The 70,969-nt window shown below is 39.0% G+C and overlaps 7 protein-coding genes and 1 long non-coding RNA gene across 8 annotated transcripts; 3 read left to right on the top strand and 5 right to left on the bottom strand.

The window, feature by feature from the left end:
* The first annotated feature begins 13,121 nt into the window (after positions 1 to 13,121).
* Positions 13,122 to 16,729, top strand: LOC131323770 (protein FAR-RED IMPAIRED RESPONSE 1-like). The gene is made up of 5 exons (XM_058355613.1): positions 13,122 to 13,176; positions 13,680 to 13,696; positions 13,761 to 16,091; positions 16,220 to 16,273; positions 16,349 to 16,729. The coding sequence occupies exons 1-5, from the start codon at positions 13,122 to 13,124 to the stop codon at positions 16,727 to 16,729; spliced, it is 2,838 nt and encodes a 945-aa protein (XP_058211596.1).
* A 985-nt stretch (positions 16,730 to 17,714) lies between these two features.
* On the bottom strand, positions 17,715 to 19,392 carry LOC131322449 (uncharacterized). The gene is made up of 2 exons (XM_058353769.1): positions 19,068 to 19,392; positions 17,715 to 18,214 (listed from the first exon to the last, which is right to left on the bottom strand). Exons 1-2 carry the CDS (start codon positions 19,390 to 19,392, stop codon positions 17,883 to 17,885), a joined length of 657 nt encoding a protein of 218 aa, XP_058209752.1. The 3' UTR covers positions 17,715 to 17,882.
* A 13,000-nt stretch (positions 19,393 to 32,392) lies between these two features.
* LOC131322447 (non-specific lipid-transfer protein 1-like) lies at positions 32,393 to 34,289 on the top strand. Its single transcript, XM_058353768.1, has 2 exons — positions 32,393 to 33,183; positions 34,062 to 34,289. The coding sequence occupies exons 1-2, from the start codon at positions 32,843 to 32,845 to the stop codon at positions 34,069 to 34,071; spliced, it is 351 nt and encodes a 116-aa protein (XP_058209751.1). The 5' UTR covers positions 32,393 to 32,842; the 3' UTR covers positions 34,072 to 34,289.
* On the bottom strand, positions 32,821 to 34,976 carry LOC131322448 (uncharacterized). Its single transcript, XR_009198844.1, has 2 exons — positions 34,383 to 34,976; positions 32,821 to 34,325 (listed from the first exon to the last, which is right to left on the bottom strand). It is a non-coding gene; the product is annotated as an uncharacterized LOC131322448 (long non-coding RNA).
* Positions 34,977 to 42,030: 7,054 nt separating this feature from the next.
* LOC131322869 (replication protein A 70 kDa DNA-binding subunit B-like) lies at positions 42,031 to 45,655 on the bottom strand. Its single transcript, XM_058354418.1, has 7 exons — positions 45,541 to 45,655; positions 45,333 to 45,457; positions 44,734 to 44,812; positions 44,495 to 44,627; positions 42,918 to 43,075; positions 42,731 to 42,839; positions 42,031 to 42,648 (listed from the first exon to the last, which is right to left on the bottom strand). The coding sequence occupies exons 1-7, from the start codon at positions 45,639 to 45,641 to the stop codon at positions 42,343 to 42,345; spliced, it is 1,011 nt and encodes a 336-aa protein (XP_058210401.1). The 5' UTR covers positions 45,642 to 45,655; the 3' UTR covers positions 42,031 to 42,342.
* Positions 45,656 to 46,442: 787 nt separating this feature from the next.
* On the bottom strand, positions 46,443 to 48,314 carry LOC131323769 (uncharacterized). Its single transcript, XM_058355612.1, has one exon. It carries the CDS (start codon positions 48,312 to 48,314, stop codon positions 46,443 to 46,445), a length of 1,872 nt encoding a protein of 623 aa, XP_058211595.1.
* Positions 48,315 to 48,386: 72 nt separating this feature from the next.
* LOC131323768 (uncharacterized) lies at positions 48,387 to 49,760 on the bottom strand. Its single transcript, XM_058355611.1, has 2 exons — positions 48,837 to 49,760; positions 48,387 to 48,701 (listed from the first exon to the last, which is right to left on the bottom strand). Exons 1-2 carry the CDS (start codon positions 49,758 to 49,760, stop codon positions 48,387 to 48,389), a joined length of 1,239 nt encoding a protein of 412 aa, XP_058211594.1.
* A 15,028-nt stretch (positions 49,761 to 64,788) lies between these two features.
* Positions 64,789 to 68,383, top strand: LOC131323767 (uncharacterized). The gene is made up of 6 exons (XM_058355610.1): positions 64,789 to 65,003; positions 65,457 to 65,637; positions 65,722 to 65,823; positions 66,242 to 66,406; positions 66,521 to 67,882; positions 68,015 to 68,383. The coding sequence occupies exons 1-6, from the start codon at positions 64,789 to 64,791 to the stop codon at positions 68,381 to 68,383; spliced, it is 2,394 nt and encodes a 797-aa protein (XP_058211593.1).
* Positions 68,384 to 70,969: the final 2,586 nt, after the last annotated feature.

Below are 70,969 nucleotides of genomic sequence, written 5' to 3'. Positions count from 1 at the left end.
CATAATTAAAAAATATTGTTATTATGTAACCATAATTATTCGTACTGAAATCCATAATACTTGTACCCTAACCAAATATATGCGTACAATATCAAAAATTAAATAATGTTACCACAAATGTTATAACAACACCATAAATTGGCATTATCTTACCACAATGAATCGTACCAAATTTTTTTGACTCGTATGATATTCCGTAACAAAATCAAAATATGTCGTACCAGAATCAACAATTGTTATACCCAAGCCAAAAATATTTGTAAAATGCTACAAATTTTAGAAAATAACCACAATTATTATGACAACACCTAAAATTGTCATTTTCTTAACACAACGTGTCATATCAAAAGAAAACATATTTAAATACCACAAATTTTATAACAACCCATAATTGTTATGACAATACCATAAATTGACGTTTTCTTACCACAATGTGTCGTACCAAAGGAAATTAATTAAAATGTTCCGTAATAACACATGTCTAAAATACCACAAATTTAGTAATATAACCAAATTTGTTATGACAACACCATAAATTGACGTTTTCATATCCACAACGTGTCGTATAAAAAAATTCAATCAGAATGTTCAATTAACAGTAGTTATAATCAACAAAATATCATACCTCAAATTCAGTAATATAACCAAATTTTTTATAACAACACCATAAATTAACGTTTTCATACCCACAACATATCGTATAAAAAAATTCAATTGAAATGCTCAGTTAACGATAGTTATTATTAGCAAAATATCATACCGCAAATTCAGTAATATAACCAAATTTGTTATGACAACACCATAAATTGGCGTTTTCATACCCACAACGTGTCGTATAAAAAAAATTCAATCGGAATGTTCAGTAAACGATAGTTATAATTGACAAAATACAATACCACTAATTATTTTCAATCCCCGCCACATTATTTTTCAAATTTTAAAATTTCCACCATATTGTCTTAATTTTCGATTCCCTCTACACTAATTTTTCAAATTCTTATTTGTCCCTACACAATACCTCAATAATTTAAACTAAAAATGAAGTTTTTGCACAAAATTTTCATCCAAGAAATTCACCAAAAAGTAAGTACTATACCCAAATTTTCGAATACAACTACAATTTCCTCTCAAAATATTAGTCTAAATCAAATTCTGTTTCTACAAAATTTAATTCAAAAAATCAAAATTCCTTTGTGGAAAAATGAGAGGTCATGAAAAAATAATTATCCAACTGTCTCAAATGCATACACTTTCAACACTAAAATGGAGTACAAAAAAATAAGTGTGAATATCAAAAAATAGAGTGTGAAAATTACTCTCCTTTTTGTAATTGGTGAAATTAATTATATTAATACCCAATCTTATCAATATTTAGGGCGGTGCACTTAACAATTGACACTATATATTTAACACATGGATCGGTGTCAAACCTTAATTAGGTCATTCGTATATATATTTTACATAATATTAATTAGGTCATTCGTATTAAGAATGAAGTTGATGGCTTATAGCTGGACACTTAATTGGATGGAAAATATCATTCTATTATTCAATTTGCGTGCCGATGATGGAGTTTCCTAAACTTGATTGAGACAAAAAATTACGTAGGTGACTTAATCAACAAGCATAAAAAATTCAACGGATTTGATCGTCATTATTGTGTCACAGTCGCATGACTACATTACATTTAACTACAATAGAGGACTAGGTTTCATACCAAATATAAATTGACTGTACAATCTAAATGTCGTTAGTGAATGTATTTTTAAAATGATCGATCAGGACTGTTAGGATGTTAAGTTATACAATATTTAATTTGTGATATTTTAGACATGTATTTTGTTTGGGTATAATAATTATTGATTGTGCAACGATATATTTTGGTCTTGTATCTAGTATCTTTTGATCGATTTCTTTTGGTACGACACATTGTGGTAAGAAAGTGTCAATTTTTTTGTGTTGTCATAACAATTGTGGTTATGTTATATAATTTGTAGTATTTTACAAATGAGGGAGAGGTAGAGAAAGTCAATGAAGAGAGAACAACCTGTTACCTGCTAAGCCATTTTTTTATTTTATTAATTGGTTTAATAAATGGGTGGTCCGGATTATTTACTTTGAAATCCAAGGGTTTAAAATCATGATGCGTACGGTACACCCCTTAATAAGGGGTGTGTACCATAGGACTACCCGAACAAATAACATCACCCATTAGCTGATGACCCAATTAAAATCGGAGCCTAGTGCCTTCTAAGAGACAAATGAAATATCCCCACAATTACAAAAAATTCTCTAAAGAAGAAGTCACGACGGGTACGGGTTCATTTTTGCAGGTGGTTGTTGATGTTGGCTGGAGGTCTCGGCAGTGGAATCTGGTTCAGTGGTGGCTGTGGGTGGCAGGCTTTGGGTGGTTTGGCTGTGGTTCAGTGAATTAAGGTGGTTGGGTGGTAGCGAGGATCTCTGCGGCAGCAGTGTTATGGAGGCATCCGCGGTGGTTTCTCAGGCGATGGGTTCATGGTTTGACAGTAGCAGAGGTACAGAGGTGCGCGGCGGCTGCAGCGGCAGCGGGTCGACTAGCAACGGAGGAGTTTCTTTGCAACTTAGGGGCAGCAACAGGGGCTAGTTTTCTGGGTTCCGTTAGCGGCAGTGAAGCGTCGTTTTTGTTTTTTTTTTTGAACGGCAAAGAAATTTTATTAATTTTCGATAAAAGATTAATCTTCGAGCGCCTTCTTTGTTGGCAACTGTTTTAGGTGTAGGTGGCAGATTAGGGTGTTGTTAGGGTTGGGGTTTGGGCTTGGTCCATTTTTGTTGGTCTCTTGCTAATATTTGAGTCTTAGACAGTCTTAGGTTAGTAAATTTCTTTCGGCCGGTATCCTTGTCCTTTTAATCTTTGTATTATTGCGAAGAGTAGTAAAATTTCTTTTGCCGATAAAAAAAAAAAAGGCCGGTACGGGCTCAATCTTCTTAACTTAACTTTTTCTTTTTTATTTTATCTGTTTTTTTTTTTCCTAACAAAAGTAACAATTTATCAGGGAAAACTTGACTTTTAGTTTTGTCTGTTATGTTCGTCTTTTCTAAATTTTTGTTAGATTTGCCTAATCAACTGCCATAATAAGAGGAATCTAAAAAGTAAAAAAATTATGACCAAAAAGCAAAAAAAGTTCACTAAAGATGAAAAAAGTATCAAATATTTGTCTTAATTGAACTTTTTTCAACGTTGTTTCATATTTTTATACCTTCTAATTTCTCTAGTCAAGATGAATGATTAATCTTAAAAATTATAATGAAAAGCTAAACAAAATATTACAAAAAATAAAAGATACCCAAAAAAATTATGGATAATAAAGTTCACAAAGATGCAACTGTAGTTGTGCCTTCGAAATTTGAGAAATTAATAGTACGCCATGGCATGTGTACAGTGTTGGATTGCCTAAGCCCAGAATTGGGTGATGTTGTGTAGTGGTGTATGTAGTATCGTGTTGCGCACTTTCGAGCCGTCGGATCATGCATCCGACAGCTCGGATCTCATTTCAGCAATGAATAGCTCTCGATCGTTGTTGCCGATATAAGATCCGAGCCGTCGTATCAGAGGTGTGCACCTTACTGCACAACACCAACCTAATTTCCTAAGTGCAACCCCAAACTTGGTTGCTCGTTTATTATTAAGTCATAAAATTTTGTGGGCACTGGGCACACGCCTCGGAAAATCACTCATGATTAAGTGGGTGCGCCCCTTCTTAGAGCATGGCGAAACGTTCAATTCAGAGTCGCCATTTGGTTTTGAAGGTACGCTACCCAAGGAACAGAACTAGAAACGTTGCTCTGTATTTGATTTGAAAAAAGCTTGTAGATTGGTCAGTCGTCACCTTGATATCTTCGGTTCGGTAGCCATGTTACGAGAGGGAAAGGATTTTACGGCACCCCTCTCGCCCAATCTGGAGATTGGTCTCTACTCGGGCATTTGTAAAACGTTTGCGATGCTTTCTCATTAATCATTTTTTAGCCAGTTAGGGTAGGGGAACAGTTCAAAGGGATTAAAACTATAACAGATTTGCAGGATGTGATGACATGCTCGCTTTATTGAAACAGTTAGAATAAGATGAAAGTAGACTCCAATGGGAGTTTAAACAGATTGGAAGGCAATTGTTTTAGAGTATCATATGTAGGAAGAAACTAGCATACACTGACCAAGTCATTGCATACATATTTGATTTGCACGCGCTACTACATAACCTGCACTCGCCAGTAAGTTTAAGCCCATAGCTCTTACTTTCAATCCTTTGGGTTCTGGAAGGACTAATGCACACCCAAAACAAACCACGCAGTTTATTGGCAGTTATATATACAATTATAGGCAGTTTGAATAGGCTCAGAGGCCACCAAATGAATAGATACTGCATAAACAGTGTAGGGATAAAAACAAGGCCTGAAGCCAAGTTACCCATGCAAAGGCCAACCAGTGGTTGAGAGATGAAGAAATGCATGTGGGTAGGCAACAAGCGCGCGCAAAATTTGAGCCATCCTATCATTATTTGATTTTGCATGACCTGGGCTCTGGGACATATCTAAAAAAACCCCAAAGGTATTCCATTGCAGCAGATATGAGTATTGAAATACAACTAGTAGTTTCTAACATGGAAAGTAGTAAATTGATTTTTAATATGCTTGCTCTGATGTATATACAATTGAAAGCATAAAATGTAGGGAAATTTATAAAAATGGTCCCTCTAGTTTGCATGAGTTCTCATTTTCGTCCCTCTACTATTAATTGTATCAATTTTAACCCTATAGTTTTCATTCCATCTCAATTTTGTCCTTCTCCCTAACGCCATCCATGAAACAAACGGAATTGAAGGGCAAAATTGTCATTTTCTCTCACAGAGGGACCAAATTGAAATTTTATGCAAACCAGAGGGATTATTTTTAAAATTTTACATTTTACTTTCGTTTTTTGCAAATAAAATAAAAAAGACCATAAGTAATGTATTTGACAACTGAATTATTTTTTATTGGGTAATCAAACTATATTGGAAAATTTATATTTCATTACACATTACAAAAATATTAGAAAATGTACAAATCAATCCCTTAGCTAATGTCTTTGTATCATGTTCTTATAATCTTCTTATTTTTTCACCCAATAAAAAAAATGTTTAAAATCCGTGTTTATTTGTTATATGAGTGATCTTATGAGTAAGTCCCAAAATAAATACACTTATACCCATATTTTAATGTATTTGATCTCTTAATATTTAATAGTGTTTCATTGCTTAATTAAACACAATTACAAGATTTCTAAATACTATTGAACAACTTTTTCTTTTTAATCATGTGACAAAAAAAATAACGATAGTGAAAATTCAATTGAAAAAAAAAATACAAGACCAAGACAATTAACATAAGGGTCGTTTTTCAAATTTTCTCATATTTTTTGTGATGTATATAATAAAAACTTTACAAAATTTCAACGTATATTTTATTATTCAATATAAAGTGAGATGAGAAATATATTATATATGATGTATTTTAAATTTATTTACAAAAACAAAAGTAAAAAACAAAATTATAGAAATAGTCCCTCTAGTTTGCATAAAATCTCAATTTAGTCCCTCTGTGAGGAGAAATGACAATTTTGTCCTCCAATTCCGTTTGTTTCATTAACGCCGTAAGCGAGAGGGACGAAATTGAGACAGAATGCAAATTATAGGACTAAAAGTAACACAATTGATACTAGAGGGACGAAAATGAAAATTCATGCAAACTAGAGGGACCATTTATAAAAATTTCCCTAAAATGTAAGATTCCAATCCCTCGTGCAAGATCTGCGCAGGCTGCCACAGAGTGGCGTGTGCGTACTAAGGACCGACGCTCGTTGGTTGCCTGCAAGTATGGTTTTTGAAACCTTGCTAACTTTAGTGCCATGATATGGTATTGATTACTAGCCTTGGTCCTACCAGCCTCCCTCAGGGATCAGAATAGGAAAACAACAGGTGTTTATATCTTTGGTTTTTTTTTTTTTGGGTTCGAAAGAGTGATTGAGCTTGAGTTGAGGCTTGGACAGTGGTGTTTGATGGATGATGGTTTTGCTAGATGAGGATGAGTAGCTTTGCTTGTTGATGGCTTTCTTGTGTAAGAAATAGATGAATAAGAAGCCTAAGATTAATGGAAAAACTTGTAACCCCTTGGCATGGATTACATGGGGGGAATTTATAGAGCAAGGGGTGTGAGAGAGAGAGGCTACACCAGCAAAAGGGCAGGCCTTTGTTTGGCCACAAAGCCTTCTCTATCATTGGATGAGAAGGAAAAGGTGATAAGAGGGGTGTAAAGGATGTCCCCTGTCCAAAGACTGTTGTTTGGACCAATGGAATATTTCTCTAGCCCCAAAGTCCTAATCATGGCAAAAATAGGTTGGAGAAAGGTAATGGGCAAGGCTTTGACTAGCGTGCACCGATTGTGGACTCGCGCGCTCGTCCAACAGCTCCTGCCCTTGTTAATGGTCAAAGCTGAACATTGAACAATAGGTGACAAATGGACCAGTGCGCGCTAGTTGTAAACCAACGCGTGCAGGTAGGGTTCTATTTTAGGTTTAATTAGGTTCAAAAATGTGTCAAACACTTCAAACTCAACCACTCGACAGTGCCGGGGTGTTCTTGATCTGTTTCATCATTAAGAAATCAAAAACCGAAAGTAAATTAATCTGGAAATCCAGATTGGGGTGTCTACAAATTTTTGAAAAACATATAAGTAAAGAAACAAAATTAAGATTATATTGTGCTTTTAGTTTGAATTACATCAAAAAATCAAAATGAAAATGAAACCCTGGTCACAACGCTTTATGATAAGTACGATCCAATTTTTTTTTTTTTAAAAACATCTTATTACGCAAATTGTTCAAATCAGACTATAAGAAAATTGGCCTATATTGACATGCAAAAATTGTCACTAAACTATATTAGTGACAAAAAATTGTGGGAATTGATTTTGACACTCCAAATATTGATAACCACCCTCCAATATTTGTCTCTTAGTGTTCATGTGATGTGTATTTTGAAGTGTGATTATAAAAAAGTGGAGTACAGTCAAAATCATTAACCAAAACTATTGTCACAAAAATATCATTAAAAGAGTGCATGTACCTTAAGATATTTAGTGACAAACATAAAGTTGTTACTATAGGATTTGTTTGATTAGAAAGAAATTTATGCTGGAAAGTAAAAATGAGAGAAAGTAAATAAAAAGAATTTTTTTTCTTACATGTGGTTGGTTAAAAAGACAAGTTTTGTTAAAATCTTGCAAGAAAAAAATAAATTTACTAGCTTGCCCTTTTACATATATTATGGATCATGATAGAAAAGGACCCATAGTCTTATGCTCTGTGTGGATTTGTAGAAAGAAGTGAAAAAAAAGAAGAGAAAATTTAAAAAAATTATTTTCTTTGTTTAGTTCTTAAGAAAAGGAAAGGAAATTCAAATCTCAATTCAACTTTCTTTCTAATTTTTCTTTCTGATTTTCTCTAATTTCCTTTTCAATTATTTCTATTCTTTTCCTAAGGTTTCAAACGGAGCCTTTGTTTCAGAGAGAACGTAAAAAAAAAACTTCCAATGTTTCTCAAGCCTTACGTTTCCCAAGTATCCTTCTTGTAACATCTTTCTTAGAAAGTATATATATCTATATATCCTCAAAAGAAAAGTCGAACATGCTTCCCAATTCCCACAACAGTTGATCTGGTGTCATAAAACTTTTTAGTAGATGCTGTTGACCAACAAACCCAAAGTGTCAAAATATATCTATATTATCTACATAGATATATGGGTAGTCCTATGGTACACACCCCTTATTAAGGGGTGTACCGTACGCATCATGATTTTAAACCCTTAGATTTCAAAGTAAATAATCCGGACCACCCATTTATTAAACCAATTAATAAAATAAAAAAATGGCTTAGCAGGTAACAGGTTGTTCTCTCTTCATTGACTTTCTCTACCTCTCCCTCATTTGTAAAATACTACAAATTATATAACATAACCACAATTGTTATGACAACACAAAAAAATTGACACTTTCTTACCACAATGTGTCGTACCAAAAGAAATCGATCAAAAGATACTAGATACAAGACCAAAATATATCGTTGCACAATCAATAATTATTATACCCAAACAAAATACATGTCTAAAATATCACAAATTAAATATTGTATAACTTAACATCCTAACAGTCCTGATCGATCATTTTAAAAATACATTCACTAACGACATTTAGATTGTACAGTCAATTTATATTTGGTATGAAACCTAGTTCTCTATTGTAGTTAAATGTAATGTAGTCATGCGACTGTGACACAATAATGACGATCAAATCCGTTGAATTTTTTATGCTTGTTGATTAAGTCACCTACGTAATTTTTTGTCTCAATCAAGTTTAGGAAACTCCATCATCGGCACGCAAATTGAATAATAGAATGATATTTTCCATCCAATTAAGTGTCCAGCTATAAGCCATCAACTTCATTCTTAATACGAATGACCTAATTAATATTATGTAAAATATATATACGAATGACCTAATTAAGGTTTGACACCGATCCATGTGTTAAATATATAGTGTCAATTGTTAAGTGCACCGCCCTAAATATTGATAAGATTGGGTATTAATATAATTAATTTCACCAATTACAAAAAGGAGAGTAATTTTCACACTCTATTTTTTGATATTCACACTTATTTTTTTGTACTCCATTTTAGTGTTGAAAGTGTATGCATTTGAGACAGTTGGATAATTATTTTTTCATGACCTCTCATTTTTCCACAAAGGAATTTTGATTTTTTGAATTAAATTTTGTAGAAACAGAATTTGATTTAGACTAATATTTTGAGAGGAAATTGTAGTTGTATTCGAAAATTTGGGTATAGTACTTACTTTTTGGTGAATTTCTTGGATGAAAATTTTGTGCAAAAACTTCATTTTTAGTTTAAATTATTGAGGTATTGTGTAGGGACAAATAAGAATTTGAAAAATTAGTGTAGAGGGAATCGAAAATTAAGACAATATGGTGGAAATTTTAAAATTTGAAAAATAATGTGGCGGGGATTGAAAATAATTAGTGGTATTGTATTTTGTCAATTATAACTATCGTTTACTGAACATTCCGATTGAATTTTTTTTATACGACACGTTGTGGGTATGAAAACGCCAATTTATGGTGTTGTCATAACAAATTTGGTTATATTACTGAATTTGCGGTATGATATTTTGCTAATAATAACTATCGTTAACTGAGCATTTCAATTGAATTTTTTTATACGATATGTTGTGGGTATGAAAACGTTAATTTATGGTGTTGTTATAAAAAATTTGGTTATATTACTGAATTTGAGGTATGATATTTTGTTGATTATAACTACTGTTAATTGAACATTCTGATTGAATTTTTTTATACGACACGTTGTGGATATGAAAACGTCAATTTATGGTGTTGTCATAACAAATTTGGTTATATTACTAAATTTGTGGTATTTTAGACATGTGTTATTACGGAACATTTTAATTAATTTCCTTTGGTACGACACATTGTGGTAAGAAAACGTCAATTTATGGTATTGTCATAACAATTATGGGTTGTTATAAAATTTGTGGTATTTAAATATGTTTTCTTTTGATATGACACGTTGTGTTAAGAAAATGACAATTTTAGGTGTTGTCATAATAATTGTGGTTATTTTCTAAAATTTGTAGCATTTTACAAATATTTTTGGCTTGGGTATAACAATTGTTGATTCTGGTACGACATATTTTGATTTTGTTACGGAATATCATACGAGTCAAAAAAATTTGGTACGATTCATTGTGGTAAGATAATGCCAATTTATGGTGTTGTTATAACATTTGTGGTAACATTATTTAATTTTTGATATTGTACGCATATATTTGGTTAGGGTACAAGTATTATGGATTTCAGTACGAATAATTATGGTTACATAATAACAATATTTTTTAATTATGAGTAACCTACTAATGACCTGTTCAACAGGTAAATTTTAATGTACAAGTCGTAACTAGAATCATAAATATGCATTAGAAAACCAAAAATTGGCATAATGAAAATCACAAATTGTCATAATTTAGACATACGGTATACCCTGTGTACCATAGCTTCCTCCTATTTGTTCTTGAAGAATTAATCGAGTTGTGCGTTTGAGTTATAAAAAACTTTGCGCTATGCTCCTGTCCCTTTTCTAAATAATTATTTATTTAAAGAAATCTTGATTGTATTATTCACAAATTAGTTCTTACAGTAAAATTATTCCTCAAAATAATTTAGTGAGCTACAGTTTCTAGTTCGCGTTCATTTCATAATGAAATTTCGCTAGACAATCTAGGTTAATTGTAAGTGTAATTAACCATTCCAATTTAAAGGGTAGTCCTATGGTACACACCCCTTATTAGGAAGTGTACTGTACACACCATGATTTTAAACGTTAGGATTTAAAAGTGAATAATCCGGACCACCCATTTATTAAATCAATTAATAAAATAAAAAATGGCTAGCAGGTAACAGGTTGTTCTCTCCTCCTTGACTCTCTCTCTCTCTCTCTCTCTCTCTCTCTCTCTCTCTCTCTCTCTCTCTCTCTCTCTCTCTCTCTCTCTCATATGTAAAACACTACAAATTATAAACATAATCACAATTGTTATAACAACACAAAAATTGGCATTTTTTTTTTTGAAAGGCGAAAAAATTTATTAATCTTTGAAAAAAAATTACAAAGATTAAAAAGACCCTAAGCAGTATCAAGCCGGAGAAAAAGAAAACTCACATGGGGAAACAACAAACTCTAGCAATCATATGCCGAGAAGGACCCAAAATGAGGGAAAAACAAATCAAAGTTGGCAAGAAGCCAACAATGACTAAGCACTAACAATCCCAAATAGACTCCTAACGCCTAAGACCCTAAACAACACCCTAAAGAGATACATCCAAAGATCCGAAAAAGAAACACCCCACCCAAAGCCTAAAATTCAGGCAACACCCAGAAAGACACCTAAGAGCCAATTAACGAATGAGAAGCATGACCCTTTGCCCATTCCTTATCTTCAGCTTCCATAATCGGGATTCTTCGAATAACGTCCTTCTCATTGCCCATGTAACTATGGCCCATGATCTCATTTACCTCCCAAATAGTTTGCGCCTCATCAAGGTGAGTCCTACTGATCCCTTCAGAAGAAATTGGTAAAACAGCAACTGCAAATCTAAATAGAACACAACTTTGCTTCTTTTTTTCGTCTTTCTTCTTGGTTTTTGGAATACCTAAGATTTGTTCAATCGACTTCTGTTCCCATTTTCCTTTCTCAGAATTCTTAACCTCTTTCCCCTCTACATCTGCATTGAGATCCACACATAACTGGATACTATCTAAAGAATCAACCATATCCTCATTATTTATAAAGCCCACTTCTGAAAGATTGTCAAACTCGGCAACACCAACATCATCCAAGGTTTGAGTTGTATCATCCACAATAATGTCGCCATCCCTATAATCCAGAATAGGCTCCAAGGGTTCAGAGTCAGCCACGGCCAAATTTTCCCCATCAAGATTAACCTCATTGAGGTTAGGTTCAGCCCCGCCGATTGCCAAGGAGTTTTCACAATGGGATCCACTCCTTTGGGGTGTATTAAGCTTGGCATGATTAAGCTCCACATGAAACGAGGACCCATTTGTTTCGCTAACTTGCGACACCAAATTCTTGTCCTTCTCTAAATTCCTTTCATCAACTACCACCTCAGTGTCCTGATTTGTATCTTCTACCACCTCAGTGATTGTTGCTTCTTCATTTACATCATTTCCTTCGCCATTCATATCTGTCCCTGTGTCATGATTCGACATGTAATCATCCAGATCATCATCATCTTCCTCATCTTTTGAATCACCGTCCTCTTGTTGTTGAGAAGAATCCAAACTGTCTTTGGGGATTTGTTTCTATGCTTCAAATGGTTGATCACATGGATCTTCCATCACCTTGACTCTATAATTCTTCCCTTCAATCTCAATATTAATCCACTCATCAATCTCATCAAACACACTTGTGGCCACCAATACTTTGGCCATTGCAAACGAGGAAAGCTTTAATGTTGATTCATCCGTACAGATGAAAGTGCCCCACAATTCACCTATAGCTTTAAACGAATTGTTGCTCCAACCATTGAGAGGAAATCCATAGCAGCACAACCAAACAAATCTTTCAATGCGAGCTGCTTGACCCTCCCATGATTCAACTTCAGAGAACCACCTTCGTAAGCAATTGACTTTGATGAGATTTTCCATCTCTTCCTTATTGTTACAAGTTAAGATCACGGATCTTCCGCCCATAGCTCTAACCAAAATATTATCTACTCCCATTCTCGCCATTTGAGCTTTCAACTCTTCAATTGAGATTAATTTGTGAAGCTTTGCCACTCTCGCCATTTGAGCTTTCAACTCTTCAATTGAGATTAATTTGTGAAGCTTTGCCACTGCACTACAATAAAGCCAGCCATTACCATCAGATTTCAAGGATAATGCTACGTCCACCGAGTTTTTTTCGGTGACCAGCCCACCGAATGATGGCCCCACCCTTTAAAAAAAAAAAAAAAAAACAAACAGTGGAAAACAAAAACAAAACCACGCGAAAATCCCACAATTCAAAAAAAGCGCGCGATCTTCTTCTTCTTCTGGTTCCGAGGGAGAGAGAGAGAGGGGACAGGTCTCTACACCACCTGCACCGACGACCCGCATCACCACCTCCGACCACCACGTCAGCAGCTCCACCTCCGACGATCACCTCCACCACCTCTTAAGAACCACGTGAAAAACTGCTGATTTGCCCTAGATTCTAATCGTGACGCACTCCACCACCAAGGTATACGTCTCTCTCTCTCTCTCTCTCTCTCTCTCTGAACTTGCCGATTCACCCTCGATTCTGCATCTTCAAACCCCTGAAAATTACAGTTTCAAAATTTGGGAAAATTACAGATTTTTTTGTTTAGTTTGATTGCATAAATTAGGGTTCGAAGTTGATATCGGGTAGCCAAACTTGTTTCACGTGGGCTGCGAAATCCATCTTTGGAATGGCGTGGTGAATTGGGAATGGGATATTTGGAAAATCAAACACATAGCAATATGATTTTTGAGTTGGATTCCTGTAATAAATGGTAGGACTTGTAGATAGAACAGGATGCCTATGGACACATGTCCTCCTAAAATTTGATATTTGCAGTTTTTTGTGAGAAAAATTAGGCGGCTTTTATTGATGGATGTTTCCACTTCAAGTTTGCACATCTATGCTCTATACGAATAATTTTGTTCATATGTGCTCGCTTCACAGTCTTGGTTTTGAAAAATATCCGAATAATGGATGGCAAGAGGGGTTTTTGAACCTTAATTTTTTGTGAATTTTATACTTGAGATTGTTATTTGTTTTGAAAGGTTTCAATGGGATTTATATTCAATGTAGCTGACTGATTTATATGACAAAAATAAACACATAACAATTTGGTATAAAGGGAAGTGCACTTTTGTTACTGCTACTGCATTTTGGACTACAATGGGCTCTTTACGAGTAATTTTTTGGTGGCTTCAAACTATGTTTGATCATGACGTGGTTGCCATGTAATTATGCTAGTTGAAGTTGTTTCCCATAAACAGTACTAAGCAATAATTATGTATGTTATAATTGTCCTGAGTTGTGATAATGTTTACTTGTTGAGTTAATTTTTGAACATGTAGGTGATGTTTTCGTTTCCATCACCATCGTATTTGATGTTGTCGGATTCCATTTCGTCAACACTGCCTCCTCGACCGAGTGGAGACAATGAACAAGAACTAGAAGAGTTATTAAGTGGAGACAGTGAACAAGTAGTAGAAGAGGTATCGAGTGGTTCTTCAAAACAAGGCTGTGATGAGATATGTAGTAATGAGGATGGAAAGGAGGCAATAGAAAATTCTGAACAAATAGTTGAGGAACCAAAGGTTGGAATGATATTCGATACACAAGATGAAGCTTACCGGTATTACACAAGATATGCTCAACAAATGGGATTTGCTGTGGCAAGAAGAAACTCGAAAAAGGGAAAAGATGGAAACGTGAGACATGTATGTTTTGAATGCAATCGTGGTGGAAAGGCGAGGGTGAAAACAAGCAATCCAGTCCAACCACGACCACAAACAAAATGTGATTGTCGAGCTCGGCTTAATTTGTCTACAAACTCAAATGGAAAGTGGAAGATAAGTCGGGTTGCCTTGGAGCACAATCATGAAAATAGCCCGGGAAAGGCCAGGTTTCACAAGAACTATAGGGTGCTTGATGAACATGTGAAAAGAAAGCTCCTACTGAATGATAAAGCAGGGATTAAGACATACAAGACTTATGACTCACTTCAAATTGAAGCAGGGGGACCTGAGAACCTTCCATTTCTTCCTAAAGACTGCCGAAATTATGTGGATAATGAGCGACATAAATTACTTGTTGAAGGAGATGCTGAGGCAATGCATAGCTATTTCATGAAGATGAAAGCGGACAATTCTAACTTCTTTTTTGCCATGGATTTGGATGATGAGGGTCGATTGGTGAATGTTTTCTGGGCTGATGCAAGGAGTAGGGCAGCTTGTAAGGAGTTTGGGGATGTTGTGACGTTTGACACAACATACTTGGTAAACAAGTATGACATGCCTTTTGCTCCATTTGTAGGTGTGAACCATCACGGTCAGTCAATTTTATTAGGATGTGGTCTCATCTCTCATGAAGACACCAAGTCATTCTCGTGGTTATTTAAGACTTGGATGACATGCATGTGGGAATGTGCTCCCAAAGCAATTATTACCGATCAATGTATGTCCATGAAGAATGCTATAGAAGAAGTACTCCCTAACACTCGACACCGGTGGTGCATATGGCATATCTTGAAAAAAGTGCCAGAAAAATTGGGAAAGTACGACGCGTATAAATCAATTTCAACTTCTTTGCGCAATGCAGTTTATGATTCACTGACAATAGAAGAATTTGAGGATGCTTGGGATGTATTCATCAAAAAGTACCAACTCCAAGATAATGAATGGTTACATGGGTTGTACTTAGAGAGGAATCGATGGGTGCCGGCTTTTGTGAAAGATGTATTTTGGGCAGGAATGTCATCCACACAAAGAAGTGAGAGTATGAATTCATATTTTGATGGTTACATCAACTCAAAGACGACCTTGAAACAATTTGTAGAGCAATATGGGAATGCATTGGCTAAAAAGGTGGAAAATGAGAAATATGAAGATACGAAAGATTTGCACTCTTACATCCCGTGCATAACTGCAGCTGAGTTAGAAAAGCAATTTCAAAATGCTTACACGCATGCGAAGTTTAAAGAGTTTCATGCCGAATTTATTGGGAAACTTAATTGTTCTTTGAAAGAAAGAAAAGTATGTGATGTTTGGTCAGAATATGAGGTACAAGAAGACATGACATTTGGAGAAGTTGGAGAGGAATGGACAAAACGTGTACCATTTATTGTCGAGTTTAATGGTGAGACCAATGAAGCAAATTGTAATTGTCGATTATTTGAGTTTAGAGGAATGGTGTGTCGACATCAATTGATGGTGTTCCATGAAAGAAGAGTTCAAAAAGTACCTGAGAAGTATGTCTTGAGAAGATGGAGAAAAAATCTGAAAAGGGCTCATACTAAAATTCGAATCAACTACGATAACTCTTCATCAACAATTGAAGCACGCCGGCATGACAACATGTGCAATCTCTTTAATGAGGTTGCCGATTTGGCGGAAGATTCTCAAGAGAAGTATGATAAGGTGATGGGACGGCTACGAGAGCTAAAAAGAGAGTTGATTGAATGTTCGGATGATTGTGGTAGTAATAAGGCTTTCGATACTCCAAATGATTCTTGTCCACTTGGAGATGGAGTTCTACCTTCCAAAGAGAGCAGGAAGATCCTTGACCCGGTAGCTCTCCGTCGAAAAGGGAGACCGCCAACGAAAAGAAAGCAAGGTTATGTTGAAAAACTTGGTAAGAAGAAGAGAGAACCAAAAAAGAAGACATTGTCAAACGAAAAGGCGAAGGTATACGGTTTTTGATTTTGTTGTTGCATACTCTATTTGTTTTTTTTAAATTTGTTGCATACTTGTTAAGATAGACATATACATATGTTGGATGAATGCTTATAGTTATATTATTTCGCTCATTTTAGGAGAATGCAGATGGCAATGTGTTTGGGACACAAGAAAGCGTTGCAAATGTAAATGTAAGAAACTTTTTTATTGCTAAGTTCGTTCCTCCTAAAATTTCTTTATTATGTTAATTTTTTTTTTTTGGGCAGAGTTTCCAAGGCTATATGGGGCAATTCATGTGGCCAAACATGATGCCCCATAATATGCAACCAACTATGGCACAAGTTTGGAGAGGACAATCGGGTACTCACGTTTGGGGAGGAGGACAATCGAGCAATCACCAAAGTCAAGGAACAAGTTTCAACCAATTTTTTAACAACTTTCCAACTTCACAAAGCAACATGCCAAGTTTGCTTGATAGTCAAGTTTGGAGAGGACAATCAGGTGCTCAAGTTTGGGGAAGAGGACAATCGGGTACTCAAATTTGGGAAGGACAATCGAGCAATCACCGAAGTCAAGGACATGGTTGGGGAGGAGGACAACAAAGTTTTTTGGAAATTTTGAATGCAAGAGCTAATGGTGAACAATAGAAAACTTTTTTGATGAGTATGAACATGTGTCTCTCATTTTTGTGGGTTACGACTTAGTTTCGGATCGTTAGAATTTTTTGCTTTTAATGGGAGTCGAACATGTGTCTCTCATTTGAAGTTCCCGTTTTACTTTTGGTGGATTGAAAGTTTTGGGTATGGATTTGTCTTAGGCCACAACGAGAATTTGGTGATTAGTTTTGTGAACTTATGAAACTGCAGTGGAGAGCTCTCTTTGAAAATATGATTATAGTTTGAACTATTTTAGTAATGTGACTGGTTTAGTAATCTGATTGTGTCTTTTACTCTCTTTGAAAATCTAATTGTGGTTTTGAAAAACTGTGTTAAGTTGCACAAATCTATGTAAGGCAAGTTATTAAAGCATAGTATTTGTCGTGATATTTTGCTCCCGGAAGGCAGATTAATCAGACATTAAAATGTCCACAAATGCTGGCTCAATAAGTGGATTCTTGTTTGAGTGATTTAGGTGAAATTCTTGTTCCAGAACTTGCATCGGAAATTGTATTCGTTTGAAACTCTCTTTCGAAAAAAGGAGACTCAAAAGGATACTACAATATCATACTTTTAATTTGAGGACAATATTTGAAATTTTTTGGGCAGCATCTCCCCTGTTTTTTGTCGGACAATATTTGAAAATTTTTGGGCAGCATCTCCCCTGTTTTTTGTCCCAGCCCGACGTCTAGCGTCTCAGTCAAACAACAGGCAGCAACAATAAACAGCAGTCTATAAGCCTACGCCAGGCATTTCTCATCCTAATTACCATTCACAAAATCAAAGTCATAAAATCCTAAGCTGGGCAAACCAAGTCAAGCAAACAAATCATGTCTAAAACCCACGCCGGGTCATCATTTTTAAATCCACAATTCCTGTGTAAACCAATGCCGAGTCATTCTCATTACGATCATCAGTCACATTCAAATTTAAAACTTTAAATAAACTCAAGCATTGTTATGAGCAAACCACAAGGTAAAGGAAAGTACGGCATCCATTGACATCGATCAAGTGAGGTACATGTGTCATGAAATTAGGATACAAAAAGGAGACACAAGCTAAGCATTATTACATCAGCTTTCTACCCTGGATAGTGCACCAATAAAAGAAAAAATAAATAAATGAGCAAAAAGAAAGGAAAAGCCTAGAGTGTCACTTCTTGCAAGGTCCCTTTGGAGTCTTCCGAGTCATGTTCACTAGGGCCATCCACGTTTGCTTGCACATATTTGCACCGAGCAAAGAGAAAGGAAAAGAACATTGCAATGTACATGCACGTATTTGCACCACCATGGCCGTCCACGTTTGCTTCCAAAGGTACAAGCAAAGGTGGGTAATCGGTGCGGAGTTGAGCAGGTTGAGACGACAGTTGCACATTGCAATGAACTTCGACATACACCCTCCAAGCTATCCAACTTTCATATATTCCAGGGACTATTCCAACAAAAAGAACATAATCGGACCTTTTTCCAGCCATTCCTAGATAAAAAAAGAAGAAGCAATGTCAACAAAGAATTGAAACATGATCAGAACATTCTTACAAAGATACGGGAAAGAGGCATTATAGCCAGGGTCCTATTCACTATTTTATGCCATTTGTACCTGATCTAGTAAAAAGTGTCTATAATATGCTTCTTTGAATTATGACAATGGACTAAAGTTATTCGGGTTGAAGTCTATGATGTTATAATTTTGTGAAAATCATATCATCTGGTATATGTTTGTTGTGATGTATCTGTGGTTGTTTTGCAGGTGTAGTCATGTTTGCTCCTATGGTTAATCCATATGAATCAAGCATGACTAAGGACGACATGTTTGGAACATGGGAGATGTGGGGCGAAGGAGAAAACTAATGTACAATGTAGCAAGAAGATTCCCTACATTACTCAGTTACTTCTACAAAGCAAATACCCATGACTTTGTTCTGTTTTTATTTTCAAAAAGAGTTCATTAGCAGTTCATTCCAACAAAAATCAATGCTTATTTGATGAGACCGAATTTTTTTGCAATTTCGAATAGGTAATCAGACACACTAACAGGTAGCAAACAGGTAAACAGAAAATCGGACACAAATTCGCAATTTCGAACCCTAATTCATTAGACCAGTGCACACAAAGTTTCTCAACTTCGAACACTAATTTTCATTAGACCAGTGCACACAAAGTTTCTCAACTTTAAACCCTAATTTACCCAATCAAACTGAACACAAAAAATCTGCAATATCCCCAATTTTCGAAACCCTAATTTTTGAGGGTTTGAAGATGGAGAATCTAGAGCAAATCGGAAAGTTCAGAGAGAGAGAGAGAGAGAGAAGAAGAAGAAGAGGAGAGACCTTGGCGGTGGAGTGCGTCCCAATTTGAATCTAGGACAAATCCGCAGGTTTTCGCGATTCTCGCGAGGTGTTGGGGGTGCTCGCCGAAGTTGGAGCCACTGACGTGGTGGTCGGAGGTGGTGATGAGGGTCGCCGGCGAACGTGGTGGTGATGGGGGTCCTCGGCGTAGGTAGGTGGAGGACATGGTGGTTGCGTTCTGATTTTCTCTCTCGCTTTTTCTTGGAACCAGAAGAACAAGCATTGTGGTTGTTTTGTTTTCGCGTGGTTTTGTTTTTTGTTTTCCACTGTTTGTTTTTTTTTTTTTTTTAAGGGGTGGGGCCATCATTCGGTGGGCTGGTCACCGAAAAAAACTCGGTGGATGTAGCATTATCCAGATTTCAAGCACAATTTGCATTCCTCTTTGATACTCCCCCCTTGCACCTTCTTATCATTACCCTTTCCACCAAGTACATCATTGACAGCATTGGCATAATTAAGTACCCTCTCCTCCAAGCACACCTTTTACAGCATTAGTATAAGATGTGGAAGCCGCAGCATTTCCACTCGTCAAACTTTCCACCTCTCTATTCGTTTCCATGTTATTCGTATTTTTCCTTGCAAGGTTCTTGTTAGGATTAATCTGCCTTTCATCATTGTTACCCTTGTTCTGATCAAAAAATGCCATTTTAACAAAGAGCTTTCTATCTCCAATCCATAGCCCATTTGCTTTGGAAATGGTCATATTAGCAGATACCTCGCAATCGTATCGAACGAAACCAAATAATTTCCCCGTTACTTTGCTCCTTTTTCCAGGAATATAAACATCCTTGACCACCCCAAATTTGTTAAATAAATATCTTACCCATCTCTGACTAACATCCTCAGGTAGATTATCCAAAAAAAAGAGTGAACATTGGCTTGGTTCCATTACTCTTCCCTTCTCTGATTGAATTCTCCTTACCCACTTTGGCTCCGATTTTTCGTTGCTTATTCAACACCGGTATCCAGCCACCCTTATCAATTTCAACCCTTTCAGATAAACACATATCTATCCTCACAGATTATACCATATCCAACACTAAATTTTAAACCACCACAGTTTCACAATCAACGATGGCAGAGTAAACAACAATACTAGTTCAATGGAGCAAAACAGCCCCAGCCACTTAAACAATATTCTAAACAATAACTAACGCCAAAGAATGTTTAGATCTGATACCTCAAACCCACTGGTTGCGGTGGCTGCCGATGACCCAAACCCACAGTTTGCAGACAACGAACAGGGCGACCAGAGACGATCAACAGATCTGGAGGAAACGGACCGACGATGTGGACGAATCAGCCAATGGATCTGGAGGAAAATGGCGACTAGAGAGAGGTAAGACGGCGATTGGCAGCGAATAAGAGTTTTGGGAGCAATAAAGGCGCAAAGAAGAGAATCTGGTAAAGGGAAGTACGAGGATGAGAGACGTAGGAGGAGAGACCCGTTTATGGGAAATGAGGGGGTGAGGAAAGACCAGCCGTCGATGGCCGCCGGTGGAGGTGTTACAGGGAAAGGGGTGGAGTTAGGGTTTCAACGGTCAAAATCGGACCCGGGGGCCCTGCTGCCCGGGGGGCACAGGAGCCCCTACCCACACTCTGCAAACGGCAGCGTTTTGATTAAATAAAAAATTTCAACCACCAATTTGCAATGCTATGGAGCAGAAACGTGATTATGAGAGCCTTAGAGACAAAATTTGATTATGTCTCTTTAGAATAATATGATCAAAATAGTAAGATCTTCACACCCGTTCAAACAAATTAAAAATTGGACCACTTAATTTTTTAACCATATTTTTTAATATATAAACGATCTAAAAAAATTATTGCTCAAATTTTCACTTTATTGCTCAAATTTTCACTCCAATTGAATCGGTACAAAGATCTTGTTATTCTTATCATATTATTCTAAAGGATGGTAATTCATTTTTATCTTTAGGGCTCTCATATTAAGTATATATTCTTTATTAAGACCTTATGGAGTATAAGTGTGATTATGAAAGCTCTAGAGATAAAAATAAATTATAACCTTTTAGAATAATATGACAAGAATAACAAGATCTTTCTTCCGATTCAATCGGAGTGAAAATTTGAGCAATAATTTTTTTAGACCGTTTATATATTAAAAAATATGATTAAAAAATTAAGTGGTCCAATTTTTAATTTGTTTGAACGGATGTGAAGATCTTACTATTCTGATCATATTATTTTAAAGAGACATAATCAAATTTTGTCTCTAAGGCTCTTATAATCACGTTTCTGCTTTATAGGATTGCAAATTGGTGGTTGAAATTTTTTATTTAATCAAAACGCTGCCGTTTGCAGAGTGTGGGTAAGGGTTCCTGTGCCCGGATTGGGAGATGCTGCCAAGCAGAGGTGCTTGGCAGCGGTGCCGAGCGCATCTCGGCCGTCCAAAAGTGTTTTGGATGGCCCGGATGTAAAGGTACCGAACGGATTTAAAAAAAAAAGAAAAAGAAAAGGAAAAAGATGTTTCGATTCGGGCCGTTGATTCCGAGATGAACGGCCGGATTGGCCGCTCGGCACCCGCTCGGCAGGGGTGCCGCTCGGCAGGGTCCTGTGCCCCCGGGCCCCCGGGTCCGTCAAAATCGCCGTACACACATCCTCTTCTTGTACACAAGACTTACCCGGAAATGCGGAAAGAAGCAATTTAGAAGGTGTTCCACTTTTTAAAAAGTTAACTTTTTTTCAAACGGAGGTAATTTCAAACTCAAATATAATAAAAATGAAAAATATTTTTTCAATTTTTTTTGCCTCGTTTAAAAGATCTTAATGAGATCTATCAAACAAGATCCATATTGGTAGGAAAATTATTTATGTAAACACATGATTTTTGAGCTTGAAATTGCCTTCTTTTTCAAAAAGTTCTTTTTTTACAAAACCGGAACACCACCTTAGATTCTCCAGAATCACTTAGCATTTTCTTACCATAATGTGTCATACCAAAAGAAATCGATCAAGAGATACCAGATACAATACCAAAATATATCATACCATAATCAATAATTATTATACCCAAGCAAGATACATGTCTAAAATATCACAAATTAAATAACATAACCACGATTGTTATGACAACAAAAAATTGAAATTTTTTTACCACAATTTGTCATACCAAAAGAAATTTATTCAATTATTTCGTTGTAAGACTAAAATATGTCGGACCACAATTAACAAGTTAGAACTTCATTTTTAGTTCTAAAATATATCGTACCACAATTAAAATATGTCATACCAAAATAGACATTTGTCCTGCCACAACTTGTATTTGTATTCAAAAATTTGGATATAGTATTTACTTTTTGGTGAATTTCTTGGATGAAAATTTTGAGCGAGAACTTCATTTTTAGTTTAAATTATTGAGGTATTGTGTAGGAAAAAATTAAAATTTGAAAAAAATAGTGTGGAAGGAATTGAAAATGAAGATACTATGGTGAAAATTTTAAATTTTGAAAAAATTATGTGGCGAGAATTGAAAATAATTAGGTTAAATTTCGTACAACACATTATGTTAAGGCAATGACCATTTATGACAACTCCTAACTCGTTAGCTACTAGAATATGGAAACAAACCACACACCACCACCCCCCCCCCCAATTGTTATAATATTTGTAATTATTTTAGTAAATATGTGGTATTTAATTTATGTATATATTTTGCTTCGGTATAACTATTGTGGATTTTTGTAAGACATATTTTCATTTTGTTATGGAATATATCATCACAAAAAATATATATAAGACAGATTGTGGTAAGGTAACGCCACTTTATGTTTTTATTATAACAATTGTGGTTATATTATTTAATTATGGTATGGTATTTTGCCAATTATAACTATCGTTAATTAAACATTCTGATTGAATTTTTTTATATGAAACGTGTGGGTATGAAAACGTCAATTTATGATTTTGTCATAACAAATTTGGTTATATTACTGAATTTGTGGTATTTTAGACATATATTTTGCTTGGATATAACTATTGTTGATCGTGGTACGACATATTTTGGTCTTATTACGGAATATTTTAATCAATTTTTTTTTGGTACGACACATTGTGGTAAGAAAATGTCAATTTATGGTATTGTCATAAAAATTGTGGCTTTCTATATAATTTGTGGTATTTATATATGTTTTCTTTGATACGACACATTGTGGTAAGAAAATGACAATTTTAGATGTTATCATAACAATTGTGGTTATTTTATATAATTTGTGATATTTTACAAATATTTTTTTCTTAGGTATAACAATCGTTGATTTTGGTACGACATATTTTGATTTTGTTACGAAATATTATATGAGTTAAAGAATTTTTTATACGACTCATTGAGGTAAAATAATCCCAATTTATGGTATTATTATAACATTTGTGGACAACATTATATAATATTTGATATTGTACATATATATTTGGTTGGACTACAAGCATTATGGATTTTGGTACGAATAATTGTGGTTACATAATAACAACATTTTTCAATTTTGGATAACTTGCTAACGACCTGTTTAACAGATAAATTTTAAAGTACAAGTCGTAACTAGCATCATAAATATGCATTAGAAAATCAAAAATCAGCATAATGAAAATCACAAATTGTCTTAATTTAAATATACGATATACTTTGTGTACCATAGTCTTCTCCCAATTTAAAACGAGTTAGCCAAATGGCCTAATATATGTCGTACGTGGAACCAAAAGTTCATTGGAAAATACAGGGCAACATAGAAAGCTACTACTTCAATGGAAGTTAATTCCTTAATTTTGGTAACAATCTACTTCTAGAAAGTATTTCTTTTTTCATGTGCTGCAGTTTTTTTTTTTTTTTAATATTGTATACATTAACGGGATGCTAGTAAGTTAGTTTACAAGAGATTGCAGAGGCTATTCAATGAATTAAAGTAGTGGATTGTTCACCCACTACAAAATTGAAATGAGCCTTGCTATATAGTATAGTACCTATATACACGAAAAATAAGATGTTTGGATCAAGTACCCTACACACATTGGATGTCGTTTATTCCCGCTTGAGCCCCCTCGTTTGTTTTTCAGAATTTTTAGACAGCTCGAATTGGCCATCCGGTGGCAGGAGATAGCTCGACAAAATCGTCGGTACCATTTCGGTGAAAAACTCGTCGGTACCTAGGTTTTCTGAATTGAAATTGAGAGGAGCGTTAAGATATTCAAGTCAGCCCAACTACCCGGCCCAGAGTCGTACGTACAAACTTTTATCACTTGCAAGTTGGAACCCACATTTTTCAGGCGAGACCATGCACATGGCCAGACCAGACCGTACAGACATGGAATTAAAAGTTCTTCGAAAATAGGGGCACAATGGAAAGCGACAATTCCGCTAATAATTCAATGGCTATTTTTGTGATCATCACATGCCCACGTACGTACCATCGAAAGAGACTTAGGCCATCCACAGCGGTATAATCAAAAATGGATAACCAAAAGTTGACACATCAGCTTTTGATTATTCACTTAAGAGATGGCTAAGCTTAACAATGTTGAGGTTCACAATGGTCACTTTTAGTCCATAACCAAAATAAGGGGTCCACTACAATTTCACACAATCTCTCTCCCCCCTTTTGTTTCCCACCATTCACTTTCCTCCATTACGTTTTTTTTTTGGGCAATAATATATCGAATATATGGTGTTCTTCCTAGTGTTATCTATCAAAATAACGCTGATTTTTTTTCTTCCTATTCCTATAGCCTATATCACAAATCTACTACTCTCTTAATCTTTCAAAAAAAATAAAAAAATCAGATGTGTTCTTAAATTTGGAAAAGAATGCAAGGTTCTTCCTCTTTTTTTCTTTTTTTTTGCAAGGTTCTTTGTTTACTCAACCATAGGAGGAGGAACAAAAAAATGAATAACCACTTTTTAGTCGAAAAAATCAATTTTTTTGGGCTAAAAAGTGATTATTTATCAAAATAATTGGGTAAAAGTAAAAATAAATAAATATTTTTCCCGATTCCTCTCGTTGAGACGAATCAATAACCTATAAAAGTTTGGCGCAAAACTAAAAAATGCGAAAAAAATTCAAATAAAGATAATTTCCAGATTTAAGTTAAGTTTAAGTTAAATTCAAAAGAATGCAGCCTAAAATAGAAACGTAAAAGAATAGTAAAATACCTTAATCCAGCAACGATGAGTTAAATTATAGATGATCGAAAAATATGAACTTCACTTTTGGAGGAAAAGAAAGAGAAACAGTTTGTGGTTGAAGTGAAGAATAAAATAGTAGTTGAAATACATGTGTATATAATTTTTGAAATTAGTTAACTTATGTAGTGTGGGGTTCACAAATTTTGATTATTGAAAAAGGTTTCTAGTTTTGGTTATCCAAATCCCAAAATTTGATTATTTCTAAGGATGTTGCTAAGTTTGATTATACCATTGTGAGCCATTTTTTGCACAAATATTGTTAACTTTAACAACAATTGTCTTTTGGTTATACCACTGTGGATGGCCTTATATCTAATCACTAAAGATAGGTACACTATTTTTTTATACTACATAGTCATATTATATTTTATGTGGAATTCATTTTAAATCTTACAAAAATTTAACAAAAATATCAATAAATTTTTAAATATTATTTTATGAGGTTTGTTAAAATTCAGCTCTAACGGATATCGGTAAGTATTATTTCTAGATTGTAGTGACAAAACTGCGCAGTTGAGCAGTTTTATTCTTACGAATCAAGAAGTAATACTTACCAATATCTATTGGAAGTGATTTTTTACAGGACCTCATAAAACAATATTTCAGAATTTATGAATAATTTTTTTAAATTTTTGTGAGATCCGAAATAGATTCCACATAAAATATAATGTAACGTGTAGTGTAAATATGTAAGGTAATCCAAGTAAAATTCATTGATTTTCAGACTTAATTCGATTGGTTCAAGCATAGTTCTGAATACCGTTTCGGACAGAGTACCGATTTTTTTACTGGTACGGTACATACCGGTACCGGTCAAGTACCGGGTACCGTTTTAAATTTACTGCAGCTACAACATATAATAATTATATATAATTATAATTTCAAAAAAATCCCCCATATTATACAATTCATCATAAAATATCTCTAGTCCCACATTACTTAGTTACGAAACTCTCTTTCCACTTTAAATGACTTTGCACACTAGTAAACTTGTGAATGAGGACCCAATGAGAGGTCTCGCGCGCTCGAAAAAATGTGCCGTGGCCGAAGGCAATTTGAAAAAATTGATTCGGAATCCAATTAACCGGGTGCGCGTCCCAGGTTATTCGTGCCCAAAGGGGGGTGCAAATCCGGGATCTGAGTCTCGCACACGTATTATGGTTAAGCCCATGTTTTGCTAAAATTTTGAAAAACATTTTTTTATTTTTTTTGAAAAAAAATCCTGAAACTTTTTTCTTTGGGACCAAAAAAGAATAACGTAACGTAAAAAAAAAAAAAAAATACACTCGGCAAAATTTTAGCAGGAATTTTCGGTATCCCGATACCGGCCGATATTTCCCGAAAAGTCCGGTAAGGACCGGTATTAGAACCGAAACGAAATTGGGAGATTAGGGTGCCGATTCTTCGTCAAAACGGTAGGTACCGACCGGTACAGAACGGACTCAATAACTATGGGTTCAAGTACTGGCTTTAAAGGTGGCCGGGGGTCCATCTTTCAGGGAAGTTCCTTTTAGGTAATATATAAAATAAAATATTTACGTTTAGAAACTACTCCGTATTTGCCTTTTTCATGTCATCATGAAGTTAATGGTACTGATCTATCTGTATAGTGCATCCGTACCCCACACCTTTATATCTCCATGGGTGATCTAGAAATAAGAGGCCTAGCTAGGTATGATTGAATAATTGTTCGATGTTACTGTTACTGTTTTTTTGTAATTTTTTAGACATTTTGTAAGGTCACGTCAAATTATTTGAATTATTTGTTCTTCTTAACGAAATTATCACTAAAAGCCCTAAAATGCTGATCACTACTATAAATGAATTTAAAAAGGACCAATTTTCACTATTTGTAGTGACTTTATGTTCGACTTATTTGGACCTTTTTTAAATATATGTCAGGAATGGACTGGACTGACTGTAAATTAGTTTCATAACACACTTAGAAAGTTTTGAATATGAGACCTTAAATAGAAAAACTTTTATGTCTCATGTCTTAATGGGCCACCAGACCAACCCTTGTACACAGAGCTCGTGTACGGATCGAGCTCGAAATGAGTTATAAATTGGGCAGGCCTGTCAATAGACTGGATTTGATCCGAATCCGATCCGAAAAATTCAATAACGTTGATCTGATAATCCGAATCTGGTAATCCAAATACGGATCAGATCGGATTAAATCCGTTATCAATCCGATCCGAAATTTTATTTTTAATTTTTTAAAAATAACTGTAAATTTTTTATTTTGAAAAAAAAATGTTTAAGGATGTGTTTGGCAACCTTTTTGTTTTCAGTTTTTAGTTTATGTTTTTACTTTTTTCAAAACTAAAACAGAAAACATGTTGTTTAAACCTGTTATTGTTTTTTGCGTTTTTCAAAAACGTGCCATAGTTTTAGAAAATTGTGGAAACATCAGAAAGGTGTTTTGTGTTTTCCCCTGTTTTCAAATCTAAAACCGGCAGCTCAATTTTCTCCGCGTGCGTCAAATCTCGGTGGCTCTTCAGCCTCTTGCACAACTTTTGATCCACCTCCTCACAAAATACTCCTGGGACTTACCAACTTTAACACCTTTTGCAGCCCTTCTCCATTATTTATTCATTTTTTACTTATCATCACTATTCACTACCCTTTTCCATGGTCTCGCGTGGGTACTCTAGGGTGCTTGTTCGGCGCATATGGGCTATTTAAAAGTGTTTTGAATAGTTTGAATTTTAAAAAAATTAAGGAAAGAGTTTAATTTTTTCACCGAAGTACTAATAACTAAGTTGAAAATTAGAACCGTCCAAAATACTTTTAGACGGCTTAGATGTGCTGAGCAGGCACGACGTAGGATATATCCGCTCGGCGTCAAAAAAATTTCTCATTTTCCATTGACACCACGTGTTTGTCTGTGTCCTTATACGACCATCTCCCCCTCTCTCTCCTCTCTTGCGCAGGGGTATATGATCGAAGTGAATTATATGGGAAAAAAATTCTACAATCACGTACAGTCGCGAAAACACTTCACTCGGACACTGGCATTTTACGTTGTTTTAATTTCTAATGTTTACAGAAATTATATTACCAAACATGTTTCTTATTTTTGTTTTTATAAAAACGTAAACCTGATTCTACTTCGAGTTTTAAAAATAAAAATAAAAAATTGAAAACTGGAAAGATTACCAAACACCCCCTAAGAAGTTATTTTTTTATTTTTTATTTTTTGAATTTTTTTTGGAAAATAATTTTTTTTTGAAAAAAATATTTTTTTTGGCTAAAATTTTTGAAGTAAAAAGTTTTCCGATCGGATTCGGATTTTCGGATTGGATCCGAATTTTTCGGATTCGGATCCGGATTACCACTATCGAATTCGAGTCCAATCGAATTCGGATCAGATTCGAGTCTTATCAGATTCGGATTTGTGTGATCCGAATCGGATCGGGCCCATTGACAGACCTAGAATTGGGTTATAAAAAATTTAAACCTACTAGTATCAGGGTTGTGTAGGATGGGATATGTTATTTGTATATATAATTGGTGCTGAAACCTTTACTGTAAAATTTGAAACTAAAATTAATTCCCGGACTTAAAAGTCAGAATTCGGAGAAGGAAACAAGGTGGAAATCGGATGCACACCAACTCCCTGGGCACGAGAAGCTTTATAATGCTACAAATCTCGTCAAATCTAAACCAGATACATGTAATCTCTATTATAAAACAGAAGGGTGTGGGAACAAGTTGTTGGAACGGTTCAGATTCATTTGATCCAAAGGTTGTAGTGCATCCTCCTACTTCTCGGTTAAGTGCCCACGGTTTTCACCTAAATCACACAACTGTCATCCCCTTTTACCTTTCACGCTTATTTTTAGGGGTTCAGATTTATTTCAAATTCCAAACCTCCGTCTTCTCCGTTTTCTTCTGTTCCCATCGCCGTGCACGCTGGAACTTCGGATCGCCACACCGGTCCATGTTTGAAATCCCACTCACTTTCTCTCTCAGCAAAAGGCAGTCCCAAGACTCAAATTTTGAAACCCCACTCATGTTTTTTGATTTGCCTAACATCTCTGATTCTCTGGTTTTGATAAGTATTACTCCCTCCGTCTCTTTTTTTGTGTCCAGTATTTCATTTTGGGCTATCCCTTAATAAATGTCCATTTTATAAAGTTAAGGGGGTAAAAGTTGGTGAATTGTCTATTTTGTCCCTAAAAGTAGATTTCATTCTGAAAAATTAGTGAGTAAAAGTGTAATGATGATGGGTAAGTAGGGAAAGTGGAGGAAAAAATTGATGTGAAAGGTGTAATGATGATATCTTTTTAATAAGTTGGAGTTACGAAGCAGGACAATTAAAAAGGGACGGAGGGAGTATCAAATAGCAAGGTAAGTCCTTTTTTTAATGGGTACTTGGATATAAATTGATTGATGTGCTCATTTCTCAACTGTGCTCGATCGGTAATTTTTGTATTCTGCCAATATTTTTTTTAACTTTCCTGCTTTGATTTTATTTTAACATTCTGTTGTTTATCAATTGGGAAACTACTGTAGAACTCTGGAATGGTAAATGGTGAAGGGGGTTATTGCAAGGTTTTGACTTTGAAACGAGACATGCATATACAAACGCCTTTGTGCATGGCAGGGCTGGACTTTGCCTTTGCCCAATCTTTTTTTCCAAAAATCTGAAACACCAAAGGCATGGGTTCGCTTCTCTTCTCCTTTTTAATGAAGGGCATGAGCCTTGGTCCCTGTGGGTTGCGCATGTTCTCTTTACAAGAGGACCTAACCATTTAAAGGGGGCTGTGATTCACAATTTTTGCAAGGTTTTGATTTTCAAAAAAATTTGCATATACATGTCTTAAAGAAAGAAAAAACAAAGCAAGAATGCTACAACAAGAGGTCCAAACGTGAGCAGTGTAGCTTAGGGAGCAAAGGCCATTTTGCATTTCTTTCCCTTTAAACAACTTTTTTTTTCTTTTTTTGGTAACTTCTCTTTGAATAAGTTCTTGCTTCACTTCATTATGTTTTTAGTTCGACAGTCAGGGATGTTCGGGCCAACTTTTTTATCCAAACAAAGGCAAACCATCTACGGCGCCAGAACTATGGTATTCACAATGAATTACTTTCCTGTGGCTTGACTCCAAGAAATCGAACCTTGATCGATAGAAGGTCCTAAACTACCTTAGTGGTGCTAGAGAGGGACCACTAAATTTATATTTTGTTAGCATCATTATATCTGGTGGGTCCTTATCGATTTGTATTTTTTTCTCTACATATGAAAAAGTAAGATGGCAGAATCTATGATTAGATTGACTGTATTCAAAAACCAATTTTAAAGAAATTGAATTTGTTACTTCACTATATATGAAATGAGTGAATTTGTCAGGGTGCTGTGAAGATCTTTGATGCTGATGGTGTACATTTCTGCTCAATATTGAGTGTTTTTCTACTACTAATTTGCTTCTATATGATATGATGGTGTTTCTACTCATATTTGACGAAATCCCATCTTTCTATTGGAAATATACTTATGTTTGTTGCTGCTTAGTTTTAACTTTTTACCTGGTATTTATTGGAATTCCATAATCAAATTGATAATTCTTTGTAGCTAGCTTAAAGGTTTAGTTGGGGGAGTGCCGTAAGCACAGGTAATTCTATTTCATGCCACTAAGAAGAGGATCACATACTACACACTAATGAATCGATTTAGTGTTTGAGCCACTAACTAGCAAATACCGTAGGCACGGGCAATTTTAATCGGGATGCGTAGTGCCGTAGGCACGAGCAAACACTAGTCTTTAAAACTTCGTAATTAGTTTTGGCGTGTGTGTAGCTTGATCTGAATAGCCGATTATGAGGAAAAAAGCATTTCAAATGAGGAGCAACCAAAGACAATTAATAGGAAGGCAAGAAAATTGTACTTTAACTGTGTTACTTTTTCTATTCAAACTTTTTTAAGAATAATTCGTAAATAAAATTTACGGCGCTCAATCGCGCGCATCCTAAAGTATTTGGAACGAAACAGAAGTAAGTTTCTCTCTCCTTACTCTGTTTGATTCTAGAAGATGACTGGAGAGTGCGTGTAGGTAACTGTTTTCATTTAGGCCATTAAATTGTTTGACCCGTCTCTAAGATGTCGTTATTGAAGTTTTTTTTATTTTTTTTTGGGTGGAACTTTAAAAGGAAGTTAATCATGAGCATCAAAACATTCAATTAAGCCCAACTACCAACTGTCCTCAAAGCTTTCACAGTTTCACTTGAAATCCATATTAAATTCGCTTTGGAAAAAAAAAAAAAAAAAACCCATCTCAAATGGACTTGGGAGTCTTTTCTTCCACTAACCCAACTATCCCGTGGTCGACAATCCAATGTGAAATCTTCTAGCTAATTGGTTAATGATACCTTCACGTTGTTAATTATACTAGCTACCCTATAACGGGCCATAAAGTAATATAAGGATTCCTCCATGCCAGTTAATCAATCAAGGTTTGAGATTTAAGGGTCGATTTGCTCTGTCTTCAAGTCTCTGATTTGAAACCTTCCAGGTATATAGGGGTCATTGTTGATTTGTCCTTCGTTAACTTCAGAGAATTTCAAGATTAATCAAGATACACGTAAGCTACTGAGCTGCTGCGACACCTGATTATTGTAATAAAAAAAAAAATTGTATTATCTCACAGGATCATCACTATCTTATTCTCTTCAAGTAATTATTCAAGAGTCTCTGGCACTTTCATGTGCCACACTCACTCAATAATGTAATCACTCATTTTACAGGTGAAACTTTGTTTAGCTGTTACTACGTACCTATATATTTTCTTAAAATTATTTTGTATTTATTTTAACTAAAATATTAGTAGTTGACTAGTGGTAACATGATATGGATAGTCGGACAAGTAACAAAAATTACAAAATAGAATTAGAGGAGATAAGAGTCTCACTTCGAGGATGGGTGGAAGACCTCCAATTCGCTCTGATTTAGGACAATACAAGATTTGATAAAAATTCAACTACTCGATAGTGATATACCCAAAGGTTTTATATATATATATATATATATATATATATATATATATATATATATACACACACACAAAATCAAGGGTATATAACCTCCCACAACCCATGCCCTACAAACTAGGAACACTTATCCCGGTAACCATATCTCCTACCACTAAGATAGGTATGTAACCATTAGCTCTTAGCTCAGTTGGTACGCCTCCCTCAGTGGATGCATGATTCGAGCCCCGTGAAAGACAGTTTGAAGTTCAGAGCTATGAACAGCCTCTAAACTTCTCCGTGGACTAACATAACCCCCATTAATGTGTACAATATTGGCAAAACAAAAAAAAGGAAAAAGATAGGTATATGTAACATTAGCATTTGAGAGATAAGAGGGATAACAGGTGTGATATAGATAATGTCATCGAGAACATTTACGCACGGGAGTACCTAATAATTTTCTTTACCGCCCGGCCCCCTGGCCACTTTTATATAAACACCCCCCAATAGAACTTTACCACACACACTTCTCTTACCAAAGAGTTCCATTTTATAGTTCTTTCAAAAACTCGCTAGGTTCTCAGAAAAAATGGTGAACAAGGTGGCCTGTGTGGTGGTGCTAATGTGCATGGTGGTGGCTGCACCCCACGCGGAGGCGGCGATATCGTGCGGCCAGGTGGTGTCGAGCCTTTCCCCATGCATCAGCTACCTGAGGGGCAGCGGTGGGGCAGTGCCGGCGCCCTGCTGCAACGGCGTTAAATCCCTAAACAACGCGGCTAAGACCACACCTGACCGCCAGACCGCGTGCAGGTGCCTAAAGTCTGCTGCTGGGGGGATATCTGGTCTCAACTACGGTCTCGCTGCTAGCCTCCCCGGTAAATGTGGTCTCAGCCTTCCTTACCAGATCAGCCCTTCCACTGACTGCTCCAAGTACACACTCACTCTCTCTCTCTCTCTCTCTCTCATAAATATTGGACAACCATGATACTATAAAATCGATATATTTTGATCTTATGGATATCAAATTCATATTAGAAAAGCTGTATTTTTTAGCCGTGGGGAGTGGGAGAGCAACTGGAATGTCCCCTTTTGTGGCTATTTTTCGGTACTTACCATTTATATTAGCCGATTCATGACCAGATAATCCACACGAAGATGTAATTATTTTAAAAAATAGTATAATTTTAGGACTTATTCAAAGTATGTTTTAATAAATTGTTATTAACATCAAAACAAAAAAATTATTATTTCATTAGAGGGGCAATGATGTGGTTATTAGGGTGGGTTTGGATTGAAAAATAAGGTGACTTATTTTTTTTCTTTATTTGAATTTTTTTTGCATTTGTTTGTTTTGCCTCAAATTTTTGTGACTTATTGATTCGTCTCGACAAAAAAAATCGGAAAAGTAAAAAAAATTGATCGAAACTCATAATTTTTTGAATAAAGACAAAAATAAGACAACTTGTTTTACTTGTTCTTTTTTTTTTTTTAAATTATGAGTTTCGACCAAAAAAATTTATTTTTCTGATTTCTCTCACCGAGACGAATCAATAAGTCACAAAATTTTAACGCAAAATTAACAAGTGCAAAAAATTTGAATAGAGACCAAAAAAAAAAGAGTTACTGTTTGACTTTTAAAGCCAAATGAGCCCTTACTATCACTCTCTCATGGTACTGTATCTCCCACTAGTGTTGGCAGTGCTAAGAAAATAGTGTTGGTAGTTCTATAGGAGTATGTTTTTCATTCAATTACGAATTGGACCAAACTATATAGCTAACTCTATGTTTGATAACTTGTTTTGTTGCAGGGTGCAGTGAGGTTGATGGAGGTGCGGAGTACGTATCTATTTAGCAATATAGCTAGAGAGAGAAAGCATATGTACACATATGCATGATGTACACATATGCATGAATAACAATTGGTGACTCTCTCCAGATTTGAGTCACAGTCCTGGTGTCTAGCTAGGATCGAGTACGAGTATTTACTGCTCTGTTTTATCATCTGTTTGGTGATATTGCGATTCTCATTTGTAGTAGTACTGTTACATCTCTCTCTCTCTCTCTCTCTCTCTCTCTCTCTCTCCAAGTTCACTGAACATAACACATTCAGACATTAAAAATTGCAACACCTAGTACCAACCTAGCACAAATAGCATAGCCAATATTAATTATGCCAGCGGCTGGCAGTCACAACAGGGTGGTTTCTTTTTTGGCAAACAGTACTCACAAAGGTGTTTGTGTTGGAAAATAAACGAGAAATTAACTCTTAAAGTGAGCATTACTTATGTTCAATTTTTAGTGAGATGGAGAGATTACCAACCATGTAACCCATAGTGATGCAGCGGAGCTTTCTTTTACAAAACTAATTCCAAGAAGAGATCACGAACTTGTCTATGTTAAATATTATCCCTTTGAAACACAAAAACAGATAGAGATATATCTCAATTTTCATTCATAAATATCAAAAACTGTCTCGCCCTAAGGCTTACAATAACCCTTATAGGTCCGTAGAAACCCTAGACAAAATAGGAAGGCAAATCATGTCTTAACTGAAAGAAGGACAAAAATTGCCAAAAAAGAAAAATTCTAATTTGACTACGAAAATGAAAACTATAAAGAAATATAAGATTGCCAAAACAGACGACAACTAAAACAGAGTTTCCTACTAACAGTTATAACCAAATCAAATATCACTATAAACAGCAAAATTGCCCTTTCGAAAGGCTAAATAACTTCGAACGGCCGTAAAAGCGTCTTTGGTCATCTTCCGAAGGAGAATGAGTATTGGGCCATTCCGCTTCAACCTTATGGCGCATGGGTTAATCTGTCACTGCTACACCACCTCCAATATAGTTTGGGCTATGCTTGGTCCAATTGATCCAGAAACGTAGACGCAACCCAATCTGCATCACATAGGATTCAAGATGGGTGACTCAAGTGGAGAGCCGCTTTTGGTGTATTGTGCGATCGAAGGATATCTAACAAATTGAAAGAACAATTTTATAGAACTCATATCCGACTAACGATGCTATACAGGACAGAGTGTTGGCCAATCAAAAAGTAACAAGTGAAGGGTTGTCCAGCGAATCAACTGAACCGTCGAAACCGACCAATCTACCCGAACCGATCTGTTCGTGAACCAAACCGAGGTATGTGATGGATGGATGTAGATGGAAAAAAACAACAATCCGCTGCGAGCTGATTAGGTGCAGATTGGATCCGCCCAATCTGCTCAAACCACTTGATCTGCCCAAAGTAAAAAATAAAAAAATGTGAGAAAGAGTTAAGCTCCTCATAATAAACTATTAGCCCCACCAAAATAGTACTGGTAAATTCGACAGTACTCCATATAGCATACTACTTGTTATGGACATAGAAATTTCAACGTTATATCAATAAAAAAAGCTATTGGCTCGTCTTGGGGCAATACAGAGTGATATGATGTTTTATTGTGCTACTTTACTTTTTAAATTTTTGGTATTTATAAAAAATAAATTACAGGCTTAAATCTACCCAAACTACAACCGAATCGATCTGACCGAACAACGCTCACGGATGGGTGGTGGATGAGGTAAGTATGAATGTATGTGTTTTGCTCTCTAATTTTTCGGTTTCAAAGAACTTTTTAGAGTACATATAAACGTGCTTTATTTTAAAAAATGTTACTTGAGTAATGTAACATTTTTACAAATGCAAAGTTTTGAAAGCTTTTTAGATTTTTTTGAAGTACTTAGGTTTTTACAAATCCGCCCAAACCGATCAAGCAGAACTGCCTATACCGCAAACCAACCAACCGAACCGTATAACACTCACGGATGGTTGCAGATGGAGAAAACAACAACTTGGTGCATACAAATCCACCTAGGAATCGAACTAATCGGCCCAAAACTGAACCACAAACAACCCTAGATAAGTGTAGCTTAAATGAGGAAGTTGAGATAGATGTGCGGTAATACTTGGTGTTATAGAATTAGAAATGAAACTATTCTTGAGATGATAGAAGTTGTACCTATACAGGATAAGTTGATTAGAAATACATTAAGGTGGTTTGGATAAATTTATCGTAGACTTGGAGATGCAGTAGTAAAGAAGAGTGACATGATAATAGTGGAGTCGGGTTAGGCAAAGAGGAAGACCAAAACTACTTTTGGATACCATGATACGGAATGACTTGGGCTTACTAAATCTAAGTGAAGAGGTAGCTCCACACAGAACTCCACAATAAAAAAAAAGAGAAGAAGATTCATGTAACTAACCCCAATTGATTAGGGCACAAGACTAGGTTTGGTTTGGTAAGCTACATAAATGATAAGAAAAGATCATTTGCAACGTACTCCTCTCTCTCTCTCTCTCTCTCTCTCTCTCTCTCTCTCTATATATATATATATATACACATACACACACACACACACACACACATGCACACACACACACACACACAAATATAGTTAGATTCAAAAGTTTTTTAGGGTTGGTCAAAATCATGACCATTGTCCCGTACATTGAACATGTGAATCAATCAATATCAATACATATTCTATACAAATTAAGGCATGAAAACATTGTTCCATGCATTGAACGGGTTAATCAATCTATAGCAATAGCAATCGTCATTTAATCAATAATCTATACAAATACTTTTGAGCCGCAATCTAATTTTCCAATCCTAAATTTTTTTAATTTCTAAAACCTAAAAAATACTCACATGCCAATTACTGAAAATACCTGATGGAAACAAAAAAAAAAAAAAAAAACACTCCCATGCCAATTGACTTCCACGTCCATACTCCCATAGTACGTCCCATGCCACATGTTCAAAGCCCCAGCCCACTATCTAACACCTTTCCGCGTTCTTTTCTTCCACTGTTTTTGTGGTGGCCTCGGTTACCGTCTCGGTAACCTTGTCAAATGGTTTGAACCAATGCCCCTTGAGGGTCTGACCCGCAACTTGGTAAAAGTTAATGGTCCCGACCTACTGTTCGGTTTAGCGCTTGATGATAAGACCTCTGTGCCTTCTTCGGTAACTATCAACAGCATGGAGTGTATCTGTTCTGGTGTTCCTGAAGCCGCCTAAGAGAGGTAGTTACGCTAGATGGGGCCCATGAGGATTGTCCGGCAAGCGTAATCATTAGGATCAGATTTGACCATGTGCTCCGTAACCGCTTTGCCCCACTCGTCACATATGACGTCACCCGAGACGATTACCCAAGCGTACCCTCCACGTGCTAGCTTGGAGGCCAAGTAAACCTAGGTCTATAAATACAAATAGATACTCACTTGGAGAGGTATCCCGTTATGCCCTAACCCTAGACCTACATTCTTACCCTGAGATCTAACTTGATCGTCAGAGGGTCACTGGGCTACTCCAGCCCTAGTGACTTATTGCAGGTCCAGCAGCAGGAGCGCGGAGCCGCGGAGGAAGGAACCTAACCTAAACCATGGTCAAGGTCCCGTTCAATCCGAACCCCTACGATTGGCGACTCTGCTGAGGACCTAGCCGCTTTCTCAAAACGTTCATTTCCTTCTTTCATAAGAACTCCGTTCAAGTTTCCTCTATCGATGATGGTGGTGGTTAAACATCTATATCCTAGTGACACCACCCTCGAGCTCGGCAATCTCGGGGACCATAACCTGGTCTCTGGTGGAGCCAACGCCCAGGGGAAAACCCACATGTCCGTCGAAATCAGGGCCGGAACATCGACACCAAACGCATGCCCATCCTTCGAACTCCACACCTACATCAGCCACCTGGAGCGGAAGATCGACGACCTAACAACGGTCGTAGAATGAGACAAGCACGTCCGGGACGAGTTGGCGGAGATCAAGCATCTCCTCCAGATCTCCCTATCTCATTCCTCTGGGAGCCGTGGCGGAAGAAGAAGCCATCATAGCCCTCCCCGCAGTCCCGAAGGAAGCCACCTGATGGAGCACCGACCTTGGCCCTCAGTCAAAGACCATCTTGAGCCACCAGGTGAGAAGGGTGGTCGAACCGAAAGGGGTGCGTGCCATAGTGAACATTCTCGTTCTCCTAAGCAATTTTGAGGGAAACCATCCGCCTTTGAGAGGCTCGAAGCAGGAAGCGTCTCTGCCTCCTCCACTCATTCGGTTCGAATTGGTAAGGGGCAACGTGAATCCACCCCTAGCTTTGCAAGGGCTGCCAAGGAAGATAACGGCCTCCTGGAGTTCCAGACCAAGAGATACACAAGCGTCTGAAAAATGGCTGAGCCAAAAGCCCTATCATCTCACACCCTAAAGACACCTGTAACAGAAGCCCAGTCACCGAATGCCTTGAGCCTTCCCTCGAGATAGCTACCGAAAAGACCGCCACGAATGCTCCGACCAGAAGTCGGCAAACGTCGTCCCGAAGAGAAAGGAGTATGAAAGGTTGGATCAGCTTGTCCCGAAGAAGCGTACAACGATCGAGCATCCAGACAGTTCAGACCATTCGATCCGACCTCATAGCGGCACCAGACTCGAAAGACTCACGACCTCTCCTTTCACAAGAGAGATCGACTCAATCACCCCCCCCCCCCCAAAAGGGATTTACCCATCCTAAATTTGCCAAGTATGATGGCAAGACCGAGGCGTGCACTCATCTGGTATAATACAAACTTGTCATGTCTCTGTTCCTCCTAAACGAACCTTCGGACGATGCCTTCTTGTGCAAGGTTTTCCCTGCTAGCCTCAGGAACCTGGGCCTCATATGGTTTAACCAGCTCCCCACCCGGTCAATCTCCTCGTTTGACTCCCTCTACGATGCCTTCATGGCTCAATTCGTCACGAGCAACAAGCACGAGAAGGAGATGAATTCCCTCCTCACCCTCAATAAACGAAACGATGAAACGCTCCACCAGTACGCCAGTCGCTACTGGGAGTTGTTCAATGAAATAGAAGGCTGTGACAGTGTCATCTCGGCCTGAGGATTCAAGCTCGGTCTCACTTCCCAGGACGAGCAGGTCTATGACGACCTTGCCTGCCACAAGCCCAACTCCATGAAAGACCTCATGGCTCGCATCGAGGGCTGGTGCCAACTCATCGAATCCAAAGCTGAGAGGGGCATTGGGAAGCCCACGAGCTCAAAGACAACGTCTGCCTCGGTGGCTACTCTAGCTCCCGTACCTATTTTAACCCCTAAAAAGCAGGTCAACAACACCAAGCAGTCCCCGAGGAAAGGACTGAAGCCAAGCAACTTCAACGCCGTCTTTACCACTCATATCTACCGAATTATCGACCAAGTGAAAGATCAGCCTTTCTTCTCCTTCTCGAACCAAAAACTCGGCACCGAGAACGGGAAAATCAAGAACCCTATCGTCCGATGCAGTTACCACAACGAGCAATGTCACTTTACCATTGCCTGCAAGCCCTTCAAGGCCTACTTGGAGCAGCTTATCGTAGAAGGCCATCTCGGTAACTTCATTGACCACGAGAAGATCGGGGCTCGAGCACAGTGTGCCGAAAATCATACCGAAGAAGAAGTTCAAATGAACCATGTTATCCATGGCCCTCTGAACTCTGAAGCCGCTCGTATCATCTGTACCAAGCTGAATGGCGCCTCTTTTTTCAAATAGGTCATGTTGGCCGGTCCTGAGCCAAAGTGAGCCAGAACCGACAATGGCTCCAAGTGGACCATCACCTTTACCGAGAAAGACCTCGACCGTGTCCAGCTCTAGCATAATGACGCCCTCGTGGTCACGCTACGCATTGGAACCTTTAACGTTCGGCCATCCTCGAGGACCAAGGCAGCTCGGCCGAGCTATGTACTATTCTCTGTTCAATGATTTGAAGATCTCAGACACCGACCTCCATCCGTCTAAAGTCCCTCTCATCGGGTTCAACGGGGCTCCGGTATGGCCCCTTGGCATGATCACTCTTCCCGTCCGTGCTAGATCGATGGTCCTTGACATGGAGTTTTGTGGTGGTCGATGTTCCTAGCCCTTACAACGTAATTGGCGGGCGCACCTGGCTCCATAAACAGAAGCCTATCACCTCCACTTATCACCAGGTGGTCTGCTTCATTGGCGCTAATGGACGCCATGAGGACTTGTATGGAGATCAAACCGCGGCCAAAAGGTGTTATGTCAACTCGGTCCAAAGTAGTAAGCAGACTTCCCGGGTCAAACTCATTGAGGTTCCCGAGGTCCCAATTTTGGACAACGTCGGCAGACCGGCCGACGAGAAAGCAATAGAAGACCTCGTCACCATCCCAATCACCAAAGACGGTTCCCGTTTTTCCTTGTTGGTTCCTGACTTAGTCATACCGAATGGAACGAGATGGTTGACTTCCTCAACAAGAACATAGAAGTATTAGCATAGATCCTGGATGATATGCCTGGGGTCGATCCATCATTTATCTATCACGAGCTCAACATTGATCGAGCCAAACGCCCAATTGTGCAAAGAGCAAGGTGATCCTCCCCGGTCCATTCCGAAGCTGTCATTGAAAAGGTCAATCGGCTTCTAAATGCGAAGGTCATCCGAGAAGTGCAGTACCCCAGGTGGTTGGCGGGTCTGCGTCGATTATTCCAATCTCAATGATGCCTGCCCGAAGGACTTCTTCCCCCTTCCGCAGATTGACCAGCTCGTCGACGCCACAGCCGACCATGACCGACTCAGTTTTATGGATGCCTACCGAAGCTACCATCAGATTGCCATGAGCAAAAGAGATGTCGAAAACACGGCCTTCATCACCCCCCATGGAATCTTCGAATATCTCGTTATGCACGTATGCCCTTCGGCCGGAAGAACGCCGAGGCCATTTTTCAACGAATGATAACCAAGATATTTGAGCGTTTACTAGGCGACACCATGATGGCTTACATTGACGATGTGGTGGTCAAAAGCATGCTCGTCGGTAATCACCTGACCCACCTCGCCGAAGCCGTCGAAATCCTCAAAAAGCACAAGCTCCACCTCAATGTCGAGAAGTATGCCTTCGGTGTCAGCTCCGGTAAATTTCTTAGTCACCTCATTTTTTGACGAGGTATTAAAGCCAACCCCGCTCAACTACTTGCCATTGAGAAACTCTCGGCTCCCCACAACAAGAGGGATGTTCAACGTCTAACAGGCATGGCCGCCGTCCTGAATCAATTCATCAGTCGCTCCTCCGACAAATTTCAGCCATTCTTCGCCCTCTTAAAGGGCAGCCGACGAAGTTTTTATTGGACAGAAGACTATGATCGAGCCCTCAGCAAATGAAGACTTACCTTTCCGAGGCCCCACTCCTCGTCACGCCTCGGGACTAGGAGGACTTGTTCCTATACCTAGCGGTCTCTCCGCACGCTATAAGCTCAGTGCTCGTCCGACAAGACGGATGGGAACACCAACCCATCTACCACTCCAGTAAGACAATGACCCTCGCCAAGTGTAAAATCCTGACTTTTCTTTTAAAAAAAAAAGAAAAAAGAAAAAAAGTAGTAGTTTAGTCACGTGGTCCGAATAGGAACCCGACACACTATATGAGTTACTCAACGTTGGGATTTTACCTTAAAAATCCGACACCGCCACGATGACCCTTAAATTATTATTAGTCTGTGTTGAATTTTTGGGATTTTTCGAAGACTGAAATCCGAATGCGTACGGACCGAAGTTGCGACGAACTGACTCACCATACCTTTCACCTGTTTCTTCCATATTCCACCGATATATATATATATATATATATATATATATATATATATATATATATATATATATATATATATATATATATATATATATATATACACTAGGTGCATTCCAACGTGCAAAGCACGTTATTCATGCCCATTGTGTAGAGTGGTTTTGATTTTTTGTGAAATTATGGATCTTGGTGATCATAGAAAAGGTTATATGAATAAGTTTGGTTAAGTGTATAAGCAGAAATAGCTAGCTGTAGTAGTTCTACTTTAGATAAGTTTTTGTGTTCAACAAAAGGGTTGAAGTTTTTTGGTTACTTGGATCACTTTGGCTACAGGTTTTTTTATACATTTGCCAAAGGGTTATACAAAGCAAAAGTTCAGACAAAGGGTTGCAGTCTGATAAAGCAAAAGTTCTTGGTCTGCCATTTTTTTGTGCCAAAAGATTGTGAAGTGCTGGAGCATTGGAAGGTGATCATTTGTTGTTGCTGGGGCTGTCTGGAGTTTGGCCAGTTGCTTCGGAGTCTTTTGCTGGGTTGGTGTCTATTGAGGTGCTTGAGTTGGGGTCTTCTTTTTTGCTTCTCTTATTTGGAGTGTTTGGTGGTAGGGTAAGGAGTGCTTCTGAACGATTTTCTGTTTCTGTGTTGCTGCGAAGAGAGATGGCGTGGACATTGAATTTCAATTGACTGATTCCGGCATAGTTGTGCATGTAGGCTTTCAAGGTGATGATGCATTTCTTTGGTTCAGCTAGCATGTGAAGCACTGGAAGAGCAAGTTGGCCCTGTATTAAGTTGGTAGTTAGATAATTTAGTAATGTAAAGTGGCTGAGTTTGTTTTTAATGAATGAAGTATGTTGTGCTTACATCAATTGCATCTGTTGCTGTAATGTTATAGAATTCTGCTGCAATCTCTGAAAAGACTGCTGCTTGTATTGTTCCAGTTGGGTCTGTGATCTGGATGTTGAACTTGATCCTGTAAATAATGGAAATTTAATTTAGTTTTGTTGTTGTAAATGAGAAATGACATGAAAGTGGAGGGAAGGTTTTGTACTTTGTGAGTGGTGACACTTTTTGGTTACAGTAGTTGCACCAGAAGTCTGCGTTTCCATATGCATTTGTTGCCTTTTTGCAGATTGAGCAAGCTAGGTAATAAAAGGTTTGTCCAAAATCAGTAACTCTTGCCACAGCTTGCACATTCAGGTATTGTGTCTGCATAAGAGAGAAAATGACATTGCAATAGGCTTTGTTATTGAATGGGTTAGTATGCATGATGTCAGGTAAAACAAATGAGAAATTGTAGTGTAACAAATTTAGAGCATGAAAATGTTCATTGAAACAAGAGGGTAGTAGTTTGACTGATAAATGCCTAAGATTAAGTTTTCTGCAACAAAAGGAAGAATGTGAATCAAATAGGGTAATAAGCAATAAATGGTTGCTTGGGCCAGGTCTTGCTTGTAGGAGCCAAGGTGTAATTAGTAGAGGACATGGTAGGTAAGGGGAGAGTTGTGAGCCAAGTTGCTAGGTATGTGGTGTACCTCTAGGGAATATGCAACTGTTAGAAAAGTATTAAGCGATGGCATACACCCTAGGATACTGTTTAACCTTTTTTTTTGTGGGATATAGTATTTTCCAGATGTGTAAACCTGATGGCTAAGTTCTAACCAAATGCAGGATATGTAGCTTGTTGCCTTGTTAGTGAATAATCCAGACAAATAAAGGGGGTGTTAAAAAATTGTGTGACATATGTGTTGAAGGTCTTGCTGGATAACAAAACACAGCTTGGTTATGAAAAATTTGGAGAAGAATTTAAAAAGGGGAATTCCATGGGCTTAATTGGATTCATGGTCATGTTCAGTGACAAGCCAAGTAACTCCAAATTTTTTGCTTTGCCGCTAAAGTTTTGCTTTGTTTTTCGACAAAAGCATAAGAGTTCATAACTGCTTCAGCGGCAAGTTAATCTCTAAATGTATATAGATATAGTGATAGAGATAAACACACACAGAAATATACATAGAGTAACATACACATACGCATTGAATTAGTATCATCTCAGATACCATAACCTAAGTTTAAATAGAGTAACCAACTTCAGGAGCGAAGGGTAATTACTAACTCAAATTACTGAATACATCCACCAGCCGGGGTTCTAGCAATCATAACACGTTAACACTGTTAACAACATAGGATGTCCTTAGAGTGTCCTCTAGGGGACGCCCCAGCAGCTTAGGTTGTGTAACCTGTGTTCACCGGACAAAGAAACTCAAATCCAAATTTCTTTAAATATCAAGACTGAATAAAACAGACGCAAAAAATGACAACTGACTAAACTGGAAAACCACCCTTGGCTCCAACGCATCCCTCCTTGTCAACTAAGTTACAAAAATTGAATGGTGATGAAATTTCTGCAGAGAACCTGGGATTGGAAGTACTTCTAATGCAATGGAGTATTTCAAAGGATAACTAATAGTCCTGTATATTAGCTTCCAGCTGATACTTTTCTTTAATTTGTTCTATGGTTTGGTTTGGGCAGTTTTCATAAGTGGAAATCTATCATGAGAAATGTTAAAGATAAAGCAAAGTACATAAACATTTGTCATTTGTAGTTTTGAATTTTAGTATTTATAGTACCTTCTCTACTGATATGGGTAGGTTGGCAATTTTGATGGTATCATCTTCTAGATTTTCGTCTGCTTTTGGTATCACAATCTGTGCTGGTTCTGTTGCTGCTACTTCTCTGAGTTTTTTGGTGTTCGCTATAGCCCTGCAATAGTTCGAAGTAAGTTAGTTGAATATATAGTTGGTATTCTTTGAACTGAGATAATAATGTTGGGGTAGACCTTCTATTATTTAGGTATTATGGTAGTTACCATGATTGTAGCGCAGCTGCTTCTGGTATTACTGTGTCGAAGATGAAACTTGATGTGTTCCGTGTTGCAAGTGTTTGACCTGTAATTGGATAATTGTGTGAGAGGAAGAGGAACGCGTCGAATGAAGTCAGAAAGAGGAGAGGCTTAAAGTACTGAATATCTAACAGGAAGGGTACTTACGAAGTCATAAATGGAATAATTTATTGAGAAAATACAAGACCAGGCACAAAGCCACTCAATTACAACTTGAGAATATCAAAAGAAATGCCTCAGTTTTCACAGAAACTCCTAGACATTGTCTTTGATTCCCCTAAAACTCAGAGCTTTACACCTAACATCAGAAACGATCCTTTCTACAATAGATAAAGAGCTGTTAAATACATTCTCATACATCCTACTCTTCCTTTCTCTCCAAATGTGGTAAATAGTAGTAGCCCAAGCAAGCTTCTTTAAAGAAATGAAAAAAAGAGTTCCCTTTCAAGGAGATAGACCATATAAACTCATGGCTCCAAAGACGAGGGAACCTTCTCAGACTACAAAAAACTAAGAACCTTTCTCCAAATGGTAGCTTTGAATGTTGTAAGTAAAGATGACAGTACCATAGTATTTTGAGGTTTTCAATCGCAGATCAATTGCCACTGGGAACGTGCCTGGTAAATTTGCCATTGCAGGTGCTTCATATTCTGAGAATTGGTCCCAGAGTGATAGAATTGAAGGTTGAAGGCTAGCAAGATTCGATAGCAATGTGATCAGCAGCATTAGTTATATGAGTAGGAGCTAGTATTAGTGTTTTTATGTACCATTTACCTTTGGTCAATGATTCGAACATCCACGACATATGAATGGTTTATGAATTTGCGTGGTCCAACATTCAGAATTACAAATAGCACATCTGCAATATGATGCATATACAAATCATTTATTATTTATTTGAATTCCTGAGTATAGAGGCTTACCTAGTTTTGGATCAGGTTGTCTGATTTGTTGGAGAGCAGCTATTGGAGTGAAGTTGTATTTTATTGTCCTCATTGTGAGTCCATCAATCTGCACTTCTTCAACTGGTGTGCGTGCGTTGATTGCCAATTGATTCTTATTTTCCAGAACGTGGAAGATTTCTAGAGTAGCAGTAACACCAGCATTTGTTATGGAATATGTATGGTACAACTTGAGTGAACTTTCCAGAATTCTGATGTTGTAGCCAAAGATTGTTGCTTGCATTTTGTTTTCCTGTTCAATGCAGGAGGTTTTTTTGCTGTAAATTCATATAGTATTTATATTTGTGTGTATGTAAGAAATGATTATTGCACTACTATGAGTATTACCTCTTTGTCTTGCAACATGATCCTTTGATATAGGGAGAGCTTGTTCTTGACATTCTTGGAATGTTTTTTTCAATCACCATGGCCTGAATTGTGTAGTTTTTGCTTGTGAGAGTGACATCTTTGAGTGGTATGATATTTGGAGCCATCGAGACCTGTCAAACTAAAATGGATTGAAGCACGTAGAGTAAATAGTTAGATTAGAAATGAATGGCATTAGAATTGAGCAGAATAGTATGATGAGTCAATTGTAAAAGCATAGCATGACAGAAAGTAAAAGGCGAGTAGTATGGAATCAGATAGATAAATGAATGAATGATATGGAATATACCTTTATGTTTGTTTAGTATTTATCTACATATGCTTTTTATCGTAGCTTATTTGCTATAATTATATGCAATTAGCTTCTTGTAGCAGCTCTTTGTAGACAATATTCTTAGTGCGATAGTGGGGAAATGCCTCATTTTCTGAGTGCTTCACATGGACTCGTATTTTGGCTGCTGTTGTTGCTCGAGATAAGGCAACATAGAGCTGCCCATGAGCAAATATTGGCTCATACAAGTATATACCGACTGTACTTAATGTTTGACCTTGGGCTTTATTTATGGTCATGGCGAAACATGTTCTCACAGGGAATTGTCGACGTGTGAACTGCACTGGGTAATGCTGAGGATCATTTGGCTGTAAAGGGATCCTTGGTATGAAAATCGTAGTGCCTTTTCGCTCACCTACTGCTATTTGAGCAACAATCAAATGAGTCTTGAATTCTTTGCATATTAATCTTGTGCCATTACATAATCCTTGGGAAGGATTTATGTTTCTAAGTAGCAAAATGGGGCTATTCTTTTTCAATCTCAGATGATGAGTTGGCATTCCCTGAGGTGTTACGGAATTTAGAAAGTCAATGTAGAGCCCTTGTTGCGTAGGATCAGATGCTTCGTCGAAACTTAGGTATGTCTGCTCTTTCCCTGGGAATTTGGCAATGATTGCCTCATTAATTTCATCAACTGCCAGGTTTTTGGGTGTGAGGATGGCAGAGTTGGTTAAAGAAAGTGGATCCAATGTGTGTAGATCAAAGGAGGGGAAAACAAATTGGATTAGCTGGTCTAAAGGTTGCATTCTTGTGGTTGGCTGTAGGATTAGGGTTGGTGGTAAGTTGATTTCTCCTGCGTCATTCTCTTTTTCCTGACCATTTCCAACTCGAAGAATGTATGCACTGAATGCTGGATCAGCCTTTGCTCGGATATTTTCCTTTAGTTTGAATTTGACGAGTTCTGGCCATATGTATGATCTGACTAAGCTTGCATTAATGCAATCAATCCGTGTTCCTTTAGGTATAACAGGTAATACTTGCCTGAAATCACCTCCTAAAACAACAACTTTTCCACCAAATAATGTATCATTTTCTGTCAGATCACGTAAGAGGTAATCCAAGGCTTCGATTGACTGCTTTTTTGCCATTGATGCTTCATCCCAAATGATAAGGACAGCTTGTTTAATAAGAGTAGCCAGACCAGATTGCTTTGAAATGCTACAGCAGAGTTTGCCATCACCATTTATTGGGACTTTGAAGCGGGAATGAGCTGTTCTTCCATTTGGTAAAATTGAAGCTGCAACTCCAGAGCTGGCTGTTGCTAGTGCAATTAAATGTTGTGAATGAACTTTTGCAAGTAACGCTCGGTAAAGGAATGTTTTGCCAGTACCTCCAGGACCATCGATAAAGAAGCTTTTGGGAGCTCGATTGAGAACAGTAGAGAGAATTTCATTGTAAGCTGTTGCTTGTTCTACATTGAATAAACTTGGGGCTTGTAGATCATCTTCTGGTATCTGGACATTCATTTCATCCTGTACTTCTCTTGGTACTATTGTCTTTGTTGAATCAGATGTAACAAGATGAGATAATTGGAAATCATGTAGCTTTTTGCCCATAGATTCGAGCTCTGCATTTAGTGCTTCGAGTAAAACCTGTCGTGCAGCATCTTTGGTCAGCTTTTGTATGGAGACATAGTCTTCTATCATGTCATCTTCAAATTTGAAGAATAATTCCAATGGATTCACTGGAGCACAATAAACGAGAATAGTACAGAATAGTTGTCGTAGTGATAATGGCATTTGATATAAGCATGCTTCCTCCATACACTTTTCATTGCTGTTATCATCCTGTAATAAACCATGACTAATAGCTGCTTCCCTATATGAATTGAAGGTGATTCCATTGACTGTTTTGAGATGTGCATAGGAAGTAGGTGCTGGGATGTACATGAGCAGGAGTCGAAGATAATATCTTTCGCCTTCAGTTGGATTTGCCGTAACAATTCGCCCAATGACTTGTTGCTATTTTCGCTCTGTCCACGTTCTGGATGAAGCAGTCCATACAAAGTGTTGTGGAAAGTCTTTGTATAATAGCTTCAATGACTTAGCTTTATCATTGTGCGCATTCATCCAGAAAAACTGTGTGAGCATTGTTCTTGACATGAATTCATTATCTACTATGTTATGTAGATTTGTATCCTTCTTTAATGGCATCAATTGGCAACCTTCTAAGTGTAGCTGCAAACTGATGACAGCTGGTCGGATTTCGTGGAGTGCAAATCGATATATTCGCCATATTGCCTCTGGTGGTGATATCCGTCTTGCAGCTTGGAATTGCTGGATTTCGTCAATGTCTTGAGGGAATTTTGATGTTGCCAAGCGATAGATAATCTTGTCATGGCCCTTATATATATATATATATATATATATATATTTGTAGAGATATTTAACTGCCTTGATAGTAGAGCATACTTCGACATTAATATGGCAGTCAAATGTTGCTAGTAAATAAGGATTGTATGGGACAACCCATCTGTTGTCGAGCATTTGGCCACGAATCTCCACTACTTCACCAGTTAGACGTCTTCTATATATTGGATAACCATCAGAATCAATAGTTGTTTCTGCGCAGTGACTTCTTGGATAATGATTCTTACACTTTCCATTTTCCATGCATGTTCTTCTCATATCCAATTCTCCACAGGGTCCATGCATCATGTGTTTTAAGACCATTGCATATAGATGAGGGTACTTCTTTTTATCTGGTATTTCAGCTGAAATGAATGCATCGATCTTATCAATTGTGTCAAGTTTGACGAGCTTTTTAAGAATTATCAACATATGCACATGAGGGAGACCCCTCTTTTGAAATTCAATGACAAATGTATATGCCTGAACTGGACCAAAGAGCTGATTCTTCACTATTTCTTTCTGCAAATGCTCAACTTTACTTCTGAACACTCTAGATAGCAAATCTGCTCTGTTCTGTGCCTCTTCATGTGCTTTCATTTCATCCTTTATCTCTGGCCAATTTGGATTACATGTCATTGTTAGGAAGAGATTAGGTTTTCCATACCTCTCTACCAAAGTCATGGCATTTAAGTATCGCTTTCGCATATCCCTTGGTCCTCCTATAAAAGTACTCGGGAGAACAATGCGTTTCCCAATCTTCGCAGGGTCAGATTCACCATGTCCAATGCTATCGACAATGCCTTGGTATAAATCTGCTCGGATCTCTTCTTGCCTGTTTCTGAAGTAGTCTAACCTGGAAGTTTCAATCTTGACGTACATATCTACTGTAAACTGATGCAGGAGACGTGCGGATTCTAATAGTATTGAGTTGGTATTTCTTCTGATTTGCAGTCTGAACGCATAAAATTCTCGAGCTGAAACCATATTCCCTTTGTGTTCATTTTCCTGTCGGACTAAAGCAATGAAATGAGTTCAGTCTTGGCATTAGTTGAAGATATTTGCTAGTTTGATAAGATAATGAAATGAATCTGAAAAGTAATGAGATTTACCTACTGTTTCATTTGCAATTAGTTCCTCTGCTGTTGATGAGTGTTGTGGCAAGACTTTCCCTTGGCCCAAACAAGATTGTGAGATAGTTGATGGCTTAATCTTTTTGATTCCCTGATGCCATCCTGGTTCACCTAATGGGAACAACAGTGGATATTGAAGAGAATCGTAACAACCATAATAATAACTAATTTTTTGAGTATGGCCATCATGTTTATGAACAATTATATCACGCTCTTGCAATTCTGGAGTGTCTTCATTCTCTAGTCAGATCGCAGCAACTTGCGGTACAGTTGGCGGTAAAGCAGTGTAGTCTTGTACTTGAGGATCAGCTCTCAATATGATTTGGCATTCATCAATGTTTGGTAGATCAGTAAGACTACGGAAAAACTGAGAATATGGATTTGCTTGTAAGAGATCAATCAAGGTTGAAATAATACGCGGCTGCAATTTATCTTTATCACCTCTCCTGAGTTCAGCTTCTCTTTGTGTGTCGTAAAAATATAGCTGTAGATATGAGGGCATTTCTCCAGAAGGATAGAGACTATCGATAAAATGGTAGATCTGTCCTTGTGCCCGGAAAGTATAAATTCCATTAACTCGCTTTGCATATACCGGATCTAGATGCACTCCCATTGATGTAAATGCCAAAATCTCATTGTATGGCTTTATGTATTGAAGGAAATGAGCTGAGTCTGGCCCTAAACCTAAGTATAACTGTTGGAGCTGAGGAGGAATAGCAATTGGATAAAGGGAAACTTCTCCACCAGAGCAACAAAATTTGGATGTTTCGTAAGGAAATCTTTTGGCACCACAATGCCGACAATCTTGCACATTTGGTAATCTGTACGCTTTAGTTGGTATAGATCGCTGTGGTGTTGTTTGTGTAGGCATCAAAGGGTCTACTGTTATACCTATATTTGAATTTATTGAATTACCAATTGCATTGTCTAAATGAATATAACAAAGGTTTGTGATCATACCTATGGAGACGTCATATACCATACCTATACAAAGTTGAAAGGTCAAGTATTAAATCTATATCAGTAAATGGAATTTTTCCATTGAACAAACTATATATAGAGTTAGTAAGTATCACACTTTGGGCAGGATTTGTTGAACTTGATGGCAGTGCAATACAATCCATAGCAGCAGAATTATAGGTATGTAGAATGTCCTCATCGTTTGAAGTATTCTCTGGTACATAGCTATGGCCTAAGCTTGATTCAATGTTTTCTTTTGTACTAACTTGTCCTTGTATTTCAACTGGAATGAGTGTATTTTCTTTTCTGGATCTTCGTTCTGCATACAAAGCTCTCCTCCGTGCATTTAATCTGTCCTTTTCTTCTTGTGGTAATTCACAATATGGTCTTCTCACACGCTTGTTTTGAGACATTTATGTTTAATTGCTATCAAAATATGATTAGTTTAGTTACATTAATATCTTATGGTAATTCAGTCCTAATTGATTGTTCTTATATGTATATACAGATCCCACAGTAACATATATGAACATGCATATGTGCTCTGAACATAATAAAATTTACAGTAGGTTAAATACAGATGCATGCTGTAAAAGGATATGAAATAGGCAAAATTTCATTGTTTGGTAAGAGAAGCAGAAGAGAAGAAGAATACATGTACCAGAAAAGTCGAAGGAATGAGTAACAGATATGAACATGCATATGTGCTCTGAACATAATAAAATTTACAGTAGGTTAAATACAGATGCATGCTGTACAAGGATATGAAATAGGCAAAATTTCATTGTTTGGTAAGAGAAACAGAAGAGAAGAAGAATACATGTACCAGAAAAGTCAAAGGAATGAAGATTCGTGAGGAGAACTTCACTTGTCCAACAGCTGGCTTAGTACCAAATGACAGTCGACATTTTGTTGCATGAGTTAGATGAAGAACTGAATATTTCACAGAGATTGTTTTGTGCAAAGAGTGTGGGTTGTGTTGAGTTCTTTCTGAAGGTAAACAAGTGGACTTATGAAGTGCAAGAGTAAGCAACAAAAGTAAAACGTGGCAAGAGTTAAGCATGTAGACAGAAAGTGCATGCCTAAGGTAGAGTATAAACTTGATATTCTTCAAGAGGGGGTAGCAGATAGTGGAGGTAGAGTATAAACTTGGTTTTGCTTAGGAGGAAGGAGATAGTGGAAATGTAAAGTACACGTGGTAGAATAGCAAAGTAATATTCCTCAAGGAAGCTACAAAGTGAGAGCCCAAGCTTCAATTGCTGCACGTGAAAAGAAAGCAAAAGTAGGCCTCTGTATACCAGTGCATTTTTTTTTTTGGGGGAATGTTCTGGCATTATATAAAGTGAATTTCACTTGTTTTCCTGTGATATATTGTTTGATAATCTAGCTTAAATTTTGATCTTTTCCATGAAAAATCAATGCCGAATTTCAAAATAACCCAAGGGAATTCATAGCTTCAAGCTCGTAGCAAAGTTACACTTAATTTTCTGCTGATCATGAGGACACTACATCAGCTGAAGAACAATGCTAAGAATCTTACTTTTTGTCTGCTTAATGGTTTTATTCATGTCATACCATTTACCAATAGGCCTAACACTCGTGAGAAACATATGAAACCTGCTATCCAAAAAGAATGGATGCTAACAATGTTAGTGTAATATTTTGTTTTGTCCTCCATTTAGAAGTTTCAAAGTTTACTGTATTTTGCTCTGTCCTCAATGTACAAGTTTGAAAGTTTCTTGTTCTGTATTCTATATTCTTTTGGATCCTTTGTCATTTTCTTTTTCCATGCTTTAGGTGCTTTCCTTTTTCGTTTTTCTTTTGTCTATGATCTCAAGGAGTTCAGAACATGAGTCTTGTAGTGTCCATGCCAGGAGAATAGAATTAAGTAAATAAAATTAGCCAAGAGTAAATATAATCCACAAAATGAAGATATATTAATACACTTGTGCCCAAATACCATAGTTTAGCCAGATACATCTCCATAAGTTTTGATATTCTTTGATCATTACTTTCCAAAAGGTAACATAGTGTTTCAGAATTTGCCTAGAAGAATTCCTGATGGTACAAAATACAAGCCAGATAGGAACAGAAAAATAAAGGAGCACTGCTAGGCTTGCTAACAAAAACATAATCGCCCAAAGATTCTTCATTTCTTCTATCATAACATCCCAGTGTAAGATTCTTCATTCCTTCTGTCATAACATCCCAGCCTATGATTCTTCATTTGTTCTTTCATAGCATCCCAGGAGTAGCAGACATAAACTTCAAACTAAAACCAATCATAAATCCTTTCTCTATCATTTGGAGAGTCTAGAATCACAACTCTAACATCAAGGTTTGGTAACATAGCAATAAACACATAATCATAAAGCTGAAGCTGGAGAGCATCCAAGAATGCATTAAACATAGGAGCATTCAGGTGTGCATTATCAACAGATATGGACCAAGTTCTATTCCCCATTCGAACCAAAATAAGCTCCAAATTCAGATCTTCAAGCACAAGCTGAAGCCTATTTTGAAATTCATGCATAATGCGTACGTTTTCTAAAATTATTAAGCCTGTAATATATCCAATAACAACGATACATAAAGACAGCTTATTGAACCATATCCGCAGATAATTTGTTTGTGGCATGCACCAATATCCAGATTTCATGAGTGGCAAATTACGGTGCATCATTGATGGTAGACAAGCAGTCATAAAATTGCCTAATGTTTTAAATAGCAGTATTAGCATAAACTTTACTAAACTTACAGAGGAGGAGGATATATTGACCAAAATCAGAAAAATGGCAAGTGAAAAATTGACCAAAACTCTCTCTTCTTATAGAGGAGGAGGATATATTGCCAATTAATCATCATGAACTTTGAACTCAGGGATGTTTTTTCCAAACTACTACCTTCAGAAGCATGGAATGTCCGCCAATGGTTATTCAGTAACATTGTCCAATCATATGAAACTTCGGCATCATTTTGATCAAGAATTATTGCATGAAAAATCCACTTCCGCTCACACGCTAAAATTAGCTTGTAGTTAGTTGTAATAGCGTGAGTTGTACGGAACTCACGCCAACCATTCTGCATTACACCATTCACAACTTGAATAGGCCAAGCCTTACATCCATGTTTTATCAAAATCCAAGTAGTCCTACCGATGCCTTCAAAAGAATAGCGTAAACCTTGAGGTAATAACTACACAAGACAAAGCATTATATTTGTAAGAATTCATAGCATGGCAATGACTATCTTCAGTAATCATAGGAATAAACTGAGCAAGCAAACAGACCATGGTTGGAGCAAATACATGAAGCTGAGACATATGTTTAATATACCAACACCTACAAAATACAAAAAGCACAAAGAATATGAAAATTCTAAGCATTTGGAATTTACAAGAATACCATCACATTTTCATATGCTAAAGCTTCATGCATCCGTAAATTATAACCTTTATATTATATCTTGAAGTAAGGAGATACCTGGAGTACTATAGCGCATGAAGGAATTGCGCACAAGAGCATCCAACCATTTGACTAAATCATCACGTGCAGCCCATTCCAAATTCTCATCCAAGCCCAATATATCCCTGTACTCGCGTACAAAGAGACTAAATGCTTTATACTCCAGGTATCCAGGACGTGGATACCTCGCGACAGCGGCAATCACCTTTCGGCCTTCAATAGGGAAAAGGCAATAGAAGCCTCCATGTGGAGTTTGATGATTCCGATGCTTAACATGCAACCACTGGCGAAATGGAAGACGCACAACCATGCTATTGAATCATAAAACGAAAGATTTAGAACTCATTGAATATACTTTGGAATGAAGACATATATAGAAATTCAATCCATACAGCTAACTATATTAATAGTAACTCCATATTACTCCTAACTCGGCATCCACAAATGTTAAGTTCACAGGGAAAGGCAAATGAAAAGATTAAGTTCACGGGGGATTCCATGCAAGCCATGAATATACTTTGGAATGAAGGCATATGTCGAAATTACATCCATACAGCTAACTATATTAATAGTAGCTCCATATTACTCCTAACTCGGCATCCACAAATATTAAGTTCATAGGGAAAGGCAAATCAAAAGATTAAGTTCACGGAGGACTCCATTCAAGCCATCAACATTCCAATCTTCATATCTAGCGAACAGGAAATCATACAAATAAGAAACAGAGAGCAAAATTGGGATATATGTATTTTCCTATAGGGGACTCCATGCAAGTCATCAGCACAGAGACTACAAAATCACGAATCACAAAACCTAAATAACACAAACCAACTGAAACCCAAGAACATTACCTGCTCGCAACGGTAACAACTACACCAGCATGAAAATCAAACAAACAGAGACGAAAACACCGACCAGATCAAACGGCAAACATCGTTCTACGGACATCTAATAACCAGCAATTCAGAAATTTGCATGCAAGCTTCTCCCTCTGTTTATCAGAGCATGCAAGCTTCTCCCTCTGTTTCTCCTCTGATATATATAAACCGCTCCAAACCACTCCACTTAAAGCCACCTGTCGAGTCCTTACCACCACGTAGCTCGCTACATGGCACAAGGGAAATAACCAAGGCCACTACATGGCACAAGGAAAATGACTGATTGCCCCAACATCCCAAAAACACAATCATTCAAATCAAAGGCTAAATTTGTCCAAATCAGAAAAATGGCAAGCGAAAAATTGACCAACACTCACTCTTCTTATAGAGGAGGAGGATATATATATATGTATATATATATATGGGTAATTATCAATTAGAAGTCAAAACAAAGTAAAAAAGAAAAAGAGAATAGTAAAGGAGAGAGAGACTCCTGTACCTTTCACTTCCTCTGCCGAGATCCACCGACTACCATTCCGTTTGTTTTCCGGAGGATTTCTATAGCTTCTATTGGTAATCTTTCTCACCTATTAATCTATTTTACAGTTAGTAATAAGAGATATGCATACTGTTTATAATAGAAGTAGATTTGGGGCAAAATTTCTTATAACTCTCACACATTCAACACAAATATCGCAGAGAAACGGCAGCCATGGTTGCCAGCCATCTCGACACCACTTCGGCCATTTCCCTTCACCTCAATCTCCAACATATAACTCTCTCTCCTCGCACTCGTCATACCTGAACCTTTTTGTAATTTCCTTACCAGTGAAACACCCTTTCCGGCAAAGCGTTCGGCTTTAGAACTCGCCGTCGTAAATTGATTTAATTAGGTTGTTTACAGGTGTTACTCTGACTGTTATAAGCCCTAAATTTAGGAGATTAATATAGGAGTTTGATTAAGTTAATTGAAAAACTCTGGTAATCCTTCGTACCAATCCTAACTGATGAATTCTTTTTCAAACTTATACCTTATTTTTGTACCCAAAGCTTTTAGGAATGATGATAGGTTAATTATATATTTCCTTTATAATAGAACCAAAAAAAAAAAAACATAACAACAATTCTTATGCCGACCTAACGACGTAATGAAGAAATTTAAGTCAATTGCTAAGTCAAGTTCAACAAAGTGTGGCAAGAAGTAATTCGTGATACATTTTGTATAGGTACCAGTGCCTTGAGCTAGTTCGGTGCCACGTCAAGTTAGACGCATCTTTTTTTGTGAGTTACGTATACCTTAGTTACATGTATTTTTCTAAATTTTTGGAAAGAAATGCCATTGCTTGTTTTGTTGGAAAAATATGGGAATTGAGCTTCCTACTTGCTTTATTTGATGTTAATGCATGCAATGATTGGTTTACAAATCTTTTGTGTTACAATTAATTTAGACCATGGCAATATGTTTTGGAAACTTGAATTTTACTTCTTGTTAGTACATGCTTGTGATAATATGAATCATTCGAATGGTGTCTCGAGCGCTAGGGGACATGTAAAGAAACTAGCAGTGTGAAGTAATAAGGTAGGAGATGTAGCCAGGCATCACCGAGTAACGATATCTTACTACTCTTTAATGGGGTCGCTCCCCAACCGACTGGCAAAAATACCGTTGAATGTTATTATCGCTTGAATTTGCAAAAGTGAAAGGGAAGAAGAAAAGGGTCCATCTTTTGGACAAAAAAATTGAATTTATGAATCAAAATGCATGTTACTGGAAAATTTGATGAGAATACTTGAAATGTTGCTTGGTTCTTAAACTATTTTTTTAACCAAGGTATTTCCATGGTCAAACTTGTAATTTTGGTATACGTTTTTCACCCGAGCTTTGGCTTGTGAAAACTTTTTTTTAATTTTCTAGGTTATTGTAAAGTTGAGGGCCGGATGCATTATTTGGTTAGCTATTGTAAATAACATGTCTGTAAAAAGGAGCAGGAACGTTGTGTAGTTTTGAGACAAGTGATATTGCAAATTATGCTTAGCTATGTTGTATTGACACTCTGGAGTTGTATGAATAGATGCTTCTGCTGTTTCTCTTTATATGTTATTTAGAATGCTCTGAATGGTAAAGGTGTTGGAGGCCTTGGTGATTCCGTCACCGGCCGGTCACGTGACCCGTATTGGAGTTGGGACGTGACACCGAGACATGCTATTTACCACTGGAAAAGCTTGTTCTCGCCCTTGTCTCAGCCTCCAGGAAGCTCGCTCCCTACTTCCAATCTCACCACATCATCGTTCTCACCGAGTACCCTTTTAAGTCTCTCCTCCGGAAGGCGGACCTTTCTAATTGAATCTCTCATTGGGCTGTCGAGCTTACGAACTATGAAATCTACTTCCAGCCTCGAACAGCAATCAAAGCTCAGGTCCTCGCCGAGCTCACTCCGACCAACTCCCCTACTTTGGCTCCAACTCCAAGCACCGAAGCAATGCTCCAGGCGAACCCTAGCACTGCCTGGAAGCTTTTCCATAGAGATGTATGGAAGATGTATGTCGACGGCGCCTCCAACAGCTGAGGCGCAGAAGCCAGAGTTGTCCTCCTCTCCCTTCTGGCGTCTTACACGAAAGCTCCCTCTCTATCAACTTCCCAACCTCCAACAACGAGACCAAGTTTGAAGCACTGATCTCCGGGCACCAGACCGCCGAAGCTCTGGGCATCGAAAAACTTATGGTTTATAGTGATTCTCAATTAGTGGTTAACCAATTTTCGGAAGAATATGAAGTTCGAGATGACCGAATGCATACTTACCTCAACTTTGCCGTCCGGCTCAATAGAAATTTCAAAGTTATTCGAGTCGATCAAATCTCTAGGGAATAGAATGCCCATGCCGACACCCTTGCAGGGCTCGTTTCGGCTTGCTCCTCTTTAGGACAAATCTCTAGGGAATAGAATGCCCATGCCGACACCCTTGCAGGGCTCGTTTCGGCTTGCTCCTCTTTAGGACATCGTTCTATCTCCTTCAGCTTCATCAACAAGCCAAGTTTCGAACTTGAAGTATTAAGCCAAGAGGTACTCAGCATAGAGCTCGGCCCAAGATGGATGGATGAGATCATTGGCTACCTGCGAGATGATGTCCTCCCGACCGACAAGAAGGACGCTCACCTACTCCGCAGTAAAGCCGCTCTCTTTTGGCTCAATCCGAATGGTAAGCTTTACCGAAGATCGTTTACCAGCCCGTATCTGTTGGTTGCACACCCCCACCAAGTACCAGGCATCATCGAAGAGCTCCACGCTGGTGATAGTGGTTGTCACTTCGATGGACTGTCCTTTGCTCACCGAGCGATCTCCCAAGGGTATTGGTGGCCAACAATGAAGAAGGACTTTGAAGAGTTTGTCAAGCGTTGTCGGAAGTGCCAGATGTTCGCCCCCATTATCCACCAACAGGCTCGGGACCTTAGTCCCCTCACCAGCCCTTGGCCTTTCTCTCACTAGGGCATGGGTACTGTCGGGCAAGCTCCCCGTTGTTTCCGGTGGTTCAAATTCCTCTTAACTACCACCGACTATTTCTCGAAATGGGTCGAAGTTGAGCCCTTGGTCACTATTGAAGAAACAAACGTCATTCGTTTCGTTTGGCGAAATATCATCTCTCACTTCAGTGTACCCTTCGCCATCATCACGGACAACGGGTGGCAGTTTACCGGGCAGAAATACCGGTCCCTATTGGATGAATACGGCATCAAATGGGACACATCCACTTCGACTTACCCCCAGGCCTACGGGCAGACTGAGGCTGCAAACAAGGCAATTTCATTCGAGCGCCGACTCGAGTCACGCCGGGGCAAATGGGCCGAGGAGCTACCTAGGGTGCTCTGGGGCTACCGTACTACACCTCGGCGATCCACCGGTCGCACTCCTTTCTCCTTGACATTTGGAATGGAGGCTATTATTTCCTTCCAAGTCGGGCTCCCAACAATCCGTACTGAAAATTTTGACGAGTCGGTGAATAACGACAACATCGCTTCGGATGTCGACTTGGCCGAGGAGGAAAGTGAAAATGTATGGATCAGGCTCGCATCGTACTAGCAGGAAGTTGCCAAGGGCTACAACCGTAGTGTCTATCTTAGGTCGTTCAAGCCTGACGACCTCAACTGGAAGAAAGTGGTGGAGAAGTCCAAGAAAAGGAAGCTAATGCCCAATTGGGAGGGCCCCTACCGAGTCCTCAAGGACCTCAGTTCGAGAAATTACAAGCTAGAGAAGTTGGATGGTTCTCCTATCGCTAAGACCTAGAATGCCGACAACCTGAAGAAGTTCTATGGTTAGCCGCACTTCGGTGCTGAAGACCCATCAACTTCTTTTCTAAAAAGCTTTTATTTTCTACGTAATTTTGTTTTAGGGACAACTCGCTTATGTAACAACAGTTCCACTCAAGTATCAATGAGGATTTCCCTTTCTTAAACATTACTTGTGCTTTTTGTTTCTGTTGTTTATTTTTTCCACTCGGTTTGGTGTCATTCAAACCATTTTATATTGATTTCAAGGATTATGTCTTCTCCTGGGTAATACCCTGGGACAAAATTCCCACAAAGTCACCCCGACCTCCTCGGTCGTTTGGACTTTCGGTCGCTTGCCTTAAGGATACTTGGCCTCTTCCCGAGCCCCTTATACCGACCCACTAATAGTCATCAACTACTCGGTTTCGCTGTGTCCCGAAGTCCTGGTCGATGCCATCTCCTCTTTAGGACTCCAACCCAAATCCCCCAGCAACCCCACCTTATCATGAGTTTATCCATCACTCAACTAATTTCCTAACAATTAGCCGAGCCACCCTAACCCAAAGCAGGGGCATGGAAATTTAAAATTGCTAAATACTTGCTCCGAATTAGGTCACTTGGCCCCTTTCGACCTTGCCGAAGGCAGGGGCTTCAGAAATTGACTCTTACACTTTAGTCCCTTCCCTACCCATTTACACAGCAAGCCCGCCCGAAGTAGGGGGCACCCACAAACCATCTTTTTTCTAAACTAACATCTTTGAGTATGTTTGGCGAATGCTTCGGTTAAACTTGTTTTACAATTCCACAAGTCTCACCGAAGCAGGGGGAACAGAGTCCTAGCAGCAACCATAAATTCATACAAGTATTTCAAAGATAAACATAATGTTCAGGAAAAGAAAACATCCATTTACACAAGCAACAAAGTGGACATACGATTCGACGTCAAAATCCTACCGAGGATCTGGCTCGGGCCAATTGTTCGGCGCCAATCCTACTCAATTATTACATAACTCTAGAACGGCAAACTCCAAATGTCTGGAGCCGTCCAGTCAAAAACAAGTAAATCAAAAATTACAAGTGTGTTTGTTCAAGGGGGGAGAGCTGGATTCATCCTACGCATCTTCGATTAGAGCAGAAGCATTGGGATTGGCTTTGTCCTCGAGGAGAGCCTCTGCCTCGGGATTGGGCACCTATTCATCTTCCTCCTCGGGCATAACAAGCTCCTCGGGGGGCACCTCAGGTAGGGCTCGGAGTTTCGAATCTTCCAGGGAGATCAAGCTTCCTCAGAAGTGCTTCATGGCCAAAGCGTAGTCCATCCAGGAAGCGATCTTTGTACAGCTTGATCTCGATCTCCAAAACCTGCTTCTTGTATTCCACTCTGGCCGCATCCCAGCCTTCATCATAGCCCTTGTTCCTCGCGGCCTCGACCTCGCGAGCTTTGGTGACCCTCAGTGTAGTTGCATCCTCTTCGGCCTTCATAGCTCAGCCTTCAACAAGCACCATCTCTGTATAACACCTTTGAAAGTCTGCGAGGTAGAGGTCGCAGGTCTCCCGAGCCATTTTTAGATCATCCTCCCTCTATGCAAGGGCCTGCTTTAAGCCCTCAATCTTCTGTTCCTGGGCTTTGCTTCTATCGTTGAAAGCTAGGGGCCGAGCGCCAGCTTGCCAACAAGAAAATGGAAGTATTACAAGAGTAAAGCTCCCAACTCTAAGGAAGAAATGAAATATTGCAAAAACTTACATTGAGGAGTGCTTGTGAGATTTCCCCGGTGAGGTCCTCGGTGCAACCTTACAAGGCTTTGGCATCCCTTGGCAGAATGCAAGCCCGGAGCACCCCGAAAGCCGTACCGAGGTTGGAAACACTGTCGGCATGGTCGATTTGGCATCCAGCATAATGGCGGAACTCCGGAGCCCAAGGGAGATCCCTCAGTCGGACCCTAGTCTCGGTGTCGATTTCTCCACCAGCCTCAACCCCCCCCCCCCCCCCCCACTTCTTCTCTTCTTCTTTGGCGATGAGGATGGTCTCCGTCTCCTTCCCCCGGCACCATCTCCCTCCTCATATCGAGCCCTCTTCTCCGGAGGCCCTTGTGGAGAAACGGGGGCCGCCCTCGAGGTCCCAGCACCGGGGGTACCAGAGACAGAGCCTATGCCTCGACCCCTCGGCCTTTGGCGCCTCAAATTCAATACTTCCCTGCCTCAGCCAACCATTTCCCCGCTGAGCCCGATCCTCTCAGGTGTCTCCCAGTCAATCTCTGCTCAGATTGTGCCCCGAGGACCAGAGTTGCTCCCTTTTGTCTCCGAGGTACCAACTCCCCCGTTGCTCTTTTCCTCTCCTCTTCCTCCACCTCTCCCTCTGCCTCGTCCTCGGCCTGCTCGAGGAACCCCTTGCTACGTTGGTTTCTTCTTTAAATAGCTAGTATAGGTCGGAGCATACTCGAGTAGGTCAGGGGCGTATCGGCTCGTGAGAGGGATGGCGTAAGCAGGTGTGATTCACGCTCGAACCGCTCTCTCCCGGAGCCCTTGCACAATCCCCTTGGCTGTAAGGAACCACCAAAAAAGAAGAGAAGGCGAGAAAGAAAATGTGCAAGACATAAACTAAGGAAAGAAATCTACCGACCAGAAGTCCCTGGTCTCGAACTGGACCATGGTCGCAGTATCAATGCTCTCTCCGAACCCGAACATGAAGTTCCCGGAGACTGAGACATAAATACTCGCCCACTCTTCGGAGTCGGGCGAAACATCAATCAAAAACATGTTGTACCCCGTCCAGCAGGAGAGGTAGTACCTAGCGTTTTCTTGGTTGATCCCTACCAGATAAACTCCGAAGAGTTCTTCCAGCCCAAAGGTCAAATTGTATTGCCTCCTCAGCTCTATGATGCTAGTAATTATTTGGTAGGAATTCACCGTGAGCTAGGAGAAGGTGAGACTTAGGGTTCGGAGCATTCGTCGCACAAATTAGTGGAGGGGGAACCTGATTCCCCCCCTCGGTGATTGCCATCAAGGGAAAAATCAATTCCCCATGTCGGTGAGGAAGATCCTTAAGGTCGGTGTTCGGAAGCAGCCATACCTCGACATACGGAGGGACGTGATAGGTGCGTAAATGTTCACACACGCACCCCTTAATTTATCCTTGCTAAGTCTATTTTTATGTTATTTCTTGGAGTTTAATGCTTGATTTTTGTGTTGTAGGTATTTTGGAGAATATATTGGAACACATTTCAGGTCATGGCTAGAGGTACAAGAATTGGGCCTTAAAAAAATGTTCCAACTGTGCACGTGATTGTGAAGGGTAGCAAAAGAATAGAAGTCATATACATGTTTTTGGTGGGCCCAAAGGGCTAATATTCATTACTTTATATTTTAACTTAGTTATTGACCTGGCAAGAGTACATATGAGGCCTAATGGGCATGGCCCATGGCTCTGACGAAAAGTGGAGGATAGGGTTTTATTATAAAGGGGACAACAGCTTTTGAAAAAAAGAATCCTTTCAACGGACGAAACAAAATAGAAGGACGGACGCATATCACGCAGAATAGGCGGAACGAAGAACGGGGCGACGTCAGGAGTTCCGAAATTACTTTACAGTTTCAGATATAGGTTCATTCATTCACAGTTTTCTTTTCTTTTCAAGTTTTTGATGCTTGGTTCAATTATTCGCATTCCGATAACTAGTTTTAATTTCTGCTCTTAATTAAAGTTGTTCGTTGGTATTTGATTAGTTGATATTTTTCTGTTTATTTTTTATCTCGCGTAATAGAAGCATGTTTCAAGTTAGGGTTTCTTTATTTCATGTAGGTAGGGTCGCAGGGTGATTAGCACACCGTGACCAGTCCGGGCATTGCTCTTGTTTTTAAACAATGAAAAAGACAATTTTAGATTGAAAAAATACTTTCCGTAGACGAACCCGGGCATTGTCGGAGTCCATGTGAATGGGGGAATGGGGGTCCAAAACCCATTCTTCGTTGCGCATGGGTAAACGACAGCCATAGGGTCTCGTATCTTGCGGGGTATCTTTCTCAATCTAAAGTTGAACGTTTTTAAGAATACCGAATGGAGCAGGTTAATCCGGACTGGTTACGAGTGCTATGAACCCTACGACTATACCTTCCTTTTAATTATCTGAAAAGTTCAATCAATTTGTTAGTTTTTATTAATCTCAACCAAAACGACAAGGGGTGCCTACCTAAGAGCCCGTTAAATTAGAACAATCCGAGTTTTTAGTCAACACACATCACCGTCTCAGTGGATTCGACTCCGGACTTACCGGATATTGTGCTACGTCGGTCTCTGCCCTACGCTTGGGGCAACCCATTAATTTTGGACTAGAAAATCATCAAGCATTTTTAGCGCCGTTGCCGGGGACGGTAACGTGTGTTAAGAATTCAGGTAGTTATTTTTTTATTTTCTTTAGTTGTTTCGAGTCAACATAGGTAGAGGTAAGCAATCCTCCATCATAGAAAAGCAATCACCTCTAAAGCCTAAATACTATCGAGACAATACCAGACGTCTCATAGCCATTGAGAGAGTTCCAAGAGTAACCATGGAGGAAGAGTCTTTTAGCGGCGAGTCGTTTGATATTGGTGGCTTGTTCATTGATTTAATAATCGAGCCACAAATGTCAATGCGTGATCACATGCATCCTGAAAGGACCACTCCTCTCAGTCCAATAGTTCTGCCAACCGAGACGGTGGAAGCACGTAATGCTTTCACCATAAAACCTGGTACGCATAATGCCCTTCCCCTGTTTTATGGGAAGGAGAATGAGAATCCGTATGAGCACGTCCGTTATTTCGAGGGGTTAATGTTTGCCTTAAGCTTTTCCCAGTGTCGCTCAAGGACTATGCAGATAAGTGCTTGCGAATGCAAAAGCCACAATCTCTCACTACGTGGGCTGCTGTCCGAGATCTATTTTACAAGAAGTATTTCTCGGAGAGTAAATCAAAGTACCTGACTCACCAAGTTCAGTCATATAAACAGAAAGACGGTGAGTCATTTTTAAGGTGCCGGGAGCGGTTCAAGGAGTTGCTATTGTCCTTACCGCATCATGGTTTCGTGAAACACTAGTTTGTGTCATTTTTCTATTTAGGCTCAAATGTTGCTATGGTCCAACAAATTGGGTACCGCTGTAAGGAGGAGGATTTTCTCAACAAGTCCCCGGACGATGCGTGGGACTTTCTCGATGAGTTGGCCGAGAAACACCGAAGTTGGGAACCTTCCGACCTCGGTGATAGGGCCATGGCTATGCAGGGACCCAGTGGGTTCAGCATTTTTCCCTCAAGTGTGTGAGAGCACAATGTCCGGTCTCAGCTAGATAAAATGGCTAAGCAGTTAGAGGACTTGAAGTTTAAGCAAGTCCATCAGGTGAGTGAGGTGAAAGTTGAGGAGGTTTGTGCCTTACGTGAGTGTCTGGGGCATCTAGTTACCACTTGCCCCGCTTTTCCTATGGTGAAAGAGGCCTACCAAAGCAATCAAGCTGAGGTGAACGCAATTAACCAGTGTTGGGACCCGTATTCAAATACCTACAATCCAGGGTGGGCCCAAAACCCACTTTTGAGTTTGAGGGATCAAAAAACCCCGGTGCAACCCCAGGCACAACCTTAGTCAGTCTAGCAGTTTCGGCCTCCTCAAGGCCAAATGACCCAGTTCCGTTACCCGCCTTAGCATTAGCAGGGGTTCGATCATTCATCTTTTGGACCATCCCCTGGCATTAACCATCCCCTGCGGGATAAGCAGACTGATGAGATGATAAAGGCTCTCATTCAGTCTCAGAATAGCTTTACTGAGCAGACCAAGCAGGCAATTGGTGACATTAGGACCTAATTGACCCAGTTATCAGCGGTAGTTAGGCAAGTTCAGCAGGAGAAGGGAAAGTTTCCTTCTCAACCTCTAGTCAATGCCGTTGGTACTCATTATGTGGGCGATTCTTCTAGCCCAGGTAATCCGAATCTCAGTCTGGAAGAGGCTAAGGTGATCACCACTCTCAGAAGTGGGAAGGTGATCGACAAGGACTTACCTCCAAAGCAGAAATCGGTGCCACCCTCGGTGCCGGTAGCTGCACCAGCAGTAGTTCCAGACTTGGGAAGTGTTCCCGAGGAGGAAAAAGAGGCGGAGTCTCCTGAAGTGGTGGTGCCTGCTCATGCAGCCCCCATGACTCCAACGCCACCCGTTGCTCCATATCCAAATCGCTTGGTGGTGAAACCTAAGGTCAATGTGAACTTTCAAATGCTTGAATTATTCAAAAAAGTTCAGTTTCCTATCTCTTTGATGGAAGCGATTGACACAATTTCTCAATTTGCAAAGGTCTTAAAGGATCTGTACATGTCAAAGCAGAGAACTAAGAGTCAGGACAAAGTGCTTCTGATGGAGCAAGTGAGCTCCATTCTCCAGGCTGAGATCCCCACCAAGTGTAAGGATCCTGGTTGTCCCACCATCCCTATAGCTATCGCGGGCCAAAAATTCGATAAGGCTTTGCTAGATTTAGGAGCAAGTGCCAACTTGCTCCTTTATTTGGTATACTTGAAGCTGGGCTTGGGCGATTTGAGAGCCATTCCAGTCACGCTATAGTTAGCTAACCGGAGTGTGAGAATTCTAAAGGGGGTGGTGGAGGATGTTCTGATTCAAGTGGGCGAGTTTCTTTTTCCACCCAATACCGGAGGTCTTTGAAAAGGCTCCTACCATCCTTGGCCGTCCTTTTCTAACCACCTCCAGTGCTGTTATGAATTGTAAAACTGGACAAGTCCAATTGTCGTTTGGGGACTTGAAAATGGAGGTGAATGTTTTCAATGTGGATAGTCGGGTTGAGGATGATGAAGAGGTGTATGAGGTGAGTTTGATCGACACGCTAGTGCAAGAGCATGTCAATAGTGTGATGTACAAGGATCCTTTGGAGATAGCATTAACCGCCGAAGAGGCGTCATTCTTAGATTCTCCAGAGGTAGTGAGTTTAATGGAGATGCTTGCAGTGGAGGATGTATGTGGCGCCGCTTGGAACCCAGTTCCTGAGCCGTTGGGCACCCTATCTTCTAAAGCTCTCCCATCGTCAGTTCAGCTGCCTAAACCAGAGTTAAAGCCTTTGCCGGACACACTTAAGTATGCCTTCCTTAAAGGCGATGATACTTTTCCGGTTGTAATCTCCTCATCCCTTGAGGTGGATCAAGAGGCTAAGTTGCTTGCCTTGCTGAAAAAGCACGTGGGCGCGATAGGCTGGACAATAGCTGATTTGCAGGGTATTAGTCCAACGGTGTGTACACACCGTATTTTTCTAGATGAGGATGTGAAGCCTTCTAGGCAACCTCAGCGTCGTCTGAACCCCAATATGAAGGAGGTGGTTCAGGCTGAGGTGCTGAAGCTTTTATATGCGGGTATTATTTACCCAATAGCCCATAGTGAGTGGGTGAGCCCAGTGCAGGTGGTGCCTAAGAAAGCAGGAGTGACCGTCGTGAGAAACGACGAGGGGGAGCTAGTGTCGACCCGTGTTCAAACCGGGTGGCGAGTTTGCATCAATTACCGGAAGCTCAATTCGAGCACCCGGAAAGACCACTTCCCTCTCCCATTCATTGATCAAATTTTGGAGAGGGTGGTTGGCCGGGCATTCTATTGCTTTCTGGATGGGTACTCTGGCTACAATCAAATAGAGGTAGTCATGGAGGATCAGGAGAAGACCACCTTCACGTGTCCTTACGGCACGTTTGCCTACCGTCGCATGCAGTTTGGCTTATGCAACGCTCCCAGAACCTTTTCAAGGTGCATGATGGGAATCTTTAGTGACATGGTAGAGAAGATTGTGGAGGTATTTATGAATGACTTCTCAGTTTTCGGGGATTCGTTTGACGAATACCTCAGGAATTTAGGAAAGGTCTTACAACAGTGCGAGGAGAAGCAGCTCGTGCTTAATTGGGAGAAGTGCCACTTTATGGTGACCCAAGGGATTGTGTTAGGACACATTGTCTCATCCAAGGGTATTGAGGTGGACAAGGCAAAGATTGATTTGATTGCAAATCTTCCCATTCCAAAGTCTGTAAAAGACATTCGGTCTTTCCTCGGTCATGCCAATTTCTACCGGCATTTCATTAAGGGATTCAGTACTATCTCCCGGCTGTTGTGCCATTTGTTGTTGAAAGACATGCCCTTTGTGTGGTCTGAGGCGTGTGAGGGGGCATTCCAGACATTAAAGCGGAGTCTCACTACTCCGCCGATCATGCAGCCTCCGGATTGGAGTTTGCCCTTTGAATTGATGTGCGACGCTTCCGACTATGCAGTCGAGGTGATTTTAGGGCAACGACGAGGGAAAGATCCCTGCGTCGTACATTATGTGAGCAAGACTTTAAACGAGGCACAAATGAATTACACCACTACCGAGAAGGAATTGCTCGCGGTGGTATTTGCCTTAGATAAGTTCTGGTCCTACTTGGTGGGTTCGTAAATTGTGGTATATACCGATCATGCGGCCCTGAAGTATCTGATGACCAAGCAGGATGCGAAGGGTCACCTTATTCGGTGGATTCTTTTGCTGCAAGAATTCCACCTCGTGATTAAGGATAAGAAAGGGGTTGAGAATGTAGTGGCGAACCACCTGTCTCGTTTGGAGTTTGAGGACCCCACCTCTTATCTCCCCATCGTGGATACTTTCCCTAACGAGCAGTTGTTCGCTGCTAATATGTGCCCATGGTTTGCAAATATTGCCAATTATTTGGTGACTAGACAAATTCCACCCCATTGGTCCACAACTGAGAAGCAACGATTTTTTAGAGAGGTCCGGCAATATATTTACGATGATCCATATGTGTTCAAGTATTGCGCGGACCAGATTATGCGCTGGTGTGTCCCCAAAGCTGATCAAAGGGGAATTTTAGAGTTTTGTCATACTGAGGCGTGCGGAGGTCATTTCTCCGCGAAGAAGACTGCCACCTAGGTCAATGAGTGTGGTTTCCTTTGGCCAAGTCTTTTTAAGGATGCGTACATCTTTTGCAAGTCGTGTGACCGGTGCCAGAAATTAGGCAAGGTTGGCCCGCGAAATATGATGCCCCTCTAGAACATTTTTGTGATAGAAGTTTCCGATTGTTGGGGCATTGATTTCATGGGCCCATTTCCGGTGTCATACGGTTATGAGTACATCCTACTAGCGGTGGATTTTGTTTCAAAGTGGGTTGAGGCAATTCCCACTAAGACCAGTGATTCTAAGGTTGTGCTGGAGTTCTTACAGACTAACATTTTGTCAAGGTTTGGCATGCCACGTGCCATTATCTCTGATCAGGGCACGCACTTTTGTAATAGGTCTTTTGGGGCTTTAATGAGCAAGTATGGCATCTCTCACAAGGTGTCTACTTCCTATCACCTTCAAACCAACGGTCAGGCTGAGCTAGCAAATCATGAGATTAAGGGAATTCTAGAGAAGACTGTGAATCCGAATAGGAAGGATTGGTCACTTCGGTTGACCGATGCCTTGTGGGCCTATCGCACTACTTACAAGACCGTGTTGTGTGCTTCACCCTACCGGCTCGTTTATGGTAACGCCTGCCACTTGCCTGTTGAGATGGGGCATAAGGCCTATTGGGCCATTAAGACGTTGAATACGCGTTTGCCAGAGGCAGGAGCCCATAGGAAGCTCCAGTTGTGTGAGCTTGAGGAGATTAGGAATGACGCATATGAGAGTGCAAGTATTTATAAGGCTAAGGTTAATGCGTATCATGATAGAAATATTCAGCGCAAAATTTTTAGTGTTGGTCAGAAAGTGTTACTGTATAACTCGCGCCTCCATTTGTTTCCTGGTAAGTTGAGGTCCCGATGGGATGGTCCCTACATTGTGCATAAGGTTTACCCAAATGGTTCAGTAGATATTTGTGACCCGAAAAACAATAATATTTCCAAGGTTAATGGGTAGCGTCTAAAGCCTTTTTTGGAATATGTGGAAGTAGGTGAACCTAATGAGATTTTGGTCGATCCTGTTTATTCGGACGACCCTGTTGTGTAGCCGTTGGGCTACGTTCCGACGGGTAGCTTTCGCGTACCACTATCTTCACTAAGAAGTGGACCTGGCTTGTAGCGATAGGGGTACCCATCATTGACTTGGGTTTTGGCCACAATATTTGTATACTTGTTCTTTTATTTCTTGTTAAGCAATAAAATCCAAAAAAAAAAAGAGGAAATTGGAAAAGAAAAAAATTAGCATAATGGTCTGGTATAGCCACCTGGTTGAAGCTATGTATGTAGTACTTAGGAGGTTGGGTCCGATGGCAGGCGTGTAGTTAGTAGCGAGAATTATGTCTGAACCATCTGACTTTAATGTCCAAACTCTGTGGAGATTGCTTTACAAACGGAGTGGTGGGTAAGGAATCTGGCAGCCCCAGAGGGAGTGACAGCCTATTAGATGATGGCACAACTTCTCAAGATATCGTTGAATCCTATACATACTGTCCTTCCAACAAATAGGGAAACACAGTTTTTGGCCAGGGAGAAAAGTGGTACCCGTGTCTTTCGCGTGAAGAAAGTGGATGATTTTTTGTCTTTCATTTTATTTCTTGCATTGCTTATTTCTTTTAGCTATTTTTCTTGTTGTCTTGGAGGCTAACATTTGCAGGTTGTTCGATCCAAGTTGGGGGGTCTCCCTCTCTCTATAGTTTACTCTGCTAAGCTCCTCTTTTTCGAGGTGATATCTATCTTCTCTTTTATGTTTATGTCCTTTTTTTCATACTTTCAATGCGGATATTGAATAGTTCAAGTTGGGAGGAGGGATCACTTTATTCTTAGCACATTTGCACTTCACGTCTATTTGGGCTTTGGTTGCTTGTGAGCTGTGACTTGAATGTTTTTGATGGCTTGTTTAGTGGAGACTTACACCCATGTGAGTTTAGAGCCTACTTTTTCTTAGAGTGGTGTCAAATAAACTCTTATTGTCACAAAAGAGCAAATTCGTTGTTGATCTCATTATTTTTATCGTCGAGTGTTGGAAATATTTTGAATTGCCTACTAATCTCTTGGGTTTGGAAAGTTGCGTGGTTGTGTTGCCCATTGGAGAGGATTATAGGCCATCTTTGCTATTTTGAGCCGGTTCGTTTCTTTCTTTCATATATTTATCTCTTGTGAGCCCATTTGAGCCTCGCCCATGATACCCTTTTCTTGTTGAGCTCCTTCATCTATATTGTGTTTCGAGAAGGATTAGTTAATAATGTGGAGGAGAATTTTTTTGAAGAGAGAGAGAGAGAGAGTAAATATGGTGAGAATTGAATTTTATTGATTGGTGATCTTTCCCATAAAAAAAGGGGAAAAAAAAAAAAGCCAAAATGGGAAGACACCAAGTTTTTGTGAAAATGAGAAACACTTATTCTTAATATGAGATTGTATTAAAGGTAGGAGAGAGAGATGTGGTGAAGTTGAAAAAAAGAAAAAATTAAAGAAAAGGGGCACACATTGTTATATTTGCCCTATGTGAGTCGTTGTTGGCCTATTCTCGAACACTTGAATGTTTACCCTAACCTTGAAATGCTTTCCCTTACCTAAC

Source organism: Rhododendron vialii, chromosome 4a (assembly GCF_030253575.1).
Source record: "Rhododendron vialii isolate Sample 1 chromosome 4a, ASM3025357v1".
Taxonomy (NCBI): domain Eukaryota; kingdom Viridiplantae; phylum Streptophyta; class Magnoliopsida; order Ericales; family Ericaceae; genus Rhododendron; species Rhododendron vialii.
Note: the sequence above shows the minus strand (reverse complement) of the source record. Positions and strands in the feature narration are given on the sequence as shown.

Coding starts and splice junctions, on each gene's coding strand:
- LOC131323770 (XM_058355613.1), top strand. CDS start 13,122: ATGGGATATTTGGAAAATCAAACACATAGCAATATGATTTTTGAGTTG. Junction 16,092..16,219: donor TGTCAAACGAAAAGGCGAAG/GTATACGGTTTT, acceptor CGCTCATTTTAG/GAGAATGCAGATGGCAATGT. Junction 16,274..16,348: donor AAAGCGTTGCAAATGTAAAT/GTAAGAAACTTT, acceptor TTTTTTGGGCAG/AGTTTCCAAGGCTATATGGG.
- LOC131322449 (XM_058353769.1), bottom strand. CDS start 19,392: ATGATGGCCCCACCCCTTAAAAAAAAAAAAAAAACAAACAGTGGAAAA. Junction 18,215..19,067: donor GGACGCACTCCACCGCCAAG/GTCTCTCCTCTT, acceptor TTTTTTATCTAG/GAATGGCTGGAAAAAGGTCC.
- LOC131322447 (XM_058353768.1), top strand. CDS start 32,843: ATGGTGAACAAGGTGGCCTGTGTGGTGGTGCTAATGTGCATGGTGGTG.
- LOC131322869 (XM_058354418.1), bottom strand. CDS start 45,641: ATGCATCATATTGCAGATGTGCTATTTGTAATTCTGAATGTTGGACCA. Junction 45,458..45,540: donor GTTCGAATCATTGACCAAAG/GTAAATGGTACA, acceptor GAATCTTGCTAG/CCTTCAACCTTCAATTCTAT. Junction 44,628..44,733: donor GCAGCTGCGCTACAATCATG/GTAACTACCATA, acceptor GAACTATTGCAG/GGCTATAGCGAACACCAAAA.
- LOC131323769 (XM_058355612.1), bottom strand. CDS start 48,314: ATGTACATCCCAGCACCTACTTCCTATGCACATCTCAAAACAGTCAAT.
- LOC131323768 (XM_058355611.1), bottom strand. CDS start 49,760: ATGGTTTCAGCTCGAGAATTTTATGCGTTCAGACTGCAAATCAGAAGA. Junction 48,702..48,836: donor ACTGCCATATTAATGTCGAA/GTATGCTCTACT, acceptor GACGAAATCCAG/CAATTCCAAGCTGCAAGACG.
- LOC131323767 (XM_058355610.1), top strand. CDS start 64,789: ATGGCTAAGCAGTTAGAGGACTTGAAGTTTAAGCAAGTCCATCAGGTG. Junction 65,004..65,456: donor TCAAATACCTACAATCCAGG/GTGGGCCCAAAA, acceptor CACCACTCTCAG/AAGTGGGAAGGTGATCGACA. Junction 65,824..66,241: donor GAACTAAGAGTCAGGACAAA/GTGCTTCTGATG, acceptor TTGAAAATGGAG/GTGAATGTTTTCAATGTGGA.